The 72,089-nt window shown below is 33.0% G+C and overlaps 2 protein-coding genes and 3 non-coding genes across 5 annotated transcripts; 2 read left to right on the top strand and 3 right to left on the bottom strand.

The window, feature by feature from the left end:
* Positions 1 to 16,396: 16,396 nt before the first annotated feature.
* On the bottom strand, positions 16,397 to 16,560 carry LOC134240447 (U1 spliceosomal RNA). The gene has a single exon (XR_009986448.1). It is a non-coding gene; the product is annotated as a U1 spliceosomal RNA (small nuclear RNA).
* A 7,486-nt stretch (positions 16,561 to 24,046) lies between these two features.
* LOC134240446 (U1 spliceosomal RNA) lies at positions 24,047 to 24,210 on the bottom strand. Its single transcript, XR_009986447.1, has one exon. It is a non-coding gene; the product is annotated as a U1 spliceosomal RNA (small nuclear RNA).
* Positions 24,211 to 25,544: 1,334 nt separating this feature from the next.
* LOC134240448 (U1 spliceosomal RNA) lies at positions 25,545 to 25,708 on the bottom strand. Its single transcript, XR_009986449.1, has one exon. It is a non-coding gene; the product is annotated as a U1 spliceosomal RNA (small nuclear RNA).
* Positions 25,709 to 42,903: 17,195 nt separating this feature from the next.
* LOC134240405 (tyrosine-protein kinase receptor Tie-2-like) lies at positions 42,904 to 50,984 on the top strand. The gene is made up of 7 exons (XM_062722497.1): positions 42,904 to 42,969; positions 43,377 to 43,601; positions 44,362 to 44,613; positions 44,724 to 44,861; positions 44,970 to 45,110; positions 45,573 to 45,713; positions 50,766 to 50,984. The coding sequence occupies exons 1-7, from the start codon at positions 42,915 to 42,917 to the stop codon at positions 50,969 to 50,971; spliced, it is 1,158 nt and encodes a 385-aa protein (XP_062578481.1). The 5' UTR covers positions 42,904 to 42,914; the 3' UTR covers positions 50,972 to 50,984.
* Positions 50,985 to 57,659: 6,675 nt separating this feature from the next.
* Positions 57,660 to 71,964, top strand: LOC134240404 (multiple epidermal growth factor-like domains protein 10; the record flags this gene model as incomplete). The annotated part of the gene is made up of 13 exons (XM_062722496.1): positions 57,660 to 57,754; positions 60,252 to 60,476; positions 61,169 to 61,420; positions 61,537 to 61,674; positions 61,778 to 61,918; positions 66,295 to 66,435; positions 67,175 to 67,318; positions 68,103 to 68,234; positions 70,601 to 70,741; positions 70,938 to 71,043; positions 71,225 to 71,307; positions 71,560 to 71,735; positions 71,877 to 71,964. Coding segments are annotated over exons 1-13 (1,822 nt in total), but the record flags the coding sequence as incomplete, so codon positions are not given.
* Positions 71,965 to 72,089: the final 125 nt, after the last annotated feature.

Raw genomic sequence — 72,089 nt, 5'->3', positions numbered from 1 at the left:
TATATAAAACAACTTACATGATTATCAAAAATTTGAAAACATAAATCCAAGAATGACAATTGTGATGTGTAATTTAACAGTTTGATGCATCTGCGTTAGGATCTTTTATGTTTCACGTGTTGCAGTAAGTGGTATTATATAAGGCTACTCTTAAATTGCCACGCAGTTTCTGTCACCATGAGATGTCATTACCTGACATTATATATCGGGCACACTTGTTTAGAAATGATGAACTGACAATAAAATTACTTTTACTTCGAAAGCACAAATATGACTTGTTTGGGTTTTAATAACAAGTACAGTTATGTAAGGTCAGGAACAAAACAAAACAATATTTCAATTCCATATACACTGTAATCAAGGCAAATTATGATGTCTCAACTTAAAAATCAAATTTATTATCCTGATTCAATAGACCTTTTGAAAATCAAATCAAATAAACCAAAATCAGGAAACGTTTAAAGATCAGTTAAAGGATGACTGCACTTAATGCTGCGTTTTGGGTCTTATTTGGTCACTTTTGTTGCTTTTAAATCTTAACCTAATTTCACTTTTTTATATTTACTACGGAGGCCTGTCAGACACCCTATTTTTAAAATGTTGAAAATAATTTTAGATTATAATAGAATAACTCTAATGCCTTTTGTCCTTAAAGTTTTCCAAATTCAGAGAATTTACAAACACCTGCCCTTGATTGAAAATGTTTTATTGAGAGGTGGAGCTAACATAGTAAGAATGGATCTAAAATTAGACTGGATGAATAACGTGTATTAAGATAACGAGATCTCTATTTTCCATCTTCCTATTTATTCAGTATGGCACAAGTACAAAGGTTTAAAACGTTTGAGCCCATCCATGTAAGTAAATAATATCTTAAATCAACTATTTAACGTATTCGAGCACAATGTTTTAGTTCACACAAAACATGCTATCTATGCGTCACGTGACAGAATTTAGTATTCTCAAAATTACCTGAAGAATGATAACACGTGGTGAATTATAATGTCTAACGTGTCACAACCCTTGGTTACAACAGAGAGAGCGAGAGAAAGAAGAAACGCCTTTTTTAATACAACATTACTAATGCAATTATACAACTACTGTTAAAAGGAGAGCAATAGACTGACATGTGCTGACTATGTTTAAAGTCAGTGAAAAAAGTGGGCGTCCTCATTATCGTACGAAGATTGAAGAAATTACGACGACCCCCTACTAAGAAAAAAGACTCGAACATCATAAATACATACTTATATTTATTGTAATTTAGTGCAATTGTAGATTAGATGCTGATCATTACTGCAATTCAAAGAAAGTTTGTTTTGAAAGTTTATTTTGACACATATTTCGTATTTCCTAAAGTGCAGTCATTCTTTGATTGTGTAATTTGTTGTACATGTGACCTTTGATATCACGTTTCAGAATGTCTTTTAAACGGGATAAAAGTCTACAGAAACACACATGTGACAATTTAACTCCGATTTTCCAAGAACTGCAGTGTTAAATTCAAAGAAAGGGCTCTACTTCCGTCACAGAGGAGTCTAAGGGTCCTAACATACCTTCAGCCTCTATCTATTTATCATGTTGTAAATTTAATTACCACATAGCGAAAGGTAAAAGATATGTTTACATGTAAATTTTGCATTTAATCTCCCCTAATTAATTAAAAATTTACAACATGACATATCACACTCAACACACAACACACAACCCACAAAACCCAACAACAGGCATATGTCATATATATGGTTACATAAGTCTATATGAAAAAAAAAACGTGAATTTTAATTTCATGCGCATGTACTACCACTATGAAATCTGTTATAAGTTTACAACCAAAGCAAGTCATGTTTGTGAAGTTATTTGTATTTTTTTTTTCTCGTTTCCTCTGTAAAGACTGGCGTGATGTTTTTCTTTGTCCATTCTTGAGTCGGAACAGTTGATGAATTGATAAAATGTGAGGAAATTGTTTAAGGTATTAAGCAGGAATTAGAATTGCAAAATTTGCATATTCTTTTATGTGCTAATTCATACTTAATGAATATTAATCTATTGTAGTTCATTTATAATAGGGCATGTTTACGTAAGAGCTATCATGAATGAGGGTTGCAATCACATATTTGCACATTTCATGACAAGTATGAATTAGCACATAAAAAGACTATTCAATAGGTGCAAAAACCAGAATCATTCTAAATTTGTAAAAAGTTTTCATGACTTTTCTTGACTTAGTAAATGGTTGTACATGTATACTTAGTATATGATTACAGAACATGGAATTTAAATCCACATTGTTTCCCATATCTATGTTCAATTACATTAAAATCTGAAGACATGGCGATAAGTATATATGAAAATTTCCAAACTACAGTGTATGTATGTGCAAATACACTTTTGTCATCGATATCAATTAATATTACCACGCTCGTTCATTCTGAATGCTAATAATTAATTTCAAATTTCGAATCACAAATATGATTTTTTGGGTTTAAATAACAAGTACACTAATGTAATGTCGGGGAAAAAACAATAATTCCATTTCATATATACTTTAATCAAGGCAAATTATTGATCACCCAACTGAAAAATCAATTTAATTATCCTGATTCAATAGATACTGTGGAATTCGAAACAAATGAACCAAAATCAGGAAGTCTGTTAAACGATTAGTCAAATTTGATTGTGCGATTTGATGTACATGTGATCTTTGATGTCACGTTTCAAAATGACTTTTTTTTCATTGGGATAAAATGTTTATCCACATGTCTTAATTCAACTCCGATTTCCCAAGAACTGAAGTGTTAAATTCAAAGAAAGGGCCCTATTTCCTTCACAGAGGGGTCTAAGGGTCCTAATATACCTTCAGCCATCTATCTGTTTATTATGTTGTCAATTTAATTACTACATAGCGAAAGGTAAAAGATAACTTTACATGTAAATTTTGCATTAACTTCCCCCTAACTGTTAAACAAGAGGCCCACGGGCCTTATAGGTCACCTGAGTATCATGTAACAACTTTCCAGCGACTGTATTTGGTTCGTGTTTTAATCCAAAAGCCATGAAATTCACAAATTTTGAAAGAGGCACCATTGCTTATCAAAGGGCAGATTTCAAAGCATTAATTTATTTTTAGTCAAAGTACCCCCATGGTACCCCTGACCCAGTGGCCCTGAATTTACCTATTTTGAAAGAGGCCCCTCTCTTCATTATAAGGCCTGCATTTTTTTATGTTTAGGTTTAGTTATGAACATGAGAATAAAAAAGTCCCGAAGGAGAAGGAAATAAAAAAAAAATTTTGATAAATCAATTATTAACATTTGTACATTTTTTTATGCTATTCTAATAGGCTCCTTACCACTGGACACATAATGCTTACAAATAGGAAAGTAGAACATTTAATTGCTTACTTCATCATCTGCCAGTTTGGACCAGTTATATACATTTGTGATGTTGGTCAAAATGTATTTTAAAAAATCAATTCTTTAAAAGTCTTTCAATATATCTTCATTTTTTAAATATGTGTTATGTGAATGTGTAGACATTGTTCTAAAATTTACTTGATGCCTAAAATTATAATTCCTATCATAAAACAGACAGGGAGTACTGGGGAGTAGGGTGAACATTTTTTCAATTAAGTGTAAAATAATTTCTCTGGCTGATACAAATGATACTACATGCCTGTATATATTTGTATATTCTTGCCTTTTAATAGTTGAAATTTTTTTTATTTCTTCAGGTTATTGTTCATTTCTTCCTCAAATGAGCTTAACTTCTCCCATAGTTTTATTCATTACATCTGATGCATAAGCAACCCTTATCTGAAGAATGATGCTTAGACTGTAAGCTATAACAGAGACCTAAACAATGTCGCTGGCAATATGCAATAGCTACCACGTGCAGTTCAAAACCTGGGGGAGGAAAATAATTTACAGATACTTTTGAAACGAATACATAATTATCTCACCAGCATGTCATTGTGCAACAAAGTCGTCAGCATTTTATTTGTCCTTTGAACGGGTGAAACGTTTTGAATGGCACTCGTATCGATGAATTTTACACTTCTAAGATCTAGCTTTATTTACCCGCCGTTTCATCTTAAAACCGGAAGTGCGAGTTCGTAAATTTGAAATCTCGATCCCGAAAAAATCGGAAAGAATTTTTTTTTATTTTTTTCTGAAAATTCAAAACCGTGAGCACAGGGTTTATAAAACTGCAAATAAAATAAATCCTGGCCTTAAATATGTAATTAGATCATTAGCATATTAACCAGGAGCAAAGGATAAGATGTTCAAAGAATTCATGCAATTCACTATATAATCATTAGAGCCCCACCCTAACACCAGAACCCCTGACCCTGGGGCCATAAAATTCACAATTTTGCTAGAGGCATTCTTGCTCATCATAACTATGTACTTTGTTGGTTTATTTAATACCCAGGAGCAGAGAAGATTTTCAAAGAAATAATGCATTTTCACTACCTACTTATTTAGCCCCGCCCTAGCACTAGAACCCCTGACCCTAGGGCCATGAATTTCACAATTTTGATAGAGGACTCTATGCTGATTACAATCATACAAACAGTTTGACTGATTGATGTCCAGGAGTAAAGAAGATTTTTAAAGATTGCACTGATTTTAGTGGTTTTGGCCCCACCCCCCAGGCCCCAGGGGGGCAGGGACCATGAAATTCACAATTTTTGTTCCCCTTTAACCATAGATGCTATATGCCAAAATTGGTTGAAATTGGTTCAGCGGTTTCAGAGAAGAAGCTGAAAATGTTCAAATGTTAACGCACGACGAACGACGGACGACGGACGACGAACGACGACGGACGAAAACGGAAAGCAATAGGTCACCTGAGTTTACTCAGGTGACGTAAAAATTTACAACAATACATATTATTATCAACACATAACCCATAAAACGCAACAACAGGCATATGTCATATGTAGGGTTACATAAGTCTATACGAAAAAAAACGTGAATTTTAATTTCATGCGTATGTACTACCACTATGTGCTTCGCAATGTTTGTGAAATTATGTGTAGAATTTTGTTTTGTTTTGTTTTTTTCGTTTCCTCTGTACAGACTGAGCCTGATGTTTTTCTTCGTCCAATCATGAGTCGGAACAGTTGATGAATTGATAAAATGTGAGGAAGTTATTTACAGTACTGAGCAGGAATCATAATAGCAAAATTTGCGAACTTTTTGATGTGCTAATTCATACTTAATAAATATTAATCTATTGTAGTTCATTTTATATAGGGCATATTTACATAAGAGCTATCATGAATGAGGGCTCAATCACATTGATTTTGCACATTTCATGACAAGTATAAATTAGTACATAAAAAGACTTTTCAAAAGGTGCAAAAAACCAGAATCCTTCTAAATTTAATAACAAGTTTCATGACTTTTTTCTTGACTTAGTAAATGGTTGTACATGTATACTTAGTATATGATTACAAAATCATGGAATTAAAATCCATATATCCACATTGTTTACATTAAATTACATTAAAATCTGAAGACATGGCGATAAGTATGTAAATTTCCAAAAGTACAGTGTATGTATGTGCACATACACTTTTGTCATCGATATCAATTAATATTACCACGCTCGTTCATTCTGAATGCTAATAATTGAATTCAATTTTCGAATCTCAAATATAATTTTTGGGGGTTTAAATAACAAGTACACTAATGTAATGTCGGGGAAACAAATCTTAAATTCCATTCCATATACACTGTAATAAAGGCAAATTATTGATTACCGAACTGAAAAATCAATTTAATTATCCTATAGACATTGTGGAAATCGAATCAAATGAACCAAAATCAGGAAAAGTTAAACGATTAGGTAAATTTGATTGTGCGATTTGGTGTACATGTGATCTTTGATGTCACGTTTCAGAAAGACTTTTTTAATGGGATAAAAGTCTACAGGAATATGTTTATCTACATGTCATAATTCAACCCCGAGTTTCCAAGAACTGAAGTGTTAAATTCAAAGAAAGGCTCTATTTCAGTCACAGACGGGTCTAAGGGTCCCCACTTACCATCCGCCTCTATCTGATTACATAGCAGCGAGAGGTAAAAGATAAATTTACATGTAAATTTTGCATTTTCTTCCACCAAATTAATTTAAAATTTACAACATTCCGTGGTATATTTAACACACAACACACAAAACGCAACAACAGGCACATGCCATATGTAGAGTTACATAAAAATTTCTGCAAAAAACGTGAATTTTGATTCCATGCACTACCACTTTGTACTCTGTTATAAGTTAACAACCAAAGCAAGTCATGTTTGTGAAGTTATATGTAGATTTTTTTTTTCCGTTTCCTATGTAGAGACAGACGTGATGTTTTTCTCCGTCCAATCTTGAGTCGGAACATTTGATGAGTTGATAAAATGTGAGAAAATTGTGTACTGTATTAAGCAGGAATCAGAATGGCAAAATTTGCATATTCTTTTATGTGCTAATTCATACTTAATAAATGTTAATCTATTGTAGTCTATTTATAATAGGTACGTTTTAATAAGAGCAATCATGAATGAGAGCTGCAATCAGATATTTGCACATTTCATGACAAGTATAAATTAGCACATAAAAAGATATTCAAAAGGTGCAAAAAACCAGAATCCTTCTAAATTTAGTAACAAGTTTTCATGACTTTTCTTAACTTAGTTAATGGTTGTATACCTAGTATATGATTATAGGACATGGAATTAAAATCCACGTTGTTTCCCATATCTATGTTCAATTACATTAAAATTTGAAGACATGGCGATAAGTATGAAAATTTCAAAACCATGTACAAATGCACTTTTGTCATCGATATCAAGTAATACTAACACGCTCGTTCATTCAGAATGCTATTAAATGATTAAATTCAAATTTCGAATCACAAATATGACTTTTGGGGGTTTTAATATCAAATACAGTTATCTAAAGGTCGGGAACAAAACAAAACAATATTTCAATTCCATATACATTGTATTCAAGGCAAATTATTGATAACCCAACTGAAAAATCAATTTAATTATCCTAATTCAATAGATATTGTAAAAATCGAATCAAATAAACCAAAATCAGGAAAAGTTAAACGATTAATTAAATTTGATTGTACGATTTGGTGTACATGTGATCTTTGATGTCACGTTTCAGAATGTCTTTTTTTAATGGGATAAAAGTCTACTGAAATACGTTTATCCACATGTGATAATTCAACTCCGATTTTCCAAGATCTGAAATGTTAAAATTCAAAGAAAGGGCTCTACCTCCGTCACAGAGGAGTCTAAAGGTCCTCACTTACCATCCGCGTCTATTTCATTATTACAGCATGTTGTAAATTTATTACATATTGAGAGGTAAAAGATAAATCTACATGTAAATGTTGCATTTACTTCTACCCAATTAATTCAAAATTAGCAACATTACATATCATATTCAACACACAATCCACAAAGCGCAACAACAGGCACATGCCATATGTAGAGTTACATAAATCTATGGGGAAAAAAACGTGAATTTTAAATCCATGTACTATCACTATGTACTCTGTTATAAGTTTACAACCAAAGCAAGTCATGTTTGTGAAGATATCTGTAGAATTGTTTTTTGTTTTTCGTTTCCTATGTAGAGACAGGCGTGATGTTTTTCTTTGTCCAATCTTAAGTCGGAACAGTTGATGAATTGATAAAATTTGAGGAAATTGTTTACGGTATCAAGCAGGAATCAGAATGGCAAAATTTCATGTTCTCTTTTGTGCTAATTTATACTTAATGATTGTTTACTTATTGTAGATTATTATTTATGGGGCATATTTACATAAGAGCAATTAGGAATGAAGGTTGCAATCACATTTTTGCACATTTCATGACATGTATAATAGCACATAAAAAGACAATTCAAAAGGTGCAAAAAAAAACAAAAAAACAACAGAATCCTTCTAAATTTAGTGACAAATTTTCATTATTTTTCATGACCTAGTAAATGATTATATACTTAGTATATGATTACAAAATCATGGAATTAAAATCCACATTGTTTCCCATACGTGTGTTTACATTAAATTACATTACAAATTGAAGACATGGCGATAAGTATGAAAATTTCGACAGTCGAAACCATGTACAAATGCACTTCTGTCATTGATATCAATTAATATTACCACAATCGTTGATTCCGAGTGCTATTAAATAATAAATTTCAAATTTCGAATCAAAAAAATGACTGTTTTTGGGTTTTAATAACAAATACAGTTATGTAAGGTCGGGAACAAAACAAAACAATATTTCAATTCCATATACACTGTAATCAAGGCAAATTATTGACACTGTGGAAATCAAATCAAATGAACCAGAATCAGGAAACGTCAAACGATTAGTTAAATTTGATTGTGCGATTTGGTGTACATGTGATCTTTGATGTCACGTTTCAGAGTGTCTTTTTAAATGGGATAAAAGTCTACAGGAATATGTTTATCCACATGTCTTAATTCAACTCTGATTTTCCAAGAACTGAAATGTTAGAATTCAAAGAAAGGGCTCTGCTTCCGTCACAGAGGGGTCTAAGGGTCCCCACTTACCCCCCGTCTATATTTATTATTTTGTAAATTTGCTATATAGCGAGAGGTTAAAGATAATGCAACAAAAGGCATATGTCATATGTAGAGTTACATAAATCTATATGGAAAAAACGTGAACATTAATTCCACGTACTACCACTGTACTCTATTATAAGTTTACAACCAAAGCAAGTCATGTTTGTGAAGTTATGTAAAAAAAAAAAAAAAAAAAAAAAATTCCCCGTGTACAGGCTGGCGTGATGTTTTTCTTTACTATGTCCAATTTCGAGTCGGGGCAGTTTGTATGAATTGAAAAAAATGTGAAGATATTGTTTACTATATTTAACAGGATCAAGTTTTGACACCATTGGCATATTCTTTTATGTGCTAATTTATACTTAATAAATGTTAATCTATTGTAGTTCATTTTATATAGGGCATGTTTTCATGAGAGAAATCGTGAATGACATCTCATATTTGCATATTTCATGACAAGTATAAACTAGAAAACTGACCAGTCAGCAAGGGCCCCGCCAAAAGAATTAAAAAAAGCTTTCTAATGATTCAAAATGTACGAAGAATAAGCAACAGCAACTGTATTCTTAAAATTTCAAGATAATTCCTGAACATTCAAAAACCTGAAAATAACATTAGGCAGTAAAGAATGACTTAACATTGAATGTATATTTAAACAATTATGAAGCTTGTGTTATATAGAATGCCAGCCTTCAATGAATGCAAATATCATGAAGGCTTGACCTTAACTTCAAACAAACAGCAGTTGCAGACAAAGGTTTTCATTAATCTTAAAGACAGATAAAGAAAAGCCTACTAAATTTTCTGCAGCAGGCTAGATAATTAATCCCAAGGGATTAATTGTACCTCTCTCATCATTTTCTTTTAAAGTTACAATAAGAACTTTTTCAGTATTAATGATAGAATGGGGTTTTTATACAACTACCTTAAAAATTAATAATATTCTTGAATTAACATAAGTAAAAAGTAAATCAAAAAATCTTCTTTACTCTATTTCTTGTTTTTATAATTCAATGAAATCATAACTATTAAACAAAAATAAATTATGAAAATTTATATTCAAATCCACATTTCAGAGTGTTCATAGCATTCCAAATTGACTTAACTTCAAAACAAACTTCATTTGCAGACAGAGGTGGTAATTCATCTCAATGTGACAGATAAAGATAATGCTCTGGATTTTCTTCAGGAGGAAAGCTAGTTAATCCCAAGGGACTCATATAGCAGCATTCAGTTTACAATGGGAACATCTTCAGCAGTTATCTCTCTTTGCCAATGCATTCTTATATAAAGTTATAGGAATGTAAACCACCCCAGCTCCAAACCAGGGGACATAGAGAACCAAACTTAGCATCAAAATATGTATTTCTGCCTACTGAACTACCATACCAAATTTGAACTTGATTGCAATTGGGCAACCATAAAAAAAGTTGCCCATTCATTCTTATGCATAGTTAAGGTATCTACCCCACCACCCCAGCTCCAAACCAGAAGACATAGAGAACCAAACTTAGCATCAAAATATGTATTTTTGCCTACTGAACTACCACACCAAATTTGAACTTGATTGGGCAACCATAAAAAAAGTTATTAGAAAAAAACAGAAAATTTGTGGACGGAAGAGTGACAGACGGACAGACAGACAGACGGACAGACAGAGTGATTACTATAGGGCACCCGCAAATCCTTGCGGGGCCCTAATTAGCACATTAAAAGACTATTCAAATGGTGCAAAAAGCCAGAATACTTCTTAATTTAGTAACAAGTTATCATGACTTTTTATGAATGGTTGTATACTTAGTATATGATTACAAAACATTGAATTAAAATCCACGTTGTTTCTCATATTTATGTTACTTTAGCAATGAATCATTATTTTTTGACAGATATAGTCTCATAACTGCAACATTGTGTACAAAGATATTGAGTAACGCGCGTTAGCGTGTTATGAAAGTTTGTATCACACACCGTTGCAGTTATGAGACTATATATTTCAAAAAAACTATGGACAAGTGTCGCATAATATTTGGTCCGCCTCGTTTAAAGGTCCGGCCGGACCAAATACGATAATATATTAGGTCCGCCTTTTATAAGAAAAGGTCCGGCCCGTATAAGAAAAGGTCCCCATCCGTTTTAAGGTCCGGGTGGTGCAAAATGTTTTAATCTTAACTTTAACATATGAAATTAAAGAAAGTTAGTTTACACAATAATATAAGAAGGATTTACCCTGTTCTGTTTTATTTTTTGTACAGATACATTTACCTCTAGACAATAATCTACTCGTTTAGTGTGCGTTAAGCAGTGCCGTTTAGGACCATGATTTCTTACAAAATAATGCCACAATTATTGTGCAAGTGTTTGTTTTTCCTTAGAATTTTCTTTGTGTAAATTAGTACGATTAAAGGTGTGAAATATGTCGGTGTGTATAGCTAATAAAACAATGGGGGTGTGACGTATTTGTTTACCTGACAGGTACCCACAGGTAGAGCCCGCGGCAGGTGGCGCTGTCATTGAATGGTCGGTGAACCTAATGATCATGTGTTAGCTTTACATATCAATAGATTTGATTTTTTTTAATTAATAAATTATGCTAAGGAACAAAATATTGATGCGTACACTTCAAAACTGTGACATCTGCATGTATAATAATTATAACCATATAGTCTTTATTTGAATATTTAAAGCTAAATATGGCGTATCTGAGCTAAAACTTAAAAATACTAGATTAAGCGTAGATTTACATGCGATTTGATATTTGTGTTCAAACTAAAATTTTCACCGATATTGAACTTAAATATCATCACGTTTCTATTAGTTAAATTCAAACTAATTGAATTAAAATTGTGTCTGATATTTAAATTCCGAGTCGATAAGAATCGGTCATTGTTTGAAATCTCTGATATCTATATATGAAACGCAATTGATTTAAATTTCGGTGATGGAAAATTTTAAAGAATAAATTATAGATTGTTTAGTAAATCACATGTCTTGGACATAAGTTCGGCGCAGTCTTTGACATTTAATTTAGTGAACATTAAATGTAATGAAAAAATTGCATGCTCATTAAAGTCTGTTAATTAGACTTAGTGCTTCATGTACAGATGTATATATACAGAATTTTTATATTAAAAATGTTGTGTATAATATTTTTTTTCAAAATTCCATTTCTACGTACATGTACCTGGTAAACATTAAATTGCTGGAGAGGTACCTAGCAAAAATTCCGGAAATGAAAAGAAATAAATGTCGGAAAAAAAGACAAATTGTCGGAAATAAAATAAGGAAATGTCGGAAATGCCATGCCGATTTCCGGAAATGAAATGCAGCGGTCTTATCTTTATATAAAGTACCAAAACAAATTAATAGAATTTTTTTTTATATTTTTAGTCTTAATTTATAAAAAAAAAAAAACAAAAAAAAAAAAAAAACGCCTTATATGACTTTAAAGAAATTTCTTATCCCAAGTGTGGAGTTTAATTACACTAAGTAGCAGAAACATTATGGACGGGGTACATCTCTCTCATTAAAAAAAGAAAACGACGACAGACAGAGAGATGAGAAATCAGGGATTTCCAGTTGCTATTTTTTAGAATAACAAGTGGAGTTATAAAAACTAAAAACTTGCTTATAGTCAAATGGCTTAATGCTGGACACAGAACGGAAGTAGATTTACGCTGACAGAAAGCGCTGTGCGCTGCGCTTAGCGCTTAACAAAAGGAAACGACGACAGACAACGGATAAATTTTGATGAGAAAAGCTCACCTGACCCTTCGGCTGACGTGAGCTTAAAAGTAGCAGGGGGACCTTAATACGCACCAGAAGAAAGGGCCAGCGTTTCGTTTTGAAAATAGTTTTTTAATAAAGAATAGACATTTGCTAACTTAATTTCCAACAAGTGATTACTGTATACTAATAAAAACTGGAAAACATAAGAAAATGCATCGACAAAAAAGATTGATTTATTGATCAAATGCTGCTTAATGTCCCTCTCGAGAATTTTTCACTCATATGGAGGCCGCCAGATAGCTACAAATTTTGTCCTTTACTCGCACTTACGGCCATTGAGGAGTGAGGGATCTTTTTCGTGCCAGCACCTACTGCAACACGGGACCCCATTAGTACGTTTTCATCCGAAGGACCGATTTTCACGTCCCAGAAAGGGATTCGAACCTGCGATCATTAGTGTTGACATTAGTGTATTTAAACGACAAATAAGCATGTCCCATCTTCCCGACAGAAAACTCGATCAATAAATCTATACATTCCTTTATTTATGTATTAATTTCTTACTTGTTTACTACATTCTCTTGGAGGAAACACTAGCTATTAATACGACTTTGTATCCTCAATTAAATTTAAAACAATACCGGTAGTTTTTCAATTAATATCGAATGAACACAGGCATACAATTTGTATAATAGGCCGAGGGCGGACCTTTTCTTATAGAGCCAGGCGGACCTAATATGTTATCGTATTAGGTCCGGCCGGACCTTAAAACGAGGCGGACCAAATATTATGCGACAACGGTCAGCCGGCTTTGATCACCGGTGGCAGGAGAGCTCAGATGGTATAGCACCTGACCGGAGTTTCGGGGAATCTGGGTTCGAATCCCGGTCAGGTCTGCTGCATTTTCTCCTCTACCGTTACAATTGCTTAAATTGACATTTTCAACTCTTCTACCTTGACTGCAAATGTGATTTATATTTTGAAACCCATGAATTATCCTTCGTGTTAGCTACACATAATGGAAGAGCCAATATAACAGCTTCTGGTCAATGTGAGCCTGATTTACGTTACAATTCCTCGGCGTTCAAGGATTGTGACGTCAAAATAAAGCGTATGCTTTAACCTTTTGACACCCTTTCAGTGTGATGGTGTTTTGAATGCAATATTTCCATTCACTTTATATGCAAAGAAACATGTGTAATGTAAATATACTACATTAAAACTTGGATCCATTTGGTTGATTGTATGTTGTTCAACGCCCCACTCCAGAATTTTTCCCTCATATGGAGACGTCACCGTATGCCGGTGAAGAGCTTCAAATTTAGACCAGGGCCATTGAGTGCCAACGCCTAGCGTGATACGCACGTGAAAGGGGGGGGGGGGTAAACCAACAAAAAAGTTAACCCCCAATTTTCAGTACCTATATTATGTATATATTTGCAAAACAAGTGGGGGGGGGGGGGTTAACCCCCTCCCCTAGCCCCCCCCACCCCCCGGTTCCGACGCCTATGCTCAGAATGCTTCAACACTAGTTCTAGCTTTTGTGGGCGCGCTTGATTTGTCTACACCTTACACCCAGTGTACACTTTTCAATAATAAAGTGCAAAAGAGTATATCTACACCCTGTGCAGGGCATGTGTAGGGAATTGCACCAAAATTTCGATATGGCTGTCAAATGCTAGAATTATTTTTCTGCATTTAAGTTGTCAAGTATTTGATAGTTTGATTGTGATAAAAGTAATTTAGTGGACCATGTTTTGTGCCTTTTTTGAAAAAAAATTGAAACGCTTGGTATTTTGTAAAATAAAAAATAAACAAGTTTGGCAAGAATTAATGGTTGATAAAGTTACTTAATATTTTAGACTATGGCTAAATATTTTGTATAGAGGATTGCCTTGGTGGCTAGGAATATGTTTTATAAATATTTCTTTGTCTTTTCATAAATTGTTTCGTTTTTGAAGGATTTAAAAAGTTGTTCACATTCGTAACAAATATTTTTAAAAAATCTTCTGCAAATAGAATCCCCTAAGCTGGTTGAAATGTTGACGTCCACATTGAATATGCTACACTACACCAAATTTCACTTGATTACAAGGTGTAAATTGTCTACACCGGGAGTAGTATGGTGTAGACAAATCAAACGCGCCCTTAGTGGTTCTTGAGAAGATTTTTAATAGATTTTCATGATATATATTTCAATGGACCCCTCCAGCCCGAGAGTTACGATTTAAATAATTTAGAATCTACACTACCCCAGGGTGCTTCCAAATAAGTTTCAGCTTAACTGGCCCATTGGTTGTTGCAGAAGATTTTTCCTATACTCAATGTAAAACTGGGATTCCTGTTGTGGCCTCGTCCTGTCCCGGGGGTAGTGATTTGAACTAGCTGCAGAACTGAAGGTCTCCGAAAAAACATATTGACAGTGGGGTCTGTCAAATATTTTTTTTCGGAATGCTACAATTCTGCAGCTAGATTTGAACAATTTAGAATGAATACTTTAATTAGTACTATCACAGCATGCTTACCCATCAGTTTTCCTATCCCAATGGTTCTTGAGAAGAAATTTTTATAGACTTTTCCTATATTTCAATGTAAAAATTATATTATCTATTTAGGCCCCACCCTACCTCAGAGAGTCATGATTTGAACAATTTAGAATCTACAATACCTTAGCATGCCTCCACATAAATTGCAGGTTTTTTTTGGCCCAGTCGTTTTTAAAGGGCCCTATCCTATTTTTGTCTTTTCTTGATTATCTCTCCTTAGAAGGGACCTCGGTTTTTCGCTTTATCAATTTGAACTTCCCTTCACCAAAAGAAGCTTTGTACCAATTTTGGTTAATCTGACTTAGTGGTTCTTGATAATTGAAAATATGAAAATTTATAGACAGGCGGATAACTGACAATAGATGACATTAGAAAAACACACTCCAACTTTCAGCTCAGGTTGGCTAAAAGTAAGAGAGAAATAACTGTAACATTCTAACAAATTATATAATTTTTGACGAAGCTTCTGATAAGAAATGCATTATTCAAATACTATTTTTGTCTCTCTTTTTTTTGTATCCGAGAACATAACAAATAGGCCTTATAAGCGAAGTACGGAAGCCTATTTAGGACCTATCAAAAATATTTTTGTATTCGATATAACGAATTGTCGAATTTGTCGTTACAACAAATTCAAAATTTTGTTATAACAGATTAAATTTGTTAAAATGAATTTGCAATTTGTATTTACGAATTCTGAAATTTGTAATGACGAATTTAAGTCGTTTAATCAAATTTGACAATTGGGGCCTATAGAAAAGTATTTGTGAATTTATCACAAATTCAAAAATTGTAATAACGATTTTGATCTGTTATAACAATTTTTTGAAGGGAATTAATTCGTTATTACAATTATTTGAATTCCTTATAAGAACTTACAACAAATTTAAGATATCTGTTATAACAGATTTATTCCGTAATAACGAATTCCAAAAAAATATTTATATAATGAATTCGTCTTAACAAATTCTACAATTTGTTATATCGAATTCAAAAATATTTTTGATAAGTCCTAAATGGGCTTCCGTACAGATTTTTTTAAACAGAGATTTTGTCAAATTATACACATCAGGGACCTTTATACTTAGTATATATAGGCCCCTGAAACAATACGTATGAAAAACTTTTATTTAGCGAAAAAAAAAAATGAAGGATTACTCGAATAATTTTTTTTTCAATTTTAAATTTCAATAATATATTAACAAAAAAAGTGGAGGTAATACCTTCTCGGAGACCCTCATAAATATATATTCACCTGGGGTGCCAGGAGCTCCCTGGATCAGATAAAAATTGATTTATAAGCCATGATGAAGACCCTGCCAATTCTGTTCTTTCAAAAAACATACATGTATTTCTTTTTTTTTTAATTTTATAGCGTAAAACCTATGTGAAATATATACACTAGTAACTAAAATATAAAGAGTATATTCAAGGAATTGGATAAGGATGTATTTCTGAACAATACCGGGTACCTTGTGGTATTAAAGCAGTCCGTTCTTCTATTTAAATTGATCAGGGGTTAGCGCGAACGCAGACCCCTACACTAAAAAATTACGTGCCCGAGTAACCCGCATTTGGGGTTATCGCAGACTTCAGCCAAACCGGAGTGCAATGGTAAGGCCTCGATCTGGGGGAACCACCTTGCTGATCATGGTATCCCCTGCACCAGGTAAGTATGATTTGAAAAGGGCTATAAAGGTATATATAATATCTTTACTAAGCATTATTTAAAGTAGTAAAATTTAAAAACTGCAAATTAAAACACTTTTTCTTTTGAAAATGCAATTAAATTCACCAATAATAATTAAATTTTAAATTTACGTTTTTACGTTTTTGCTAATGGTGTAAAAATATTTTAAATTTTTTCCGGGTATCAAAAAATAAAATATATTACTTATATCTAGCTTGTCTGGTTTTTGTATGTACTACAACACCGATTATCTTTCCTGAATATTTTATTACGTACATTAACAAAATCATATTCTAATGCAAGTATGTGCTTTAAAACTTAAAGCAAGTCCCTATGTTTTTTTTATGTAATATAAATTTCTTTCAACATATTTTTGAAAATTCTGTAATGATAATGCAATTTAGCTCAATTCTCATTTTATTTATTCATTTAAGGAAAAGATACAAAGGGAAGCCAAGATGGATAACTCTTAATTATAACGATTATTTCAGGTCAAGATTTACCTTGACTAAGAAAAACTTTTATTGGCTGGTTGGAGCTTCACAGTATTTTAAAATTAAATTCACAAAACTTAAAAATTGCATACATATAAACATAATTATATTACTCATAAAGTAACAGGATTGTAGTTTAAAGTTAAATAAATATTTACAAAATATATATAATTTTTAACAATAAGATCTTTGATGTGCGTCAACTAAATTGCTTTGTACAGTTTTGTGTAGCGGTCTAGAGCGCTGAAATGCAGCCGTTCAGAGGATCAAAGATCTAATTTAAAAAAAAAATTGAATTTTAAAAAAAACTATATATTGAAAACAATGATAATTTGCCATTTTGTCCATTCAAAAACAATGACTACAGTATTTCTTTTTTTTTAATTTTAAAAAAATTATACTCCCTCTCTAAACTCCCCAGATTGAAATTGCTTCTAAACAGGTCTGCAAAGAGTGAATAAAAATGCAAATGTATTCAATATCCAAAATAATTTATCATATTTTAAAACAGTCATTGTCGGCATGACGTAGTCTTTTTTTGTATAAATTTTCAATTACTTGGAGTATTGGCAAAGTTATATCCCTATGTTCTATATACGCCTCGGATCTTTCGATTCGGGCGCATAATAAAAATACTTTTTTGTTCAATCGTAATTTCATAAGAATGTAATATGTGAAGTATATAAAACTAAATTATAACGAGTATATAAAAATATTCTAAGTAAAGTCTATGCTCAATATGACCAAGTTTCTTTAAGTATTGGGTAAAAGAGTGAAAACATTGGTAAATATTGAGCATAACTTTTTTTTTTTTTTTTTTTTTTTTAGACAACCATGTTAACAGACTAAAAACTTTTCCCGTTCATTTCCGCAGGATGCAGGAAAACATTCTCCATGCAACCCCCCAACAGCCGCCACTCGAGTGATTTAAATATAGTCACATCTCGCGAGACTTAACTTAGAATATAAAAATATTCTAAGTAAAGTCTATGCTCAATATGACCAAGTTTCTTTAAGTATTGGGTAAAAGAGTGAAAACTGGACAAATTATCCTCATAAATTATTAAGCATGTTTACATAACAACTCTCCAGCCTTACCCAATACTCACCCAATACTTAAAGAAACTCTATATCTCAAAATTAACAAAAGAAAACAGCCAAAAATTTAATGCAAACAACATCTTTATTTAGCTCACCACTAAGCAGGCAATATGACAATAATCATCTCTAAGTAAGATATGAGGAAACGATTATTCACCCATTAAACTTTTAAATACTCTCTCAGACTGGTCAAAATCACTTGTCGCAAGCTTAGTCATGATATTCCCCACAGAACCCCCTTCGAGCATTTTCCCCACCCTACTGTATCTTTTATATGAGGAATTTGTAGCCCAACCAATATGTTCCATTACTTCCCCTGCCACTGCACCAGAAGTTGCTAAAGTAATTGCACAAGCACCTCTAATCCCATGTGGAGTTTCCCCTTCATCTATTCCCAGAACTGACAAATAAATTTTCAAACGTTCAAACATAGTACTTGAGGATACCGGGTAGTCAGTGACTGAACCTTTTGAAGGATCAAGAGTACGGAACAAATAACCTGTTTTCAAATTTACACCCATATCCAAAGAACCCTCAACATAGGATCTATAAGCCATCACAGGACAGAGCAAACTTTCTTCAACCCTAGGAACCATAAACTCATTTACCTTTCCCGTGCCTAAAGTCTTCCCTACTGTATGAGAAAACATAAGGCCCTTACCATCTCCCAAAATGATAACCTCCTGCGATAAACTTAAACCAAGATCATGTGCCCTATCCCCTGAGAAAAACTGTATCTTGAAGAATGCCTGGTCCCGAAGTAACACATAACGTTTTGAAAGGGACAATTCGGGGTTTTCCAACTGGCTTGCAATATATTTTGATATATCCTTAAGCTTCCTAATAAACAAAGGCTTGGCTTGTTTTATACAAACATGTGACGTAGATTGTTCCAACTGTATCGCTTTTACATATTTTTTAACACTTGAACTACATACAGGGTTACCAATATTGTACCTACTATCCCAATCAAACCCTTTCCCATAAGAAGCAAAAATAGTTTTTAGTTTTCCTAGAATTGATCTTACTGTGCCTACTGCAAGTCTGTGAGGACACCCACATGTAAATGAACCCTTTTTCCCAGGGAACTGACAATTAATATCGTGCACCTGAGTTTTCCCTTTCTCATCTTTTAGAACAAGAAAATGACGAATATCCTCAGGATTTGCATCTACTAATCCTTTCCCATCTCTATACTCTCTTAAAAAATAAGTGAATTCCTTCTCTAAAGAACATTTCTGGCGACTATATGCCGTATCATCTACCAAATGATCCAAATAACTTAATCGTCTCTCCATTAAATATTCCAAGGTAGAAATCTTTTCCCCCTCTGAATGTTTTTGACCACCTCCACAGGTAAAATCTTCTTGGCCTTGAAGAGTATATACCTACAAAATATTCTAAGAATTGAAACACAAACGTGCTACAATTAAAGACCACTTCAGACCTACCCTATTAACTGCAAAACCTTTTTTCCCTGGAAAGTATAATGCATTTACCTCCCCTTGTACACTCAAAATTTCTGACCTTTTAACATGAGAAAAATAAAGAGGCCACCAAACAGGTCTAGGTAAAATGTCTGGAATAATAATAGTCACACCCTCTACTTTTGATTCTTTAAAAAACTTTAAAAGAGGGAAAACAAGACCAAAAGGGGGGAACACATAAGGATTCCTTTCAAATCCTGTGAAAACACATTAATGCCCGCTGACAATTTTGTAGGATATCTTTCATTACATTTGAATCAACTGCCATAAGATCTACAGAATGAGGTCCAAACAAATTCTCAACAATTTCCCATTTTACTTTAGTTAGCATGGAATCTGAACTTGACAATTTCCTAGACTCTTCATCTGCTGGATTTTCTTTTGTTGGGATGTATTTCAAACGAAGGTCAAAATTTTTCTGACAAGCTAAGTGAAAAAGTTCTTTTAAGACCTGATTAAGTGAACTGTCCCTCCCACCCTGATTACTCCATGCAGCTACAACAGCTTGGTTGTCACAAAATGCATCGACTCTACTATTTTCAATCTGAGAACAAACACACTGTAAAGCACATAGTAATGCAGATGCCTCCTTCACGTGAATAGGTCTTTGATCACAACCACTCCAAAAATCTCCAAATTCTTGGAAATCCCCCTTAACAATCAAACATGCATCCCATCTATATAGAGAAGAATCTGTTGCAAGGACAACTTGTAGATGTTGTTCTTTTCTCCAGGAAGCAACACCTTGCCATGAATCTAAATTTCCAGAATTCCAATTCTTCCCTAAGTTCCTTATATATGTGTAGACTCTTACTATTCCTACTCAAAATACTAATTGCCTTATTAACCTCTCTTGAAAATAATCTAGCGGCAGGGACTGCCAAAACCATAGAAATGCACTTTCCTGCAAAACGCTGCAGCGTTTTCAAATCAACTGTCTTTTCACAAAGAATTGAATCTCTTAATGAACAAAATGATGCCTTCTTATCAGCTGGTAACCTAAAAGCTAAAACACTGGAATCACAAATCATCCCAAGAAACTTTATGCTCTGAGATGGGACCAAGACACACTTTTCCAAATTCAAGAAATAACCTAATCGTACAAGAATCTGACACATAATATACAAACTCCTGCGAGCTGCAGAAACACCACTTTTTCCCCTTTCACCTTGAAATTCACCTATCAACCTATCATCTATATAAAGAAGTGCTGGTATACCTAGACCACGACAATATCCAACTGGCACATAACCATAGTATGGTAAATATAAGCACTAGCCTTAAATCCAAAAGGGATAGTATTGTAAACTAAATACCATCCTCCAAACTGAATTCCAAAATAAGTCCTACATGAAGGCTTTAGTAAAATGTGATCATAACCAGACTTATCATCTAATGAGGACATGAACATGTCCTTCTCAACCATCCTAGGAACTTCTTTCAGAGTGTCTAACTTAAAGGGGAAATCTTTTATCCAGAGGTTTAAAAAACGCTATCATGACACATTCTCGGTTTTGAAGGTTCAATAGTAATTGGCATAACAAGGATAGGTGGCTCTACCTCCCCAACCCTGCCTAACACTGTAAGCGACCCATTCTCTATTCTTTCCTCTAAGGTCTTAACAATAAATTGGGTATGATCCTTACAATTTAAAGCATTGGGAAAATATGATGGGACTGGTTGATCTGCATTGTAAGATTTTCCTTTAAAATTACCCTTAAAATGTTTAAACATAGGAAAAATATCAACACCATTCTCAATCCAATCAAGAATAAATGAAGGAGTGCCTAATCGTTTCCATTCTGATACATTATGAGAAAGACTACCAGCTACAAAAGATTTTGGATCTCTGAAAACTAAATTACTGAAAACAAAATCATCCTGTGACAAAATATCCTCTGCTTCTGTTATATGGGATAAAGACTTGACTGTCTCTCCTTTGATATCAATCCAAACAACATTTCGCTTCCTAGCAGTAGCACCAATTGGATCAAATTTTGATATATTCCCAATCCGGAATCTTAGGAAAAAACTTATGCCTCTTGAAATCAATTATCTCCTGAAAAATTAAAATAATAGCTATAAAATATGCAAAGGAGAGACATCAAATCTTTACCCGTTTGAGAAATAAATTCCCAATAAGGATTAAAATCCCCTGGGCAAAAAATTGATGTCTTACTGTCTACTTAATGAAAACATTACTTCTTAGAATTATTAACAAGTTTCGGGCAGCCAGAAACAAAATGCCCAAATTCCTTACAATAAAAACAAGTACCAGGACTAGATTGTTTCCCCTTCTTAACAGAAGCAGACCGCATTGGAGGTCTTGGACCATAATACCCTTGGTGCATAGGAGGATAAGGGTACATCATATGCTGATAAGGAACCTGATTTGGATAAACTGGACCAAAGCCAAAAGTAGGATAGGGACTACCCGATGAGGCTACGTTCTCTTTTTGCTTCAACCTACTTTTTTCAGATTCTTCGTACTTTTTAGATTTTGCCCAGTCAGCTACAACTGCTGCTATCTTTTTATCCTCCTGTGTCCCAAACAATTTTAAAACCAACCCACAAAAATCTTCGTTATCCTCATACCTTTTACAAATTGCATACGATTTGCTAAAGAGTGAAGCATCTTTGTGATTTGCCTTATTAGCTACTTCAATCAATGTTTCAATTGCCATCAAAACATTATGTGATGTCAAATTTGGACGACTTGCTAGACTTCTAACACTTGACAGAGCATCATCTACCTGTAAGTCATCTCGTCTACTCTTCAACGCTTTAAGATCCTCTTTCATACTCTTAAGCTGATCCTCCAGTCCTTCTCCAAATTTCTTGCCAGCCATATCTACACAAAAGTCATATATACATTCAAACATGTATAAGAAAACCTGTTGACTTAATATAAAACCAGTTCTCAAATTAAATTCCTATTTATCACATAAACATATATCAGATAGATAAAGATATACCTTGAGAGTTACTACTCGAAGATCTTTGATCCCTTTGGGCAGTTACCGTACTACTTGAAGAGCCAGAAGCATTGTCACGTGAGGTAGAAGCAGTAGCAGTTGCCTCTAGTACCTGGCCCCTAGGAGCCCCAACCGTATTGGCATGTTCAATAGTATAACTCATGAGTATTCTTACAGTCTCAATATTATCCTCCTATTCCTGCCAACATCAGAATATCCTTGACTGACTCTCCTGTCAGTTTTTCAAACTCTGTTCTGAGTTCAACCAATGAGTAATCCTCTAAAGGATATCCTCTTTTCAACCTGTAAACACATAAAAATTCCTAATTTTTTTTTTTTTTTTTTTTTTTTTTTTTTTTAATGTATATCATGAAGGCATGCATTATAATATATTGCTCACCTGGCCAACGTCAAATCCTCCGAATTACCATCTGAAGCTTTCAACTTCAAAACTACTGGCACCAAACTTTTCCCAATTAAACTGTGCCTGGGTTTCAGCACCACAGCCATTCTTACTTCGCTCTAAAAACGTCAAAAATATAATATTTAAACATTCCCAATACTTAAAAAGATTTTTTTTTTCTTACACTAATAAATATCACGAATTCTCAATATACATAGACTCACTGTACACTTAAACCAAACACGCACGAGATTTTACACCTTGTAATACCTCGTCACACGCCGGTGAACACCACTCGCCGGACAAAATTAGTTCACCGACAGGTATAAATAACACAGTCCAAACAAAATTTCAAGAATAGCAAACATGTATTCACAAATTTTACTATCAAAATCACTTATAATTGAGTCCGATGGAAAATGTCCAACAAAATCCCACATAATAAAATGCTCCTCGCATTCTACAGCTGTTTGAATTACGTTCATGTAACAACAGCTCACACATATCCAGATTAAAACCATGCAAATCAAATATAAAGAAAAATCCCATTATCTCTACATAAAATAACGGATCCCCGGTCCATTATATTACTCTTAAAACTGTATGAACCTCCAAGGTTCCCGAAAGCAATTAAATTATCAATTTAAATTCACATTAAAAATGGACCCACTAAAAACAACAGTTCTCGGCCGAACCTACCAACTGTTTCACCAAAATATATACTAGCACCAAGCTAGTATTACAAATAAAGTAAAATATACTTACATATGACGACGCTACAGCTAACAAAAACTGTTGGGCAGCGAGGCAGAAAACTACGACTGCACGGACCGACAGCCGCCACTCGAGTGATTTAAATATAGTCACATCTCGCGAGACTTAACTTAGAATAATAATCAGTTGTGAGGACTTTTTCCATGAACAAGAAGGGTATAATTTTTTATTTTTCAAGAGTGATACTGTTTAGAACCCTGTGAAGTGGAAATGAATTGAAACTTTTATTACATATTGATCAGGGGTTAGCGCGAACGCAGACCCCTACACTAAAAAATTACGTGCCCGAGTAACCCGCATTTGGGGTTATCGCAGACTTCAGCCAAACCGGAGTGCAATGGTAAGGCCTCGATCTGGGGGAACCACCTTGCTGATCATGGTATCCCCTGCACCAGGTAAGTATGATCAGAAAAGGGCTATAAAGGTATATATAATATCTTTACTAAGCATTATTTAAAGTAGTAAAATTTAAAAACTGCAAATTAAAACACTTTTTCTTTTGAAAATGCAATTAAATTCACCAATAATAATTAAATTTTAAATTTACGTTTTTACGTTTTTGCTAATGGTGTAAAAATATTTTAAATTTTTTCCGGGTATCAAAAAATAAAATATATTACTTATATCTAGCTTGTCTGGTTTTTGTATGTACTACAACACCGATTATCTTTCCTGAATATTTTATTACGTACATTAACAAAATCATATTCTAATGCAAGTATGTGCTTTAAAACTTAAAGCAAGTCCCTATGTTTTTTTTATGTAATATAAATTTCTTTCAACATATTTTTGAAAATTCTGTAATGATAATGCAATTTAGCTCAATTCTCATTTTATTTATTCATTTAAGGAAAAGATACAAAGGGAAGCCAAGATGGATAACTCTTAATTATAACGATTATTTCAGGTCAAGATTTACCTTGACTAAGAAAAACTTTTATTGGCTGGTTGGAGCTTCACAGTATTTTAAAATTAAATTCACAAAACTTAAAAATTGCATACATATAAACATAATTATATTACTCATAAAGTAACAGGATTGTAGTTTAAAGTTAAATAAATATTTACAAAATATATATAATTTTTAACAATAAGATCTTTGATGTGCGTCAACTAAATTGCTTTGTACAGTTTTGTGTAGCGGTCTAGAGCGCTGAAATGCAGCCGTTCAGAGGATCAAAGATCTAATTTAAAAAAAAAATTGAATTTTAAAAAAAACTATATATTGAAAACAATGATAATTTGCCATTTTGTCCATTCAAAAACAATGACTACAGTATTTCTTTTTTTTTAATTTTAAAAAAATTATACTCCCTCTCTAAACTCCCCAGATTGAAATTGCTTCTAAACAGGTCTGCAAAAGTGAATAAAAATGCAAATGTATTCAATATCCAAAATAATTTATCATATTTTAAAACAGTCATTGTCGGCATGACGTAGTCTTTTTTTGTATAAATTTTCAATTACTTGGAGTATTGGCAAAGTTATATCCCTATGTTCTATATACGCCTCGGATCTTTCGATTCGGGCGCATAATAAAAATACTTTTTTGTTCAATCGTAATTTCATAAGAATGTAATATGTGAAGTATATAAAACTAAATTATAACGAGTATAATAATCAGTTGTGAGGACTTTTTCCATGAACAAGAAGGGTATAATTTTTTATTTTTCAAGAGTGATACTGTTTAGAACCCTGTGAAGTGGAAATGAATTGAAACTTTTATTAAATATTGATCAGGAGTTAGCGCGAACGCAGACCCCTACACTAAAAAATTACGTGCCCGAGTAACCCGCATTTGGGGTTATCGCAGACTTCAGCCAAACCGGAGTGCAATGGTAAGGCCTCGATCTGGGGGAACCACCATGCTGATCATGGTATCCCCTGCACCAGGTAAGTATGATTAGACCAGGGCGGTTAGACTTTAAATAATATTTGCACTTGTCATTTTTTGTCATTATAAGTATTAAAAAATTAGCGTATAATTTTGAATTTTCGAAAAAATAGAGTGAAAGAATCTTTAGTTTGTGCTAATAAAGACATTTTCTCTTGTGTGTTGATTTTTATTGTTTAACCTTATGATCAAGATTTTATCCTTTTGTTTATATAAACGGCATTGATATTGCCTGACCGAGTACAATATGAGAAATTTACTGATTACCTTTCCTGAACATACTTGAAACATGCTGGAAAAAGTCAAGATGTTGTAAATTCTTTTATATGGTTTCCTAACTAGTAAAAATTTATTTCTTGTATGTCAATAGTATTTTACTTATCAAATTATCTTATGAATTTGATTAAATAAAGCATTTCTAAATGACATTTAAGAACGAAACATAAAACAAGATAGACAACTCTAGCATATATTAAGGGAGACGTACGGTTGGAACTTGAGTTTAGGCCTGTAACTTATAAGACTTGAATATGCCATCTGTACTTGAAATAAGCATTTTCATTTCATTGCTATATTTATACTTGAAAATTAATTGTTAAAAAAAATTATTAATTAAAGCGAAGTAGTGATCTTTGCAGTGTTGCTCACAGGCACTTGTTTCGGAAATAAATTTTTAGGATAATTTTTTTAATAATAACACAAGATATCGAACTCCGAATACACTCAATACCCCCCCCCCTCCCCCCTTCAGAAACGCACTCATTTACACTTTCAGAAGAAAGGAACGGTTTGCCAGAGCCTGTGGTGTGGCTATTTAAAACTGTGACGGATCCAGCTGTGGGACGGAGCTCGAAGGGTGTACGGGGGTTGCAATAAACCCCCCTCCCCCTTTGATTCACGAAAAACAGAGAGAGAGAGAAAGAGAGAGAGAATATAGTATTTTTTTAGCTACAGAGAATGTTCAGTAAAAGCTAGGCAAATGTAGCAGGTTATTGTTCCATAGTAAAATAATGTTCCGTTAAAAAAAATGGATAGGATTTGGGGAATCGGATATATTTATAGGCAATCTATTTTTTCCCTGGTATGTACGATCTAAGGACAACGGTGTGTGTTCAATAGTTCCTTTAAATCATCTTAGCACGCCAAGTGTCCGATTGTTTACCCTCAGTCATCTTTCTTTGAGGATGCAAGTAAACGAATCAGATACTTGCCTTGGATAGCGAAGTACATATAAGCAATATTTCGATCATGTTTTCTATTAACACTGATCTATAATATTGCACAAACACGTAAAAGTATCAAGCATGCAGGTGTACATTGCATGTTTTGAACAAAAACATCGACTTACCTTTTTATTAAAATGCATGAAATGGTTGATACGTGATTCAGTGTACAGCATCTATTCCTCTTTTTTGGAGATTGTAAACAAAAGGTAGATAACTCCCAAACAAAGTAAAACGGCTGCAACCTCGGTTTACATTCTAACTAGGCTTAGGTGATATGTCCGTCCTTACTGAGGATCTGTCATTTTCCCGAAACGAAAACTGAAATGATACGAAACATTTTCCCTTTTATAAAATAAAAATCATTATTTATCATGTTTATTGCAATTTTTCTAGAAATTTTTTTTTTCTAAAGATAAACATTTTTATAGTACACAATGTAGATCTAATTCATAAGGGCTTGAGTAAATGAATTGATGAAAACTGCGAGCACGTTTGGTATGTGACAAATTATATGAATTGCGAACTGTGTAAAACTTGACGTCACCTCACAAAATATGTGGCAAATGCTTACATTCGAATTGCCCCATTGTAGAAGATAGAATTAGGCTATACGATTGGAGGTCAACTAGAAAAGGAAGATTTTCTTCAGGGTTTATTTAATTTAATCAAAATGTTGTTTATTGAACATATGAATTCGGTAAGACAGTTTGATAGCTGCATGATGGTTCAATCATAGTCTTATATCTGGTCGGTAACATCCCCACCCCGAAGACCAAGATCGACAGTAGTGCCTCGTAGTCTCAGTACATTTTTTCAGAGACCGTTACAAAAACGACTAATTAGAGGATATTGATCTCAGTCCATAACTTATCAAAACGATCTTGGGAAGATGCCTATCTTCATCGGATTGCCAATCCACATTTATGTAAAATGTGACCGAAAACTATAGCAGCAACCACTTATGGCCAAGTTTGCTGTTTTTTTTTCAAAAGTAAATCGAAGTCAAAGGTTAAGGAATAAGGAAAAAAAACTTTTGGTACTTAATACAAGGAGACACGGGGCCCGTGTCATATAGTGAGACTTCCCCCCGGAAGTCTGGCTATATAGTGAGTCTTCCCCCTGGGGGGAAATATGGCTATATAATGAGACTTCCCCCCATAATGACCAGAGTGAGTCTTCCCCCTTCGGTTTTCAGTTTGGATTTTATATACATTGACATAATTAAATATTTATTGTATGCTTTAGGGACCTTTTAACTTTTATAAATTTTATGAAGTATTTTTAGGATTTGTATTTCATTTTGAAATTAAATTTGCATGATATCAATGAAATTACATCACTATAAAATCAAATAAGATGGATTTGAGTTCTAATACACTTTAAATCAAATTCTGACTGTCATGCATATTTTAGCAAAGGCACCGGATGCATGGACTGGGCTTAACCTCCCCCCCCCTTTTTTTAATTTATGACCGGAAAAATTGCATGAAAATGTGTGCATCCCCTGCTCATCACACCCATACATCAATTCATACAATTATTTTTTTTCATTTTGATCGTGTTTTAAAAAGTGTTTATTTAAAGATATTTTATTAAACTGGGTTTGGACGATTGGATGTTTGAATACACATATAAAAAATACGTAAAATTTTATGTACATGAAACTTTCGATAAATATAGTTAGGAACTAAGAAAATCATAATTGAGATTTGGAATGCATGTTTTATTTTTCACATTCGAGCACACTTATTTTATTTCTCGCATAGTCTTAAAGTACTATAAATTTTTCTTCTTTTCGCTACATTTTTTATTAAATCGGTTGAACCATATCTAATGTGTAAATAGCTAATGTTTGTACACAAACAGAAAAACAAACAAACAAAACTATGCTATCGTTTTTTTTTATTCAAATGCTGAAAACAATCAGAACATTTCATATAAGTGACTCGTGAACTAATAAAATTATTCGTTATCAACACATGTAAAGGAAAGGGTATACATATTATATATATATCATATCATCTCAATGTACATGCATATGTTATAATGGATATCAAACAGTTAAAACGATATTCAAACTGTTTATGCATATAAAATAAATATATAAATACATGTATATATATGGAAGATAATGTCGTCATAAATTAACACTGTTAGAATTTTTTTGAATAATAAAACAATGTTCCGGAAACTATAATAAGAGGGGGAAGTCTCGCTATGATTGGGGAAGGCTGGCTATAAAGTGAGCCTTCCCCCCGGAAGAACGGCTATATAGTGAAACTTCCGTGGAGGAAGTCTCACTTTATAGCCATTCTTCCGGGGGGAAGGCTCACTATATAGCCAGCCTTCCGGGGGGAAGACTCACTATATAGTGAGCCTTCCGGGGGAAGCCTCACTATGGGTGAAGTCTCACTATACGACACCCGTTTTACAAAAGAACTTACGACTAAGACCAAAAACTTCAGATTATTGTAAAATTTTGCAAAATTAATAATTCTCTTTGAAATTGTTTGTGTAAAAACATCTTACCACATTCAGTTTAAAATGTTTAAATTTACTTCGAATATAATCTTAATTAAAAAGTTATATGAAGAATTAAACTTGGTCTTAAGTCGTAAGTCCTTTTGTAAAACGGGCCCCTGGCAGAAATGCATCTGTGAAATACGAAAGCCAAGAAAGTAGAAGTACACTTACCGTTCAAAGTTATGACCAAGGTTGAAGTTGTCAGTAAAGTAGTTCAAACTCTAATGTATAGGTTAAGAGACCAAATTGTTGATACCCAATGGAAAGACTTGTCACAAGAAATACACAGTCATGAAAATATATGGAGATAACAAACAGTAAGCACACTCAGAAAACCATTGAAACAATAGAACTTGGGAGCAGAGCAAAAGCAGAACTCTAGAAACATTAGATGTTTTTAAAAAGTAATATCAATGGTTAAAGTTTTTTGAGAGTAGAGGGTGCAAATTGTTAGTACACATGGGAATGTTTGGTCACAAAAAAGAATACACCTGTGAAATATGACACCCTCAGTCTAACTGTCCAAAATTTTGCAAAATTGAGTCAAAGTCCGACAAAGGGGTCAAAGATGTTGGTACTCAAAGAAAGATCTTGTCACAAGGATATGAAAGCCAAAGCTTCGAACCAATCAAAAATTATGTGCAAGGTTAAGTTTTTGCAGACAAATAGACAGACAGATGGGCATACAGAACAAAAGGTATATGCCTGTTAATTTTCGATTATGGGGGAATAAAAAAATATTTTCTTTTTTTTTAAATAAAAAAACCCACAACTAATCTAAGTCTTTAAAAATGAGTAGCAACTGTTCCTTCGTCAAGCGATCGGAAATTTGAAGGGGAATTTCCTTGAACATGCAGTGTTGCAATAATTTTCTTCATCAGTTTTTACTTCAGCAAACAGCAATGCCACATGATTATTTAAAATTGAGACCCCCCCCCCCAAAAAAAAAAAAAGAAAAGAAAAAAATAACAAAATTCACCCCCAAGAAATTTGGCCTGATTTCAACATGACATCCGAAAACTATACTAAAACTAAGATAGATAATTCAGTGTAACTGTTTTTGATTTTGAAAGCAGTGGTTGATTTAAGGGGGGGGCGCATCCGGCGCACGCCCCCCCCCCTTAAAATTGTCAAAGGTAACGTAAATCATAGTTTCAAAGAGAAAAAGTACAAATTTTTACTCGGCAGACCTCATTTTTACCCTACAAAATCTTTAGAATCCAGGAGCTTGCGGGGGCTTCGCCTCCTGGACCCACTGGGGGCCTGAAGGCGGCCGCCAGACCCCCTGCCTACTTTTGACACCCCCCTTACTTCAATACTTGGATCCGCGTCTGGAAAGTGTTCCCATAGTTACGTTAAAAAGAAATTTCTGTGAAAAATTGTCTACTAGTAAGTATTATTCTTCAAACTGTTTAGTATGATTTTATCAAGTCTTATTGTTCAAGATTTTAGAAGATTTAACTAGGATATATAATTTTATGTACCGGTTTTTGATTTCCAAAAACTATATAACCATGGTGACAAAAATTGAAAATTCAATACTTTTCTTTCAAAACACAACTTACATAGAGACTACTTTATCAGTAAATAGTTATGACTAATAGTGCCTCAATTGTTCTTGAGAATATTCCATGTAACATTTATGATCAGGTTCATTTAAGGTATACATAGGTTTTCTATGGAGGGTAATCGTGTTCAAAAGTTTGTAAATGCAATCTTGTAAGTCTGTAAATCCGAACTTGTAATCATATCAGTTTCATAGTATACATATGTAAGTAGGTAATTCAGACATCCAAGCATGTAGTTCTGAAAATACAACTGTGTTGACTTAAGTTCAGATTATGAATGTGTGTATGTTTGATGTTGTAAACTTTGTTCTCCGGAATTTATATTTCCGCGCTCTGAACAAAACACAAAGACAATTCACAACTCTACAAATGTAAAGTCTACATATGTTTGTCGAATTTTGATTACGAAAAACTATGGAGGGCCATCAGTGCAACAATTCCTTTTTTAATATTTTTCTTAAATTTTTATTATAACTTCTTCTTTTCCAAATTAAATACATGTAAATTCTAACGACTTCATTTTTTATTTCTTATTTTATTTCTAACTTCTTGTTTATATTTTCCAGTTTTATTTTATTTCCTTCATGGCCGTAAGGAACGGGGGGGGATTTTGCCGATATACATATATATATTGAATACTATAGAAAATATAGCTATTATATGCTTGTGTCCCCTCAATTTAAAAAGTCTGATGACTTTATTTTATTGGGGAGGTGTGGGGAAGAGGGTTTAGTTGATACTTAAAACAATCCAACTCTGAACTTCCCGGTCATGGCTTACGAGGCTAACGCCCAACCATTAGGAAACGATGATCAGTGCCCCAGTTTTGATCTTAATTACATTATTGCAATACTATCATATTTTAAAAAAAAAAAACATTCAGTAGATGCAGTTACGTATCAGTATTCCTCTGGGGAAAGGGGGGGGGGGGTCCCCCCAAAAAGAAATGACAAATATTAATTAAATAATACTAACGACTTCAAACATACACATATTCTTAAAGTCAACACGGTTTCAACTACATGCTTGGAAGTCTGAATTACCTACTTACATATGTATACTATGAAACTGATACGATTACAAGTTTGGATTAACAAACTTACAAGATTGCATTTACAAATTTACAAACTTACAAGATTGCATTTACAAACTTACAAGTCTGGATTTTTGAACACGATTACCCTCCATATAGTTTTCCGTTTACTCTGGCTCTCTGAAGGTAAATCACACAGAACTAAAGTTGACTTCTTGTCTAGGATGGCGAACTGGATAAGATACTATACCTGCTGCATCGTTTTTCTCCCTAGGCTCCTATGGTCACAGATAAACCGCGCGAGTGTTTCAATCTTCTTCAAATTTACTAAACCCAGAACTTAATGATATTCCCTAGGATACTTGCCACTGGTGCTTATTACTTAAACTTTTATTTTTGCTCTTACACTTAACTCGTTATTGCTGATTCAACGGCAAATTTCTTCAGCTAGTCCCTAAATGCCCGATTTACCCAGAGCTTAGTCTTATATACCATTTGACAGGTCCATTCTTATGGCTGCCAGGTCATTCATTCCACTATTCAAAGTTTTCAATGCGTTTTACGCCGATGTCTCTGAACCATTAAATCTATATATTCCCATGTAAAACCTTGACCCCTGTTGTGGTCCCACTTGGAGTCATGCTTTGAACAAACTTGAATTTGCACCTCCTGAGGGTACTTCTGTGCAAACACACCAAACAAACATTATAGCTTATAGCTGTTTTTGAGAAGATTTTTAAAGATATTTTCTAAAACTTTGACCCCTTCTTATAGCCCAGCTTTAGCGATGGTTATGACACGAATAAACTTGAATCTAGAGTATGTAAAGAAACCTCTCACATAATTTACATCTTTTCTTACCCAGTGGTTTAAAAGATGGCACCAATTTTCCCCAGTTCTTAATCTCCCTCCCCTTGAAAGAGGGTGTGACACTTCCTGAGAAGAAATCTTAATTCCTTTTCACTCAAGAATGCTTTGTGGCAAATTTGGCAGAAATTAACCCGATGGTTCTTGAGAAGAAGACGAAAATGTGGGGGAAATGGAGAGAAGACAGACGGGCGCCGGACACTCTTTAATCAACAAGAGGCCCATGGGCCACATTGCTCACCTGAGTAACTTTAATCATTCTGTTATTTAACAGATTTCCCCTTTGTAATACCTATCTTGACCTTGCCCAATCCAAAAGGGTCATGATTCGAACATTTTAGAATCTACACTACGCCAGAATGCTTCCACAATGTTTCATCTTTTTTTGGCCCAGTTTTTCAAGATTTTTCAAGTATTTTCCTATATATTTCAATGTAAAACTCGAATTCCCTATTGTAGCCCCGCCCTACCCCCTGGGGTCATGATTTGAACAATTTAGAATTTACATTACTACATTACCCAAGAATGCTCCCAGATAAGTTTCAGCTTTTTCTTGCCCAGTGGTTCTTGAGAAGATGATTTTTAGAGTGTTTTCCATTATATTTCTAAGTAACTATTGTGGCCCTCGCCCTATCCCCGGGGGTCATGATTTTGAACAATTTAGAATCTACATCATTCCAGGATGCTTTCACATAAGTTTCAGCTTTTCTGGTCTAGTGGTTCTTGAGAAGATTTTTTTAATGATCCCACCCTATTTTTGTATTTTCTTGATTATCTCCCCTTGGAAGAGAAATTGACCCTTTATTTTAACAATTTTTAAAATTTCCCTTTTCAAAAGGATGCTTTGTACCAAGTTTAGTTAAAATTGGCTCAGTTTTTCATGAGAAGATGTCGAAAATGTGAAAATTTACAGACGGACGGACAGCGGGTGATCAGAAAAGCTAAATTGAGCTTTCAGGTCAGATGAGCTAAAAAAAAACTCACTTGAGCCTTCAGCTCGAAATTTGTCTCGGGAAACTCAAAATATCTATCTGATAAAAAAAAGCAAAATATAATGTGCACAAAGGCACTTCTAACAAAGTCTCATTAAGTTATCGAATGAGGTATGAGGAGTTACGGATAAGGGATGACAGTGTACCATCAGATCAGTGGTAACGTACAGACGGACAGACACGGCCTCTAAAATTAGATATTGGACTTCCTTCTTTCAAGTGGGAGTATAATAAGCAACAAATTGTTTTTTTAAATCCAAATTAGAAGGTGTAAAATCTAATTAAACCCCATCTTCGCTAGCCAAGGGTTTCCGATCCGAAATCTACTCTACAACCCTTGGCAGATTTAGTCCTATCAAACGGGAACTTTGATTGCGCCACCTATCGCCGTAATTAAGTTAAGTCCCTTGAAGCTCTTTAATATTTGTCCAATGAAAATAGCTGTAACATACGTAGATCAATATGACGTTTGAAACAATATGGCGACCTCCATGCAATTTGATGTGGAATATATCCAAACTATACGTCACTGATCCAAACAACTTCATACAGCTACGGGCAGTGGGCACACCTCAAAAGTGTAGAAAATATCGTTCTTCGTTGATTTTTAGTCAAGAGTTTGACACCACTTTCTACTTGTTGCCGTATCAATTAATATGTTTTACGGTGCGACCGTTGGTGCGAGCGCAGTTATATACTATCAAAAACCTTTACATAGCTTGCACTGCCTATCCTCAGATAATTAAAATTAAAGAGAAGAAAACAATGCAATAAAAAGATATCACTTCCCAGGCATTGGGATCGAGATTCCGAACTTTTCGGAAGTTTCCGACAAAATCGGAAATACCCGAGCCGTTTAAGTGACGAAAGTATGACGTCAAATAAAAAGTGATATTGACTTAGAACACAACCGATAGTTTTGTGGCATGGAGATTGTATTAAATCGCTGTTTGTAAATTTTTTTTCAAGTAAGTTGTTGCTATGTTTTAGCCACCATGTTGCTATGCACCGCAAAGGATTATTGGGAGTTTGGAATTTTTTCACGCGGTGAGATAAAAATTTCTTGGAACAATGTGCAGATTTTAACCCGAATTTCCTCCGTTCGTACACGTTAGTCTATTGCGCTCGCTATAATCAATGAGCCGTGACATTTGATTAGCTTAAATTGATGCACCTAAAATGCGGAACACGGACTTATGTGGTCCTTTCAATAATTCTTGAAAACATATATAATTAAAAGAAAAAAAATCAAATTAATTAATCCCTTGTTTTTTAAAAGCATAGATCACGTCCTAACTTTCATCCCTTATAAATATTACTCTAATTTTGCATAAAACACGAACAGACTTTAATTCAAAATCCAAATTAGACCTATTTGCAGATGATGCCACTTTACATGCATCAAGTAAAAATTCTCAAACTATTGTAGATACATTATTAACGGATATAGCTTTTATAGAAAAATGGTGTTCTCAAAATCAAATGGTTCTAAATGCTACAAAAACTAAATGCATGTTAGTTGGTACGCATCAAAAGAGATCAAATTTTTCTGAGCATGAAATTAATCCGTTTGTATCTAACAGAAAACTTGATATTGTATCAAATGAAAAAATTCTTGGAGTTTATTCAGATAATTCTTTACAATACAATGTACACATTGACCATGTTTGTAAAACACTGTCACGTAAAATTTCTGCCCTCCGTAGAATTAAAAAGTTTCTTCCTATTCAAACACGCAAGCTGTTTTACAATGCATATATTATGCCTTCAATTGATTATTGTTTAACTGTTTGGGGTAATACATCTCACTCAAATCTTGACAGAGTATATAAGCTTCAAAAACGTGCTGCAAGATGTATTTTAGATGCTCCTCCTGATGCGCCCTCACAACCTCTCTTTGAGAAACTAGATTGGCTCACAGTGTATGAGCAACTTATTGTAAATAAATATGTTTTGTTATATAAATCATTGTTTAACTCTCACCCTACTTATCTAAATAGTATGTTTGACTTCCAGTGTAATAATCGATACAATCTTCGATCTGAATCTAATTTAGACCTCTGTGTACCATCTCATAAATGTAAACTCTTTGAGAACTCCTTTCAATACTCTGGTGCTATCTTATGGAATAATTTACCTGTACATATAAGAATGTCTCAAACACTCAATGCTTTCAAGCATCAAGTCAAAAAATTTGTAAAACAATGTAGAAATAGTTTATGATTATTTATTGATTGTGTATATTTATATATATTTATGTATGTATGTACATGTCGATTTTTTGTCTATGGAAGGCCCCGGGGAAGAATAGTGCGTGCACTAATCGGGTTACCTTCTTTAAATAAAGAATTATTATTATTATTATTATTATTATTAATTCAGCCGAGAATCGTCGATTAGTAAAAACCTTGCGTAGACTCGGACTTCGCAGCCAATCAAATTCGTTTGCGCGAGTTCTAAAATTTTCAACCAAATCTGCCAAGAGTTGTAGAGTAGATTTCGGATCGGAAACCCTTGGCTAGCGAAGATGATTAAACCCTTATCCTTACCACACCCTATTACCGGCAACTGGGACTGCCGATGCAACTGGGACAGTATACGGCAAAATTGTTTTTGCCTATGACAGAGACCTAATTGATCTCATATTTTTGACTATTTATAACATTCATTTACCTTGGTTTGGTTGTTTCTCGTTTTGATCTCACCTTACACTTTCTGCTGAATAAAAAAACAATGATTTCTTATAAAAACAAAATAAGAACAAGAATAAAGAAGAAATTTCAACCGTTGTTCAAGAAAAAATGGACAAACTGAGCTAATAAAACCATAGCCGCTACTCCGTAGTCACATTTCTTGTTGTACATAATAAATCCGACTTAACTCAATATGAGTTAAGTCCCGTTATGGAGACAAATAGAGATAAAAAGTTCAGGGGAGATAACTCTCACTCAAATGCACTGACTTCATTTAGCCACATCTATTACGCATGTGCATTTGCTCTTCCTTTCCATCTTCCGTCATCCATTGAAGCTCAGCATCGAGTTTAGTCTCAACAATATTCATCTTCATCTTGTGTTCCTTTGACCGTCCAACGTCGGAAATATGAACATAATCAGGGCAAATAGATCCTGGACTAAGTGCCCATTCATATTGCCCGATGTGAGAATATTATCATAGCATAATCCCCAACGGCGATATTAACCACGTGTGCAGCAACCACCGCAGTAGATGAACTCTTGTTTGCGAACATGACCTCAGTGTATTAATACTTTGGTGAAATCGAAACCAACTTTTCGTTGTTATTAAAACCAACGTTTACAAATGGTGCCCACATACATTGGACATTACCAATAGCCACCATGCAGTGATCACGTGCCTCTTGGATCCGCCACGACGTAGATCGGTGTCACATATCATCGGGTTCGGACTGCAAAATATTCCATCCATCATGGCTTCCGTGTAAACATGTGTCGTTGAGAAATATCTTTGAAGAAAGAGTCACATATCTGACAGGGAGTGAGAGAGTTGAGGGTAAGCTATGACAGATTGAGAAGGGAACCATCTACAGATCAGGTTCATATACCATAGATTTGGTAAGATTTGTGTTTAGTGAAGTTTGTGTATATTGTACGTGATGTCTATTTGTGTTGTAAATAGAATTTCATTTGGAAACCATGAATTGAAATGTTTATAGTGAAAAGTTAAGTATTTTATGATGATGAATTTGCATAATATAATGCATGAAATGTTATTTTACGATCCTTAAAAGTTACGAGGAAAATGGAATGATTTCCTTGAGCAAAATATTCAGTGTCCAACGTTTATAAGTGCATGCTACTTGGGTGTTCAATGACGATGTCTTACTGCAGGAAAAATTTTCATCTAAACTCCATTGGATTGTTAGTCAGTAGGTAACCAAAATAAATAAATAACTAAGTAGATAAAATAATAATAAAATAAAATAAAATAAATGAATTAATGATAATAAAAAATAATAAATAAATAGCACGGGAACTACAACATTTCAACAACTTGTCAGGAAATGGCAATTCCAATTAATGCAGATTAAGATTGAAAGCCCAACCACTTATTAAAAATAAAATATTAATAAATAAATAAATTCCAAGGATTCCTTAGAGTCTTAGAAACTACCTAAACATTTCAACAAAATTGTCAGGAAATAGAAATTCCAATTAAATCAGTTTAAAATTGTAGGCCACACAACGTATTTAACATAAAATAGATAAACGAATAAATAAATTTCAAGGATTCCTTAGTGTGTTAGAAACTACATGTACCTAAACACTAACAAACTTGTCAGGAAATAGAAATTTCAATTAATTCAGGCTAAAATTGAAGGCCCAACCACTAATTCAACATTTCTTGTTCTAGTTAAAAATTCCACAAGCCAAGTTGAAGTTCAAGTTCAAGTTATTCACTCAAACCGTATAAATGGTACATGAGGTTCAACAATATATGTACAATATATACAAAAAATAAAATACAAGATACACGCGAAATGGCGGATACATTCGTACATGTATGAAGTAACAAACATAATTATGCCAAAACATATTCATCCCAGAGCACATTTGTAAAGAGTTAAAATTTGTTTTGCTGATTATTGTCAATTTCAATAAGCCCACCTTTCAAATGCAGTATTGTTCAATGCTGTGGCCTTTGTCATTCAATTTTCGTTAAACAGTAAAGTTTTATCAGGATGTGTGGCATGTAGCTGAAGATTTCACAATGCAGCTTTATTCCATAATTTAAAAAAAAAAATTAATTGTTAATAATATAATAATAAATAAATAGACAATTAAATTCAGTTCAGTTTTTTGCTTAATTTGGCTTGAAGCCTTCTCGTCATTCCATTACTTTAATGCTACAGAAATTTATTTCATTTCTTGGCTTTGACACTAAAACATTTAAGGGTAATACTCTTAGAATTGGGGGCGCTACACACTTGAATTTATCAGGCTTGTCTGAAGATTATATAAAGATTAAAGGGAGATGGAAGTCCATGCATTTCAGACTTACATTCAATTTTATTTTTAGTCAGTCAGACACTTGACAACACCTTTTTACTGTTTTTAAATTTATCCTAAGTTTGCAGGCACTTCTGTCATGGTATGTTTTATTGGAAATCCATGCATTTCAGACTTACATTCAGTTTTAGTCAGTCAGACACTTGACAACACCTTTTTACTGTTTTTTAACGTATTCTAAGTTTGTAGGCACTTCTGTAATAGTATGGATTATTGGATCATCTTTAATATAGTATTATGCAAAAATCCACACATTCATCAATTTAGATAATGCAAATTGGACTTAGAACAATACAATATCCTTATCAGATGGTTTGGTCAACAAGGAATGACCTGGAAAAATGTCCAACCATTCAAATATTCAAACTCTGGTGTCATAATATGACAACCCACATGTCATAATGATTCATTGTGGGTAATAGTATTGGTTCCATGTCCCTTTGCCTTCTACAAAAGTTTATGAAATTGACTGTCTTGTTTTCAATTATGTTTAATACCAAGGTTAAAATTTATTGGGTAACAAATACTGCCAAGAAATTATTTCAGGCCCTTGTTGTCACACAAGGCTTGCATTAGGATAAATTGTTCATTATATTGGTTCATTGCCACAAGGGGTGGGGGTATAGTCACTACCCGAATATTCAACAGGGCTCATCAAAATTGTATCCAGAGGGTGTTCACCTTTCACATATAGCACATTCTACCATTATTCTCTATACCATTCAGTGTGACATAATCAAAATAATTTGTCAAAATTTGCAGTGCTACCTACCATTTCCATTTAGTTATTGATCATTACATATATTATTGATCTTTGCAACTATTGATCTATTGTACTATTAAACAGTTATTGATCATTACATATATTATTCATCTTTGCAACTATTGATCTATTGAAAACTTATCGATCATTACATATATTATTGATCTTCATATAAAATTTCCCTAGTTCTACGGTATACTGCATATATATCAAGCAGTAATTAATTTTACATAATTGTAATAAATAGCAGTTTTGTCATGGCATGGGCAAAATTTGCCGCATGTGGCGGATGTCTTCACATGCCACGCTTTATTAGCTCCCATGTGAAGACATTTGGCCGAATTTTGCTAGAAGCTCGCTGCTGATCCTGTTATCTTCCAGGGCCAGTGGCCAATAATTGAGCTTCCGTCATTGTGCCATTGCTATTGATTCTACGTCATATACTATTGATAAAGTCGACGTAGACCATTGTCTTTGTAATACATTGCTACCTGCTCATTGCAATTCATTTATCATTGAATATCATTGTATATCATTGAATATCATTGCATATTATTGCATAACATTGCATATCAATGCATATCATTGTACCCATTGTGTAAATACATGTATACACTTTGCGTACATCATTGATTGAATATCTGAATATCATTGTTTATCATTGAATATCATTGTACCCATTGTGTATTAATTATTCAATATACACTTTGTGTACATCATTGAATTGATACTTTATGTACATCATTGTAGAGATACCTTGTGTACATCATTGTATTCATTGTATTGATGATTGATTTGACTATTAATTGTATTGATGATTGATTTTGACTATTGATTGTATTGATGATTGATTTGACTATTAATCAATAAAGCCATGACAAAAACTGCCAATCATTCTTAATCTATTTTGTCGACATAATTTAGTCTTTGTTGTTTTATATGTTTCGTAAAAGTACCCCACACGCTTAATTTTGATGGATCAAACAAATTAGTTGGGCTGTCGTGAACGACAGACAAGGCAAACAATGACAGCAGACTTAAAACGAAATATGGCAATCAGGAACAATGGATACAAAGTTTGATGAAATATAAATTTGCTTTAGCTTAGTTGACTTTTGCGAGGAGCGCTGACTTTTACAGTTGATGGCTTACTTTGACACTAGGACAATATGTTGTTTGCAGCAATAAGTTCATTGGAAACATTCTGAAGGTTTTCATGAAGTTCACAAGAAAATAAACAAGTTAAACCAGCCAATGAAATGTAGACTGTACCAGGGACCTATATATTATATAGTATATAGGTCCCTGACTGTACCTAGGTCAACACAGAATTCGCCATTTTGAAATATTTGAATTGAAGTTGTAGATATCTCAGTATTTTGGTAGGAATACACCTGTATATACCATGTTATATGATTACAAAAAAGCAAAATTCTGGAAATAGGTAAGGTATATACTAGTATACTGGTGCACACAACATCTGGCTGATAAGATAGGGTTTTGTTTTATTTTTATGATAATCGTGATGACTTTTAACTTTTTGATCGTCAACTTCCGATCCCTTACTTACATGTATGAATCAATATACCATCATCACCTACATACAGGGCTTATAAATCTTAAGTTGATTCGATACGCAAGAGCATGCTCTTCGTAAGTACAATTTCTAAAATGAGATAAATTTTTGACAAACAAGTTGATAAAACAAGAATATCAACAGTCCTTTTAAAAGTCATCATTTCGTTAGTTCTATAGAATGACCTTGTCAGCAAATACAATTTATCACTGATTCAAATACTGACTGACATTTTTTCATAATAATTGTTAGGCCAGTATTTACACACTGAATTGTCGACGGATTTTTCCGTTTTTTATCATGACATGGAGCACATGACGGATGTGACCGGTTGGCAGGGGATGCTCACTCCTCCATGCATGGGACCTGTATCCACTTCTGATGTTTTATAGTTTCCTGGGTTTTTTTTCTGTTCCAATTTTGTATTGTTTAATGGAGTTTTGTGCTTCAATACGTTATTAGTTTCTCTAATCTTTCATTGTAAAATCCAATATTTACAGCAGGCTAGCAGTAAACCTCTTTTGCATGGTAAATTGTTTGCTGTAAACTTGGCGATACTTGCCGCAAACTTGCTGCATACACAAAGGTTTTTAAAGTCTGTCATGGTTTATTAAGCTTCAGTGCAGCAGACTTGCAGCATATGTTTGCAGAAAGACTATATTCTTTAGAAGGCATTCATCTTCTGAAATAATAAATTATACAATTAAACATCTAACACCTTGTGTTTGTTTGTTGTTTATCATCCCTCTCGAGAATTTTTCACTCATATAGAGACGCCACATCTTGCCAGTGAGGAGCTGCAAATTTTGTCCTATACTCGGCACTCAGGGCCATTGAGCAAGGAGGGATCTTTTCGTGCCAGCTACTACTGCGACACAGGACCACGGTTTATACGGTCTCATTCGAAGATCCAGTCTCCACGTCCCACAGTGGGATTCGAACCCGCGACGTAGGGATCAACTCCTTACTCCGCGACTCCAGAGCAGACGCGGAGTAAAGAGTTGATCCTTTTTCTTGACCAAGTATTGAAATTTAACTTTATTCTGTTCTTATTTTGTTTTTATAAGAAATCCTATTCATTTTTTTTAATTTTCTTCTAAAGAAAAATAGTTTAAGGTATGATCAAAGTGAGAAACAACCAAACCAACATAAAGAAAGTTATAGATAGTCAAAAATAATTAAAATATGATATTAATTAGGTCTCTGTCATAGCGAAAAACAACTTTGCCGTCTGCTGTCCCAGTTGCATCGGTAGTCCCAGTTGCCGGTAATAGGGTGTGCTTACCAAACCACTAGAATATCAAAGAGCTTTACGATCATATTTGACCTACTTTCGTTTTTCATTTCTTTGGAGTCTTGAAAACTTTGCTGTTTTAATATCTTCAAAGCAAAGGATTTTATTAGATTGTTGTGATCTTTATTAAGATCTATTTATTTATTTCATTTTTATACTCTTGTACACACAAGAAAATAGAATATCTCAAATGAAATAAGATTCTAAAATCATCAAAGTTTGGCTAATATATGCCACCATAATTATGTCAGTTCTTCGTACTACTTCCTGGTTAATAAGTGTTCAATTCCTTTTTTTAATTCTCTTTTTACAAATGCTACAACATGCAAATTTATATTTATTTGGTGTTTCTGAGTATTGTCACGATTTTTGGATATGGTGAGTACAAGCACTCTGTTAATTTATTTCCTTGCTAGGCTATTAGCGTTCTTGTACAATTGTTCTCTTTATAAACGAAAAAAATGCTGAAACGCATAGAGGTTTTAATTTGTCTTAGTCTGTATAGCAAGAAAATCAAGGGCGTTTGCTTTAAAGAATTTTAATCTATAAAATTGTACTAAATGCTTTTGACAGTCAAATTCCAGTTGTGTCTTAGACAGTATTTTTTAAAGGAACGGGACATAGATTTCAAGTTAATTATTTCTAAAATGTTCAGTACATTACATGAAGAATGAATAATATGTTGCTAGAACACAAGTTATAGGACATATAATAAAGTAAGGACTATTTTACAATATCTCTTGTAAAAGGTATCTCTTCAAAACAAACGCAAATTATCTTTACAGATGATTTATCAACAAACAAGAGTGCCAGTCAAAGTTCAACAGGTGTCTGTTCGCCTCCCTGTACTGCCACAACTGCAGTGGATGGAAACGTACAAACATGTATGAAAACCCTAGACATTGGTGGATCTTCTCCATTGAAATCAGTCTGGTGGTATGTAGATCTAGGAGACATAAAAAGTATATACGGTATCAGGATACAGTTCCAGGATTATGGTGCAGACAATAGTAAGTAAAAATTAATGGAATGATTGTTTTAAATCATTTGATTAACTACTGAGCAACAAATATTGCTTGTTTTACATGCAAAGAGAATACATGTACAAACAATAGTTTAAGTGGTAGTCTACACGGAAATTAATAAAGATTCGCTAGTGTATTTTGGCTGACTAGCTTAATACCGATTGTAAGGCCTCGTCTTTTAACTGATTTGTCTACAAAACATTCCATCTACCTGATCAATACATAGTTCAGCAGGGGATACTTAATCCTCCTGGGCAACTGATCCAACCTCTGGAATTTTCAAGGGTCCATGCTTTATACTTTCTTTACAAATTTGTGTTAATGCAAATTAAGCTGCAACAAGCATCAAGAGGCCTTTTATAAGTGACCATTTTGATCAATTCACAGATAGACATCTTTACATAAGCTTCATACAAGAATTCTTAATTGAGCCATGTGCGTGTCTTTAGGAATAAAGAAGTATTTATTGTACAGCGAGGGAGTCATTAAGTAATCTTTTTGAACAGCACAACATTAGATATTCGGAGAACTTACATTTGTCCTGCTAGAGAAATTATTTCAAAATTCTTACCCTCTGACAGTTCCTCCTCAGTACCTTATTGGTAAGCATGCGGGAAAGAGTTAAACCAGCTATCAAGTATATGTATTCGGCAAGAATCTATAGCAGTGTGCTTATATTGTAGGAATAATTTCTAAATCTTTATTGTAAAAAATTATATAAACACCAAATGTTTTGTAATTCTAGGAACAATGATTATGAGACAACAAGGGCGTTTTGCCGGGTTCTCCCTTTATGTGTCCAATTCAACAAAAAAAGAGAACGGATACCGATGTTACAAAGATGGACCAGAATTACCTCCCTTGGATTTCAATACTACATGTGTAACTCAGGGGCGTTTTGTAATATTTTACAACGAAAGACTGAAAGGAATAACGTACCCTACAGGATACCAAACTTCAAACGTTTTCACCGAATTGTGTGAAGTAACGGTTACAGGTAATCAAGCACGGAATATGAATAAGATTTGACGGTTTGTACGCATTTTTAATTTAAGAAAAAATCAGTGTCATAAATTCAGTATTAGTTATTTCTAAAATAATTCATAGGTTGTAAGCATCCTAGTATTTATGGATTTGGCTGTGATCTCTCATGTCCAGAAAATTGTCAAGAACGTAGATGTTACATTGTGAATGGCTCTTGTCTGGGTTGTAGACCTGGCTGGATTGGAGAGTTCTGTAATAACTGTAAGGTTTGTAGTATGTTGTTGAATATCATTTGGTATGATTTATGATTTGAACTGTTTTTCATTTAAGGAAATCATAATTATTCAACATTTTTCTTTAATTGACAAGCCTGTCCTGCTGGATTTTACGGTCTGGAGTGCAGAATACCGTGTATTGGGCAGTGTAGAGACAGCAAACCTTGTAATCATAATACTGGAGACTGTGATGAGGGTTGTGCTGACGGATGGACAGGAACGGAATGTAGCAAACGTAACAGTTTCTTCACTTTCCCTATCCAAAAAATTAGAAATATCTAAAATTAATGGTTATTCTGAATTTTCTTTTAACCATTTTAACTAAATTGTTATTTCTGCCAAAAGAAACCGTATAGAATTTTTTTTTCTTCTGCATTTTACTTTTTGTTTTTATTTGAAAAAAAATTTTAAGAACTTCTTACTTATTTATGAATGGCAAAGGCACCGTTGACAGAGGTACATTTACTTTATCTGTGATAATTTATAAATATAGCAAGTTTTGAAAATTAAATATAATTAGTGTAAGTTATAGTGAATTAGAATGACAACACATGTAGTGTTAGCGGAGAATTTCAATGAGAATCCTTTAATTCATACATATTTATCTGACGATGAAGACACGAGAACGTATGCCGAAATACTTTAAATTCCTAGAAAGTGGTAATGAACATGCTTTAGATAAGTTTGAATTTTACAGAATGCCCGGCAGAAACGTATGGTCCTGATTGTATATACAACTGTAGCGGGCACTGTGTAAATGGCGTCTCTTGTAACAGAACAACAGGAAGTTGTAACTCCGGCTGTAAACCTGGATGTACGGGGGAGCACTGTGATAAAGGTGTTCAGTTGACCTTTAAAGCTAATATTAATTTGACATAGATTAATATTCACGAATATATTCTATATTTTTATATTTCATATATATATGTACATTATTCTATATATCGATTTTTTGAAGTTGATGATTCAAATGGAATACTTATCTTCTAAATTTATCATTTTTTAAAAGACTGTTTCGATTTCATATGCATTATCTAGTTTAAACTTCTTTTATAAAATTGAACATTAGTAAAAGCTTTAAACAGGTCGGAGAGAATACTCGAAATCGGGTATTATCCGTGAAATCGCGTATAATATCCGATATTAGGGTATCGTTGAATTCCGCGAAATCGGGTATAGGAGGTGTAATCACCTAATAAAACTTAAACAATGGGATGGTGCATGTTGCCGAGTTAACTTTCATCTAAATACTCATGTTTTCTAAAGGTATCACCAGCCAAGTAAGAATTTGGGCGTCAAGATTAATGCGCTCAGGACAACAAATACCCGTGGAGGTCAGTACATTTCATGATCTGCACAGAAAAAGGCGTTCGATTTGCTTTATATTTTTCATAATGTTGAAAGTATATGGATCTTCCTAATGTTCATTCCCAACACAACAGAATGGTAAAGTATCAGAATTCGGGAATTTATAATAATTCCACATCAACACGACAAACATGAACAATTTGTAAATAAATCAAATTATACGGGAACACATTTCACACACAAGATATGATGCCAAGGGATTGTTTATCGTATATAATTATGCGTCATTATTTACTTTCACATTCATCTTGTGCATTAAATCAAATTTATTTATGAATATATAAATAATGTAATGATAAAAATGTCTAAAATTTCGGCTAAAAAACCTCTCTCTGTTTTTTTTTTTTTTTTTTTTTGGAAAATCTTTTTTTTTATCATTCATACATATTTGCAGAATATGTCTTCAACATTTTAGTAGAGACAGTAATAGTTTCAGGAATACAGCTTATGAGAGAACATAACTGTTGATCGTTTAATTTCGCTAAGTCATCAATATTTTACCATTTCTTGGCGACTTCAAAGGGGGGGGGGGGGCTAAAGGCTTCTTGACCACCTCTGACAAAACAACCTCGACTGTGTTCTACATGTGTCCAAGAGACCTCTCTTTGAATGTCACGGTCGGTTGAACTCGGTTATATATTTTTAATTGTAGGGAAGATTTATTCATCAAATAAAAATTATATAGGTAAACAAAAAGCAACCTGTTATTTTCTAACACAATATGAGACTACAAGTAACTAGAATTCATGTTTATTTTTCTTAACACATTTTTTCATTATAGTTCAGTATTAGGAAAAGTTACTGCCATGAGTAATAAGTATCATAGATAAAATAACTAAGAGAAAACTGTGACATATTGTCTAGAACCAATCAGATAGTGCGTTGTATTCGCATATTATAATGAGGTATAAGATAGCGATATAAGAAAAATATAGAAGGTAAAGAGGTAAAATTTACCCTGTCTATCAAATAGTATAATAAAGAAAGGAAGTGGCTACAATTTTTATGAAATTTTAATGTCCGAGGAGGAATTATATTCCCAAAAAGGAAAACAAGAGTTTCAAAGGCAATTGAACACTCCATTATTTCAGTTTGTTCATTAACATATTAATAAACGTTAACACTATAAGAAATGTGAAATTTTGACTATGTAATTCATATTTCAATATGACTGTACCTCGATCTATATTGAGAAATTCAATGTATTGTAAGCTCATGAAAAGATGAACACATTTGACTTTTATTTATAAACCCCCCCCCCCCCACACAAAAAAAATCCTGTTCATATGACTTCTCCCTCTCAATTTTCACACAAATGCATAAAATAAAGAAAAAATAGCATATCTTGTATCGATAAGAATGCAACCAAATAATTTATGGTGTCTTTGAATAAAAATTTCTATGCTAAATTGACATAAAAAAGATACTCACCTTCAATTAGCTATTTTCAACCTGTTTTCCCGTGGGTATTTATTTAATCTTATTGTATTTTCTTCTTTATAATAACGTTGGTATTCTATTATGGCAGAGATATACAAGTATGACCCGCTTATACTGCACTCTCTAACTGTTAGGAATAATTTATATTTCACGTGAAAGGGACGCCATACATTTTTCAGTAAAAATGCATAAGACGGCGTTAGTCGTTTAATTTCTTTAAAGTTTCACATTTTGTGAATAGTGCACAAATTAGAAAATTAAGTATATGGAATACTTTAATGGGAAATAATGACAAACGAAGTGTAGTTATTTGTTTTTAGAAATTATATTGAAAAATAATAACGCCATTATGTCCTCTTTGTTACCCCAGCAGTGTTTGTCGTGTGATTTTAAACTTATTTGACAACCGTATGAATTAGGTTTAATAAAAATAAATCCACAAGATACTGATGTACAAGTAACAGTAAGTGGCATAATGCGCCGTTGCTTTATTCTTTTGTTTTTAAAGAAAGTTGCACGGAATACCCGATTTCGCAGATTCAACGATATCCTAATATCGGGTATTATACGCGATTTCACAGATAATACCCGATTTCGAGTATTCTCTCCGACCTGTTAAAAGGGGAAAAGACCATGTATATTTCCAATAACAAATAAACAATAGCTTTATATACACCTTTCTGAATGCACTGGAACTTTCTGACATCTTGATATTGATTAATCATGAAATTTTTAAATCTGTATGCCATGTTACTTAGTTTGTCAGTTGTTTAACGGCCCTCTCGAAAATTTTTCATTCATTGGAGCCGCCACCATTTGCAGGTGGAGAGCTTCAAATTTCTGTCTTTTACTCAGCACTTACGACCCTTGAGCAGTGAGGGATCTTTTTCGTGCCAGTACGTACTGCAGCAAGGGACCTCGATTTATACGGTATAAACTGAAGAACCGGTCTCACAGTGGCACCACAGTGGGATTCGAACCCGCGTCGTAAGGATAAATTCCTTATTATAGAGAAGAAGCTCTAACCACTGCGCCACCCGGGCAACACTTATTTTGTATGGTGGACTTATGAGACGGGTATTAATTTCGAGGAATATTGTTGCTGCGGTAACAAAGTTTAAATAAATATAACTTGGATTTTTCAAAACTCTAATCTCACATACTTTTGGTTCGATTTCATCAGATTTTAGTTCAAGGTTTTATTATTACGAAAGCCTATTAGGATCAATCTAGAGAGAAAAAAAATTAAAAGGCGTTATAATGCCTTTCGAAAAAAAGGCGTAATAACGCGAAAAAAGGCATAACGCCTTTTGAAAAGGCGTTATTATGCCTTTCCATTCCAAAAGGCGTTATTACGCCTTTTTAAAAGGCGTTATAACGCCTTTCTAAAAGGCGTTATTACGCCTTTCCATTCTAGAAGGCGTTATTACGCCTTTCCAAAAGGCGTTATTATGCCTTTCCAAAACGCCTTTCTAAAAGGCGTTATTACGCCTTTCCAAAAGGCGTTATTACGCCTTTCTAAAAGGTGTTATTACGCCTTTCCAAAAGGCGTTACTACGCCTTTTACTTTCAATACATAACTAAACATATTTAGCCCAACCGAGGGGGGGGGGGTGCAGAAGTCGTACTTTTGGGACATGAACTTCACAATTAGATATAGGACTAATTTCTCAAAAAATAGTTTAAACAGATAGCAATTAGATTTCCAGGAAAAAAGATTTTTAAATGCGTCATACATTTTCAGTGTTGAACCAACTAAGTCCTTCTTTCATACCAGGCACACCTCTACCAAGGGTCATTGATTTCAATTGCTCATTATATCCATGCAAATAGTTGCCTGCTTTTTTCCAAGAAGAGAGAAAAATATCTTCAAATAACATAAATTTTAATACATGGCAAGCAAAGCTCCAAGATAAATCTGCCTATATTCGAGTTCTTCACAAGTAGAGTGTTGCCTTCTCTTAATACGAATGCAAACAGTTGTCAGTGAGATGTGCAGGAATATGGAGAATTGCATAAATAAAGATGGTTTTAATTAAATCTTTATATATTTATTAACATAAGATAACGCCTTTTCCTTTTCATGTAGGCCAGTAATACGAGTGCAATGGGGTAAACCCCCCCCCCCCCCTCCAAACATACACACTTTTGAGGAAAAGTCTTGCTAAGTTTAAATATTATAATTAACTATTGGTTTCTTGGTTCCTGAACATTTTGTTGCAGTATGTAAAACTGTGGCAAATTATTGCATTTAAATAAAGTTTTACCGAGTATTTGCCCCACGAATTTGGCCAGTGGAGTGTGTGTGTGTGTGGGGGGGGGGGGGGGGGGGGGTAGGGGCTATTAAAAGCACGGGGCTGTTAAATGCAAATTAATGGTTATTCAAAAAGCATAATAACTTTTTTGGAAAGGCATAATAACGCCTTTTAGAAAGGCGTAATAACGCTTTTTAGAAAGGCGTAATAACGCCTTTTTGATTGGAAAGGCGTAATAATGCCTTTTAGAAAGGCGTAATAATTAACGCCTTTTTGAAAGGCGTAATAAAGAGTTTTGGAAAAGCGTAATAACGCCTTTTGGAAAGGCCTAATAACGAGTTTTGGAAAGGCGTTATAATGCCTTTTAGAAAGGCGTAATAACGCCTTTCGAAAAGGCGTAATAACGAGTTTTGGAAAGGCGTAATAACGCCTTTTGGAAAGGCGTAATAACGAGTTTTGGAAAGGCGTAATAACGCCTTTTGGAACAGAAAGGCGTAATAACGCCTTTTCATAAGGCGTTATAACGCCTTTTTTCGCGTTATTACGCCTTTTTGAAAGGCGATATAACGCCTTTAATTTTTTTCTTTAGATTGATCCTAATAGGCTTTCGTATATTATGCTTAATTTTAACAATCTTTAAGAGAAATCCATATTTTCAAGTGCTACCCTCTTCATAAAGATTTTAATTTGGTTTCAGTAATACCTGTTAAAAGTTATAGGATACAAATGTTTCAGATATAAAACTAAATTTAACCTGGAATAATTCAGTTTTTATTCTATCATTAGTAGATTATGTACAGTCTGATATGATATTTTGTTGTACCTAGCTTGTTCCATTGGATTCTATGGATTGAATTGCACAAAACAGTGCAATAACCACTGCCGACACGGTATAAACCATTGTAATCACCAAGATGGACACTGTGACCTTGGATGTCAAGATGGATTTATTGGACTTATATGCAATGAAAGTGAGTTTTTTAATGCAGTATTTTTTTTCACCTTGGCAATCAGTTATTTAGGACATTTTTAAGCTAGTCTCAAAGGCCATAACATTTTTTTTAAATTGAAGAAGAGTTCTTCACATTAAAATTTAAAAATTCTGTTATCACCACATTTTTCAAAATAATAAAAATAATATAATTTAATCATGCAACTTGAAATTTATTAACTCTCATAACAAAGTTAACAAACTTCAGTCCACTGAGTTCCACTTGAAACTCATGAGTTTACGTGCACAAGCTTCATAAAATCTTTGCAAACAAAGATATAGTGGTTGTTTGTTGGTATACAGTTCCTTTGAGATTTTGGAGATCTCGTTACTCATATTGAGGGGACACAACCTGCCAGTGGAGGACTGCAACTTTAGACCTTTACTCACGAGGGATTTTTTTTTTATTGCGACACGTGATCTTTGCTTATAAGTCTCATCCGAAGGACCCCAATCTTCTCATCAAGCAGTGGGATTCAAATCCGCAATATAGAAGCAACTCTAGAGCAAACACTTTAACTACTGCGTCGTGGTTGATATTTTGCAAGGTGCAGTAAAAGTTCAACTATGTTTCCTATCCTTAGTCCTCACAAAAATATAAACTGCTATGAAGGAAATTTTGGAAAAATCTTATAATTCTTCAAACATCAAAAGCATATCTTTAAGACCTGTCCACCCTTTATACAACCATTCCTCACAATAAATTAGAAAGCAGGGTTTTTGGTCTATCTGCTTCCCCCATAAAAAGCGGAACTCGCAAATTTTATATTTTGTGATTGTTCTTCTCAAAAGTTAATTCCTTAAAAATATTTTAATTTTACATAAAAGTCACCATTCTACTCAAGAGCTGATATAAAAAAGACACTGTGTTCCTTATTGGCAATTTTGGTATAGTTTCTAATGACTAAGAAGGTCTCTTAGCAATCTTTTGAAATTACGATGAGCAGTGATTGTGTCCAAGATCTGTTTCTTTTGCATGAAGCAGAAATTATTCAAAAATTTCTGTATGAAACAAGAAATCTCTTGCTGTTGCCTCCTTTCCGACATTTAAATATACTGTAAAAATGCTTATCAATTGTCAATAATTACTTCCATTTATATGTCGACGCGATATATCCTGGTGAACTATATAAAAAATTCAATATAGAGACTGTCACATCTTTTACATATTTGGATTGTTGACTGACTATAAATGATTATAGGAAACTTATAAATGAACTGAATGACGTCAGCCTTTTCACCGTTCCAACGGCAACTTCCCTAATTTACTTAACAATTTATTCCAACAAAACCAACACATGGTGTTGATGTCCCTCATCTGATTCGATAAACAAAATCATGCTCTAATTTTGAGGTGTTACTAGAATTTCAGCATTCCCGTTTAAAGAAAGCTTTACATCAATTTTACGATCGTTATTATAACCTTGGTTTTAAATAGATTCTTGTTTTTAAGCTTAATTTGACTACGGAGCACTACTTATATGTGTTCAATACATAGACCTCGGGGCAGATGTGACGGATCAACATGGGAAACATACTCCTCCTTGGCACCTGATATCTCAACTGTTTTCGAAGATCTGTGTATTTGCTAAGACAAAAAATGTCAGTTTACATTGTAGTGATATAATTTTGATATAACTAGAAGCATTGCATGTAAGTGACTTAAGGGGGCCGACTTTGGTTTTCATTGCACAATATTTCGCGCATCATAGTAAAATAAAGTGTATTTACTATTTTAAAACAACTTTTTTCACTTGATCAATAAAATTTAACAAAATTAAGAAATTACAGGTTTAAAATGTAATTATGATATTATATAACTGATTTTTTAACCGATTTTGCAACTGATAGTTAGGTTGACGTCTTCATAGTGTGTTTTCGACGTTATGATAACTAAAGCTCTTAAAGAAAGGGGTAATAAAAATGTTATTAAAGAAAAAGTAATAAACATAAGCTCTTTAAATTTAAGTCATAGAAATTTGTAAATCTCTCCATTAGTTATATATGGTATAAAAATGAAGAGTTTCGCTATTGTAGTTTTCACACAATAAAACCCCAGTAGGCCCCCTTAAGAAAATACAATTTTTTTTTCATCTTTTTAAGCATGTGATTCTGGTAGATATGGAATCATGTGTGCTCGGAATTGCTCTGAGAATTGCAATAACATTTGCAATCACATTGACGGATCATGCATCTGCTCTGAGGGGTTGATGGGGTCTCCGAACTGTACTGAAGGTATTATAGTTTACCTACACATTAAATGAGAATGATTTTTTACTTAATTTGTTAAATATGGTTTGAAATAATTTACAGGCAACTTCGCCACATATGAAAGGCAATGCATATGTGAATCATTCGTGTCAAAGTAGCCTAAAATAGATGTTTATTGTTCTTATAATACATCAATAGATTAATTAAAATTGAATTAAAGTGAATTGTTTATCTACTGGCCTCTAAGAAATAATTAAGTAGATCATCAAGTTTACTTCAATGAATATCAAATTTTTATTAATGATAGCTTCTAAACAACCCTATCTTTTTTGTAGAATGTTTATTGGGATTTTATGGACTGAACTGCAGGAACAAATGTTCAGAGAACTGTAAAAATAGAACTTGTAACAAATATAACGGCACATGTACTTACGGATGGATGAATTCATATGGTGGACCCAAATGTGACCAAAAAATATTCAGTAATCGATCTTTTAACATATTTTGTTCATCAAGGTTAACAGCATCATCTCTTCATCAGACATTTTGGCATATGCAAATCCTGGCAAAGCATTTGATTTAAGTCATCCAAATATTACTTTTTTACATCATAATAAGAATTATAGTTTAGTGTTTGTTTAATTAAATTTATATTATCATCAAAACGTTTAGACATAAGACATTGTTACTCACATTTGTTATCCTAGCTTATCGTACCATTTGTTCGTTCATGGAGTGATCATTTTAATTCTTTGGTTTATTTAGGAAATTTGGGGAAAACCGATAATGTAAAGTGCAAGATATCAGATGCTTACATCGCTGGATTATCCCTCTCATTGTTAATCAACGTTCTCTTTGCTGTAGCATTTATTTTATTATTTAGGTAAGAAACCACTATAGTTTTTTTTGTACTAGTAATTTTTCAACTTTCAGTCTACGGAAGGAAATTATAATGATACAACTTTTTCATTTTGTATTTTCAGGAGGTTTCTCAAGAGAGACCAAGAAAAAAATTCTTCACAGTATATTGACAGCAGCAGAACATTTTCTCAGTTAGAAGACAACAGTAATGAAAATCATAGTTATCAAGAATTATCTGTAGGAATGGACAACTCTTATCAAAACACGACATTAAGAGATTGTGGATAAATTGATTTTACATTCATTTTTCTTAACCACAAAATATTCTTTTATTACTCTTAAATACATATACTTTCCACATATGATATTTGTATATTAATTATAGAATCCATTACGAAAAAAATTCGGAATAACTATCACAAATATATTTTGTTTTAATTTTTTATGGTAGGCGGTATTCTTAATTTTCTTTTTGCTTCATTCATTTCCATTCGTCGATGTAATAAAGCCAATGAAATTGATAAGAATTTATTGTTATCGAAATGAAAATGCCTTTCAAGATGAACCATGTGCTGTTATACCCCACAGCTTTGTCACATGATAATGCTCATGGATTCTGTAGAGTAGGCTATGCTGCAAGGCGCGGTACAAACTGTAGAAATAATTATCCTTGTGTCACTCGCAGCTGTAGCATATTAAAAAAAACCCTAGTTGAATAACTTTTCAATTTTTATTCACCATGCACTTTTACCACGTCATTATTATCCGGGAAATCATGACGATTTGCTTTCATACTCACACTCCCAGGCTGGGGAGTACCTATCGTAAACTCCTTTTATATAACCATATACTGACTAATGTTCAATTCATGTCCTGAGGAATTCTCAAAAAATTAATTTATCTCTTAGTAAATTTCATGTGGTTGTCTTTTTGTTTGACGTCATTGGTCGGGGTCTTTTGTAATTGACATGGGGGGCTTGTGTTTTTTTTTTTAAATCTATCAGATAACATTTTTAATTCTATATTTATAATTTGATTTAAGGTTCGCCCGTCCTGCAGATTATCCCATGTTTGCAACTACTAGTATAGTTGAGGCCTTGCCATACCCAACAAACAAGACAGTGATTCTTTAAATATTTTTTATGGAGAAGAATTGTAAACTATCCGTTGAAAATTTGTTTTATTAACAATATTCATGAAAAATATATTTTTAAATTCTGATAGAGTTTTCTCTGATTTTAATTTCTAAGAAATATTCGCGATGACGACGCTCTTGCGAACCTCGCGAAAATTTTTCACACGCGAATGAAAGTTGGTTTACAGCAATCGGTATGCAAATCTCATGTATCAATTTCATTATAATTGCTGTAGCTTATTTTCATTACTGTGTTTTAAATTTAATATTTTTAATTGCTAAACTTTTTTTGCTCAGTTTATAATTATATATATAAAAAATCAAAATAAGATATTTACTATTTGTTCAAAATCTTAGATGCAAAACATTTTTCTCTAGTCCAACATTGAATTTGCAACCAAAGTTTTGATTCATTAATTATTATAAGAATAGCATTTAACAGTTCACCTATATTTTTTTTTATTCCTAAAGTGACATGATTGTCAGTCTCAAAAGGATTTTTGTTAAAACACATCACAGTACAAAAACATATACTGGAATTTTGTAATTTAATCAATTTTGAAAATGCGATCTCCCATATTTCAAGTGAAAGACTACACCTGGTATTACCGATAAATATACTTCGACTATTGCTTCCAAACTTTTTAATTCCAAGAAAATTTTACAGGGCCTGGATATCGAATATATGAAACATAATCCTCCATCGTGTTCATGTTCTTCTTCACCCTATAGCTATGCAGGTGACGTAAGTATAGTTTCATGTAATAATGAGGACCTTAGTTCACTTATTTTAAAAGGTCCTAAATACAGGGAACCTCGATCCTTCAGCTGGCGTCGAAATTTCATAAATATTATAGATTCTGTAGAAGATTATTCCAGACGATGGGTCATATATGAAAAAAGAAAACTTTACACTTTCTCGGAATAGATTAAATGTATCAAATCTATGTTACAATCTCTTATTTAAAGATTGAGGGTCAATATAAAAACCATCTATCCTTCTTTATTCCACAATCCAGAAGTGAAAAAAAGAATTATATAGATTACATGATCAGTACGTTCTGGTTCCCGCATGAACAATGTAACAACACTGTCTTCGTTTGTAAGGCTCATTATATAAATTGTATTTAGAACTTGGATTTAATTCTACAAGTGGTAATCCAGCTTATAATCATAGTTCCCTTTCTAAGGAAGAAATTCTTCAAAATCATATGTCAGTTTTGAAGATTTTTTCATATCCCTAATAATCAAACTGAATGTATATTGCCATTTCTATTTTGGGATTCCGAAACTTCATAAAAATCCTTACAAACAAAGATACATAGCGGGTTCACTAACTGCGTCCCTATTTTGTATTCACATGAAGCAGAATTTGTCCAAAATCTTATTCGTGAAAAGAAGAAAACACTTGCTGTGGCCTTCAATTCGACATTTAGATATATTGACGGCGTATGTCAATTAACAATGGTAAGTTCCATTCTTATGTCGATACGATATATCATAGTCTGACAAATCTTTTTCATAGTTGTTTCACTAATTGCGTCCCTATTTTATATTCACATGAAGCAGAATTTGTCCAAAATCTTATTCATGAAAAGAAGAAAACACTTGCTGTGACCTTCAATTCGACATTTAGATATATTGACGGCGTATGTCAATTAACAATGGTAAGTTCCATTCTTATATCGATACGATATATCATAGTCTGACAAATCTTTTTCATAGTTGTTTCACTAATTGCGTCCCTATTTTGTATTCACATGAAGCAGAATTTGTCCAAAATCTTATTCGTGAAAAGAAGAAAACACTTGCTGTGGCCTTCAATTCGACATTTAGATATATTGACGGCGTGTTGTCAATTAACAATGGTAAGTTCCATTCTTATGTTGATACGATGTATCATAGTCTGACAAATCTTTTTCATAGTTGTACATTTTACTTGAAAAAGACGCTAATGGTATTCAAACAATCAAGCTCTCTGGTAAACTTTAACTTCACAATCGTCAACTTCCCTTACTTATGCAGCAATATACTTTCATCACCTGCATACGGAGTTTATATATCTCAAATGATTCGATACGCAAGAGCATGCTCTACCTATGAACAATTTCTAAAAGGAGGGAAATTTTTTTAAATACAAGTTGATGAAACAATAATATCAGCAGTCTCGTTTAAAGCCATCATTTCGTAAGTTCTATGGTCAAAATGCTGACTGACGTTTTTCATACTAATTGTTTGTCCATTATTTATACACTGATTTGACGACGAGTTTTTTCCGTTATTTCCCGGACATGACTAGGAGCGATCAGCAGGGGTTGCTCATTCCTCCATGGCACACCAGACCTTACCTCTGATGTTTCGAAGGTCCATGTTTGCTCTGCTCCTATTTTGTATTGTTTTATTGACTTTTGATCTTGAATACTGTTCGGTATCTCCATATGTTTCATCTATAAACATTAAAATTTGGCTTAAATAAGCCACCATAGTTCAATAGTTTATATTACTTCCTGTTAAGTGTTTATAATTTTCGTTATGTTAATTCTATAATACAAAATACTATAACATGCAGATGGTAATTTGTTTGGTGATGCTAAGCATTGTTACGAGTTTAGGATATGGTGAGTAAACGTTTTAAAAGATATTTATTAATTCATCTCATTGTGTGCACTTATTTGTAACATGTTTGTTACAAGATTTTTGCCATTTTAATTTCTAGCGAAAAAGACAAATGAAACGATTTCTGTCAACATTAATTTGTCACAGAAATTTATATGCTTGCGAAATCACTAACAATACCTCCTATTTTTAAAGATAAATGCAGTTTCCAAAGTTAGACATTCATTTTTACATACGTCTTGATGTCTGTTAATGTACAGTATTACTGCCTCTGAAATTTGAAAACTTATTTAAGCTATGTATTAGTAGGAGATTGTTAAATCTAGATATAAAGCTGAAATACCAATTATTTCACTGTCTGCTTTGAACTGTTTGGTACAAATGTTAAAAAAGGAGTAGATATTCAGATAAGAAAAAGAGATGTAAACCTTATAAACTAACATTCACATAGCAAAGAAAACTTGGATATTTGCTCAGCAAGTTCAAGTTCCATTTATTCACTCAAACCAATTAATCGAACATGATGTTCAACATATACAAAAAAACAATATACAGATGCACGTGAAATGGGGGAAATACATTCAAATTATAAGGTAAGCAATAAAAGTAATAATGGATGGCAGATTTCTTCATGTAATCTATTTATGTAGCTGCATAGTTTACCGTATATACTCGCCTATAAGTCGGTCCGCCTATAAGTCGGTTGTATTTAATAAGCTAAAAAATCAGAGGGACTGACGTCATATAATACCATTCATTTTATAGCTCGCCTATAAGTCGGACATAGAGTTTTGGACCTGAAATTAACTCCCAAAAATCCGACTTATAGGCGAGTATATACGGTAATTAATACTTTCGAGTCAGCAGTTGACAACAATTCTGAGAATTTGTAAAAATTTTGGTCTATTACAATATTTATTGGGTAAATACTTTTTTCTGCATTTAAAAAAAAATGACATTCTAATTAAAATATAGTGATATTCATCAGCTTTTTTCCCCTTTATTATACAAATTACAAAGTCTCATTTTTGGAAATTCCAAATCATCTCCCAATCTCAACTGGGAGAACATAATATGCTGTTCCTAATTTAATGAAATGTGTTCTATAATTTTATTATTATTAATGACACTGTCATTACATTCATATGAGAGGCAGGAGTATCATTTATTTACCTCATTGCTCACAGTACCTCTAGTATTTTATGGGTAGCAAAATTCATAAGGTAAAGAAAAATGTTATAATCCAGGACTATAAATATGGAGGTCTAAAATGATTGCTTATACTCGAATTCATTTCTGATCTAATATCAAGTAGGATCAGAAGACATCCACTCCGATGCAATCAGATGCAATCTGGGTAAAACTATTTGAAGTCGAACGAAAAGAAGACATAAAATCTTTGGATAAGAGGCTCTTATATTACAATCTTATTCTATCAACAAGAATCTTAACTTTAAGGAGGCTAGGGGGTCAACAAATTATTTTCTTATTAACCACCAGATATAACTTAAATTTTGGGATATGATATCTTAAGCTGTCAACTATTATTTGGAAAAGAAAAATTTCATAAATTTTACTTTTGAATTTTATCATTTTATTATATCTTGATATGGAGCTCTTCTTCTAAAGAGATCAAAATAGTCTAAAAATGGCCACAACCACCCAGCCTATTTAATGGCTACAATTTAAATTATTACATAGAATCATCCCAACGTATCACCATCATTTTAGACTAAAATTGATTGATTCTACAGCAAGTACTTCTGCAGAAGCGACATAGAAACAATTGATCATTTATTTGTTGAATGTTTTTATGTAAAAGAACTTTGGTGTACCATTGAAGAATGGGTTTTGAATAACTTTAATATTCATTGTACTTTTGATAGACAAACAATACTTTTTGGTAAAAATGAATGTTAAAAAAAAATCAAAATCTTTTAATACTTATTGCAAAACATTTTATATTTGCTTGTTAATATAAGAATGATCCCAAAAAAAATGCTGACGCTGTATAAAAGAGGACCACAGAAGGATCGAATTTTCATTTTAAAAAAAATTGTTGTTTAAGAGTTGTAGATATGAGGAATAGGAAAGACATTGACAAATATCTGTGATGCACTATAAGCAACACATAGAGTTACATATATACATTCCATTACCTACAAAGAGGAAAATTTTAGATTGATCTTTTATCTTTTTGTATTATTTGTAATTTTTTTCCTTTGCTGACCTCTGTTTTTTTCTTTGACTTCTTTTTGTTTGTCTTTTTTACCTTTAAAACAAGTTTCACATTCTATAAAAGTATTTCTGTTGCGTATAGATCGACTGTTGTTTTTGTACCAAAAGATGACAATTATTATACATGTACCTGTGAATTTGTTATAACAAAAAGAAAATTAATAAATGTGCACATTTAAGATTTTTTTTAAAACATTCCGCAGTCGTAACAAGACAAAAGTGTTTTGATTGAATATTCATACATGCGAACTTCCTATTTAGAGGATTTATCAACAAACAAGAGTGCCAGTCAAAGTTCAACGACTGTCTGTTCGCCTCCCTGTACTGCCACAACTGCAGTGGATGGAAACGTACAAACATGCATGAAGACAGTGGATATCGGTGGATCTTCTCAGTTGAAATCAGTCTGGTGGTATGTAGACCTGGGAGACATAAAAACTATATACAGTATCAGGATACACTTCCATGATTATGGGACGGACAATAGTAAGTTTTTCAATGATTTTTTGGAACATTTGTAAACTGAGTAAAATTATTGTTTGCTTTACATGCAAGATGGCTACACGCATATAACAGATATCATGTTAAGGTCAAGAGTAAATGAAAGGTGCCACCAGATTTATCAAATATGAGAAATAAATTCTTTTAATGATGCTTTATAAGTTTAGCTTTGTCAAATAAGGAGTTTCGGAGCATAATTTGTAGATAAACAAGATGAAAAATCATACATTAAACTGTCATTTTGAATGAAAAATTTAGAAAAACAGTTATGAATATGGGACTTCTTTCAATATCAGACAAAGGAAATGTATCCAGAATGCCTAATCTCTCACAAAACGGAAATTTGTATGTTCCAGGCTCTTCTTTAAAATGATATCAAATTCAATATAGGTATCGGGATTACTTTTCATATGATTTCAAATTAAGTTGAACTCCATGAAAATACATAACTTATTTTCTACATAATTCCATTAGAGCCGTAAAGTACGGGAAAAGGAAAGTTGAAATTGATTATGACGTCATAATAGGTCTAGCAACAAAAATTGACTCTATAGTCAATTACTAAATTTTGACCTTAACCAATGGATACTATTTTTATAACTGCTTTGGCCTACAATATTCCTATTTTTTCTTCATCTTAAATATCCTGTAAACACAATTCGTTTTCATGATTCTAGGAACAATGATTATGAGACAACAAGGTCGTTTTGCCGGTTTCTCCCTTTATGTGTCCAATTCAACAAATAAAGAGAACGGAAACCAGTGCTACCAAGATGGACCAGAATTACCTCCCTTGGATTTCAATACTGCATGTGTAACTCAGGGGCGTTTTGTAATATTTTACAACGAAAGACTGAAAGGAATTACGTACCCTACAGGATACCAAACTTCGAACGTTTTCACCGAATTGTGTGAAGTAACGGTTACAGGTTAGTAAGCAAAATAAATAAGATTTGATTTCAAATATAAATCTACATTCAAATCCTCATAACCATAACTACAAATACAAATACATAAGTATAATAATATTTTATTCTTACAATAGGTTGTAAGCATCCTAGTGTTTATGGATATGACTGTGATCTCTCATGTCCAGAAAACTGTCAAGAACGTAGATGTTACATTGTGAATGGTACCTGTCTAGGTTGTAGACCTGGCTGGATTGGAGAGTTCTGTAATAATTGTAAGATTGAATGTATGGTGGTTTACTAGTATCTAATTTTTTCAAAGAAATCATTTATTATTTTTTAAAAAAACTATTGAACACGTGCGCTTTATTTACCTAGCCTGCCCTGTAGGATATTACGGTCTAGAGTGCAGAACACCATGTAGTGGGCATTGTAGAGACAGCAAACCTTGCAATCATATCTCCGGAGATTGTGATGAAGGTTGTGCTGACGGATGGACAGGAACGGAATGTAGCAAACGTAATAATTTCTTTATTTCTAGTTCATTCTTTCAAAAGAAGAATAATAATTTCGTTTTTTAGCAACTTTTACTGACCACATTTTTATTTCTACCTAAATGAATCCTTATAAATGTTTATTCAAAATCTACTGTCTGCTTTCTTAGAAATTATTTGATTTTTTTCTATGAATTTGTCTCATAATACCTCCCAAAATGTAATAACAAAAGGTTTAGTACTTGAACATTTACTTAATTTTCAAAATCTATAACAAGTTGTTTAAAATAAGTACATTTGGTAATTATGCAATGCCGATATGCTTCGAAATGAAGCTAAAACAATTTTAATGTTAGTAAAAAGTATGGACAGACTTACATGTAAAGGTGCATGGACATAGATTTGAAGTTAATATTTTCTGTATATGCATTTTAATAGCATTTCACACAAAAATATATTAGAAATTTTATTTCATCTTAAAGATATTGAAACTTTAATTTTTTAGGTGGGTTTGATTGACACATCCTTGCACTCTCACAAAGGATGTTCTTAATACTTAGTAAAAGAGGCAATCTTGTTGCGTAAAAATGAAAAATATTAAGACTTAAATCCAGAAAAATAATTATATTCAGAGTAGAAATGTTAGAAAGCAAAACCAAAACCCCTTCACAAGTATCCTCATTCCGCGCTAATTGTTGTGTACAGAGTTCAGAAAATTGATTACGAGGGGTGATCAAAAAGTTCGCAAACTATCTCTATAACTACAAATCCACAAATCCGACTAGGAAAAAATTGGTACACACATAGCCATACACAAGTTCTATAAATAGCATATGCTGAATAAAGTTTTGCTCCTTGTTTGTGACGTAATGTGAAAATGACGTCACTATGCAGGTCACCTGTGACGAAAAATGGTTGTCTCAGTCGTACTCGTTCAATGAACGACTGTAAAGTTTATGGTATATCTTAGAAATCTCTTAGAAGTAGCGTATAATAATTTGTACACAGTTTATTAAGACAAATGACTTCCTATAAATTTAATCACTGATTGGATTGATCGTTTTAGTGAAGGAAGGCAAATGGTGAAAAATGATACTTGTTATGTTGTCCAGTTAAAGCAAATTTGAAAAGAGATGTGTTTTTAATTAAGCAACTGGCTATCAAAGACGTCTAATTAACACTTTGAAAAACAGTTGAATATTTTCACAATAATATAATTAATTATTAAATACCTCAGATATCGTTTACTTTAGATTTTAAACATATTAGATATGATAAGAAGGAGGCACCCTTTCTCTATCCACCTTGAATAAACGTCTCTCCTGAGATAGAAGCTTTGGGTTTTGATGGTCGCCATGCTTATATTTGGAAAGGATATTCTTATCCACCCATTCTGTTGTCGAGATTTGACCATTTCTAACAAATGAATTGTTCTTGTTATAAAAATTAGCTTACATGGAGAGAAATATAAAACTTAGAAAAATCTTACAGCTTTTGTGACAGAACGCTACGGAAGGGGTCACGTGACCGCCTATATCACGTGATTCGCGCATGAGGAGAACGGTGGTATATATACATTAAAATCGGAGAGGACTAATTCAAAATATAATCAACACTGAAACCAGACCTGGGGTAATGGTAATGTGTAATGGTGATGCATTGTAATCATTACATTTTTTCAAAGTAATGGGGTGTAATGTTTAATGGATCCACCTTTCAATTACAAGTAATTGTAATGTAATGCATTACTTTAAAAAAATGTCAGTAATGACCAATTACTTTTCAATTACATTTCAATTACATTTTGTATATTAGGATTTTAATGTTTGAATCTGAAACAAATAAATATCACATAGAGATATTATTTTATTAATTATTTTGGAGTCTTAAAATCCTATATCCTACAATTTTTTAATATTATTAAATGGAAATTGATAGACAAAATAAATAATTCTTTTAATAGGAATCTTCTTGACAAGACAATTCTAAAATCAATTGAAGAGAACAGAAAAAAAATATTAAAAGAAATCATCAGGTTTTATAGAAAGATACAAAAAAGTGACATTAATACATGTATGGTGAGACTTCCAGTTAAATTAAGATACAAATTCTATTTTTCTACCTTTTTCCCTTTTCATTCTTGTAAAATGGACTTGGTAAACATGATGCAATATCAGTATGATTTATTGTAAACACAAAGAGAAACTTAGGCCAAATATTTCATTGTTGGTAGCTTAAGTCTCAAAATACAAATCCTATATTAAGGTACTTGTAATCATCACCTTCGGTTGTGTTTAATTTATGTCTTCATTGATTATACCTGTTCAGCTAATTAGAAGTGCTAATTAATTCATTAACTTTTTAATACTCGTTTTACATTTATAGCATTATCTGTTAATTAAATATTAGTTTCCATAAAACATATAGTAGGAAATGTATCATTTATTAAAAAAACAACAACATTAGAGAAACTAACTTCATATATTGAACGAAACTACAACATTGAAAGTGTTCTGATCCACTTTCTTTGTCAGCTGTAGATTGGATTGGTAAACTATATGAACATGATACATGAATCCAAAATCGAAATACCACGCTGATTTATAGATCTGAGGGAAAGCATATTAATCGAGCAGAAAGTGTGCAAGTAAATTTTTAGATATAAATTGTGTGATCAAACGTCTTGTGTTTTTCTCTTATTGAATGTAATGTGTAAAATAATTCATTACTTTAACAAAGTAATTGTAATTTAATTAATTACTTTTCTGAAAGAGAGTAATGGTAATTGTAATTGTAATGATAAAAATTCCAAAGTAATTGTAATTTAATGCATTACATTTCAAAGTAATTTACCCCAGGTCTGACTGAAACCAAATATGGTTTCTTTTATGGAAGTTATTCAATTAGTTCGTGAACTTTTTGATCAACCCTCGTACACCTGTGAAACGTTCACAATTTTTGTAAACAGGGCACGAGCTCTGCTATTGATGATGTTTACGATTCACCGGGTGCGTTCAATTGTTAAAGTGTGCTCACCACAACTGCACGGACTGACATTATATACTGTGTGTATGTTTTGCTTTCGAACATTTCTACTCTGAATTTTCTGGATTATAGTTTTTATATTTTTCATTTATTCCCATAAGGAAAACTGCCACTTTTCCTTATTATTAAGAGTAAATTAGAATTTGTGAAAGTGCAAAGATGTGTCAATCAAACCCGTCTTAAAATTGGAAGTTTTAACAACTTTGAAATGAAATAAGATTTTTAATATATATTTTTGTGTAAAATGCTATTAAAATATATAAGTCGTAATATTATACAGAAAATATTAACTTCAAATATGTGCCCATGCACCTTTAAGGTATGTCACTCGTCAGCTTTTAAGAAAAGTTCACGCAGAACCTCTAACTTCAAAACTATTTATCAAAATTCAATTTTTATAACACATTTAAATTTAACAATGTTAATGTTTTAACATTCAACAAAAAACTGCTCAAAAATTTACAAAGAAGCAAGATTTATGAGGGACTATTTCTTGTGGTGGAAGGATATTTAGCAGATAATTCTGCAAATCTGCACATTTATTAAATTTGAAATCTTGGAACTTTAACCTCATACTTTTACTCGTGGAATATTTTCCGTTATGATATAGCTAGGGATATTTTATATAGGTCTTAATTTATTTTTCTAGAACAAGTTTTACACCTTCCTTCAACAAACTTTATGTCAAATAAGTCAAGATAAAATTTACATCATTTTTCGCCTTAAATTCGCATATTTTGATCAATATTTCAATATTAACATCACTGACCCCAATATTTTCTTTCATTATTTTAAAGTACTCGATACTTTTGAAGAATCGGCACTTAAGTCGTAAAAAGTTTGATTTAAGAAATTGTTTTATTGCCTATTTACTTTTTTAATACCCCCAAATATGTTCCTTTTTAGTGCAAAAAGGTCACACAATAATTTACGCGCATTAATTTGCAAGAATTGATCAATGTTAAATATTACTCAAACTATTTTACGTAAAATAAAATTATATTTATTGCCATGGTTACATCTGATAAACTATGATGAAGGTTAAAGTAATTAACCAAAGAGTTAAAAGTTAAGTGCAAAAAGGTCAACTTAATTGTGCCGTAGATCAGTAAGATGCACACTGACCCCCTATTTTCTCTGCGATTTTGAGTCACACTACATGTTTATAAGTACTTATCCAAAATATACCTCTCAAAAAATCCTTGATTTAACAAGTTTCACCAGTGACATACCTTAAATGAACATTTTTTAATGATCACATTTTTCTGGTGACGAAGACACAGGAATAGTTGCCTTTGTTTCAAAAGACCAGAAAGAGGTAGTGAACGAGACTGAGATTAGTTCTGAATTTTACAGAATGCCCGGCAGAAACGTATGGTCCTGATTGTATATACAACTGTAGTGGGCACTGTGTAAATGGCGTCCCTTGTAACAGAACAACCGGAAGTTGTGACCCGGGCTGTAAACCTGGATATACGGGGAAGCACTGTGATAAAGGTGTGAGGTTTGGTATCTTTATGCTGGTGTTCATTTCTTTTAACAATTATCGTACCTGTTTATACCTGGTATGATATATTAAAATTTATTCAATAAATTTTAACCAATTTTTATTTTGGATTTTATATGTAAATTTCATATCTATTGTACGATAAACAGAGTTTTCTTTGATATGACTGTGATTGTTTTAGCACTACTGCCGGAATACCATAGAGTTAATGCAAAATTAAGATTCTTTCTTTCGGTATTTTTTCTGGGTTTTTTTTGTGTCTGTCAGTTATAAAATAGGTTAAGATGGATAATCTTATTTATTATATTTTCAACAGTGAAATAATGTAATTTATTTAAAGAATTAAAAAAATATTATTCTGCGTGTCAGTGTGAAAAGAAAATCAAATCAGAATTGCGATAAAACTCACGGTTTTCGTTCAAATAACAATGTTGTTAAGAGAATACCCCTTGGAAATACGTTTCCAAAACATTTATTTTATTCTATATTGACGAATTTCAGTTTCTCAGATACAGTCTAAATTTCTGTATGTCTTTCAAAACACTATGTTTCTACACTTTCTATCCGATCTCTCTGATGTTGATTTCGATGAAACTTCATATAAAGAACAAATGAAACAATATTCTATAAATTAAAAACAAAAAAATGTTTCGTTTCAAACATCTATTATAAGAACAACCTATTAGACGTACATGTATATTCTCGATAAAGATTTTCGGTTATATTTAGTTTGTTCCGTTGGATTCTATGGATTGAATTGCACAAAACAGTGTAGTAATCACTGCCGACACAGTATAAACCATTGTAATCACCAAGATGGACACTGTGAACTTGGATGTCAAGATGGATTTCAAGGAATCATATGCAATGAAAGTGAGTGCATAAAAAGATTTGTTTCTTAAATTTCCTCTTCTCCTGTTGATATTAGTTAAAATGGAAAAAGAATTATTTTTAAAAATTATTTTAGACGAGGACTAGTCAATCAAAAATGACCTAACAATTTTAAGAAACAATGACAACCAAAGCTAAGATTTATTGATAGGCAGTGTTGCAAACAGCGAGGCATACACACCATATATAAAGGTGATATTGGAATATGGAAGCAAGGAAAGGTGACGATGGAAAAGTTTAAGATATTTTATTTAAAAATCAGTTTATTTACAGTATATAGTCCGTACGCAATTCAAATATGAAACAGATATTGCATACAATACATTGTTATAGTGCCTTTTACTAGTTACATATTTCAAGTCAACATACAATAAATGCAAGTATCTGTTGTAAGTTGATAAATCAACGTAGATAATAGCTATAGTAAGTGCTTTACTTTTCATTCAGAGATTTCGAATGAATTCTGCTTTAAAAAAACAACTGAAGCCTTAAAAATATATACCGGTAATTACGCTCCATCAGAATTCCAACAGTAAATAAACATTGTGAATGAGAACCTCCAAATCACTTCAATATCAACCTCAGATATTTTCATTTTTCATGTAATTAGGGGTTCGTGTTTTATGCCCTCTCCTCATGTTTGTATTGTTTGTAGATTTTTTTTGTTTTACATCGATCACTGTTTGTTATCTTTATATTTCATATTAATACATAAAAAAAACTACGATGATAGTTATACGAGAATTTTGTGCATTCATTTTTAAAGCATGTGATAGTGGTAGCTATGGAATCAAGTGTGCCCAGAATTGTTCTGATAAATGCCATGATGTCTGTAACCGTGTTGATGGATCATGCCTTTGTTCTGCGGGATGGATGGGGTCTCCGAACTGTGACAAAGGTACGCAAAACACAACCATGGAAGGAAAATTTATATTGTGCTTGCTAAGATCATAATGCAGGCAGAGAAACAGTTTAAGTGACAAAAATAAGTAAACAAGAGGCCCATGGGCCTTATAGGTCACCTGAGCATTATGCAACAACTTTCAAGTGATTGAATTTGATTCATGTTTTAAGCCAGATCTATGGCATTCACAATTTTGAAAGAGGCACCATTGATCATCATACGTTCTACATGTATACACTTAGCAGTTGCTTAGTTTAGTAACTTAATACCCATAGGCAAGGTAGGGGAACAAAAAATGCATTTCAACTAATCAGTAATATTCAGCAATAATCAGTAGTGCCCCTACACATTAACCCCTGACCCTTAGGCCTAGATCCACACATTGCACAATTTTTGAAAAGGCATCCTTGCTTTTCAAAAATATTTGATTAATACCAAGAAGCAGATTTCAAACAATTCATTCATTTTCAGTATATAAGTACAGCCCCCCCCCACCTCTACGGTACCCCTGACCCTGGGGCCTTGAAATTCACAATTCTGGAAGATTATGGCCCTTGTTCATCATAACTATATAGGTAGTTCATCTGCTTAATACCCAGGATCAGAGAAGAAAATTTTCAAAGATTTAATGTATTTTCACTATATAATCAATAGAGCCCCGTCCTAAAACCAGAACCCCTGACCCTGGGGCCATAAAATTCACAATTTTGGAAGAGGAATTCTTGCTCATCATAACTATGTACTTCGTTAGTTTATTTAATACCTAGGAGCAGAGAAGAAGATTTTCAAAGATTTAATGTATTTTCACTATATAATCAATAGAGCCCCGTCCTAAAACCAGAACCCCTGACCCTGGGGCCATAAAATTCACAATTTTGGTAGAGGCACTCTTGCTCATCATAACTATGTACTTCGTTAGTTTATTCAATACCTAGGAGCAGAGAAGAAGATTTTCAAAGAATTCATGTATTTTCACTATATAATCAATAGAGCCCCATCCTAACACCAGAACCCCTGACCCTGGGGCCATAAAATTCACAATTTTGGTAGAGGCACTCTGGCTCATCATAACTATGTACTTCATTAGTTTATTTAATACCTAGGAGCAGAGAAGAAGATTTTCAAAGAATTCATGTATTTTCACTATATAATCAATAGAGCCCCGCCCTAACACCAGAACCCCTGACCCTGGGGTCATAAAATTCACAATTTTGGTAGAGGCACTCTTGCTCATCATAACTATGTACTTAGTTAGTCTATTCAATACCCAGAAGCAGAGAAGAAGATTTTCAAAGAATTCATGTATTTTCACTATATAATCAATAGATCCCCTCCCTAATACCAGAACCCCTGACCCTGGGGTCATAAAATTCACAATTTTGGTAGAGGCACTCTTGCTCATCATAACTATGCACTTAGTTAGTCAATTCAATACCCAGAAGCAGAGAAGAAGATTTTCAAAGAATTCATGTATTTTCACTATATAATCAATAGAGCCCCTCCCTAACACCAGAACCCCTGACCCTGGGGCCATAAAATTCATAATTTTGGTAGGGGCACTCTTGCTCATCATAACTATGCACTTAGTTAGTCTATTCAATACCTAGGAGCAGAGAAGAAGATTTTCAAAGGATTCATGTATTTTCACTATATAATCAATAAAGCCCCTCCCTAACACCAGAACCCCTGACCCTGGGGCCATAAAATTCACAATTTTGGTAGAGGCATTCTTGCTCATAACTATGTACTTAGTTGGTTTATTTAATACCCAGTAGCAGAGAAGAAGATTTTCAAAGAAATAATGCATTTTCACTACATACTTATTTAGCCCCGCCCTAGCACTAGAACCTCTGACCCCAGGGCCATGAATTTCACAATTTTGGTAGAGGACTCAATGCTGATTACAATCATGCAAACATTTTGACTGCTTCTTGTCCAGGAGTAAAGAAGAAGATTTTTAAAGATTGCATTAATTTTAGTGGTTTTGGCCCCACCCCTCAGGCCCCAGGGGGGCAGGGATCATGAAATTCACAAATTTCATTCCCCTTCACCCATAAATGCTTTGAGCCGAATTTGGTTGAAATTGGTTCAGTGGTTGCAGAGAAGAAGCTGAAAATGTTCAAATGTTAACGCACGACGCACAGCGACGGACGAAAACGGATAGCAATAGGTCATCTGAGTTTACTCAGGTGAACTCAAAATGGTTTTACATATAATTTCTTTTTGTCATTTTGTTTTTACGAAAACGTGTAAAACTCTTTGTGAGAAAGAGATTTTAATTATGAATAATCATATGTCTACTGTAGTGAAACTGCATTTCTAAAAATGACTGTTTCTACAAATCCCTTTGTTTTGTATAGAATGCCATTTTGGCAATTATGGACTGAACTGCAGGAACAAGTGTTCAGAGAACTGTAAAAATAAAACTTGTAACCTACAGAATGGAACTTGTACTTATGGATGTGTGGAATCATTTGAAGGATCTAAATGTGACCGAAGAAGTAATTAAACTTAATAAAGTGATATTAATTTATGGACATTTATCTTGTAATGTTCGAAGAATTTACTGAAGAATAATGATTTTTAACTTTACAATCAAATTCAATGATTTAAATTATCGATTGGAATTATATTCAAGCCAAGAGATAAGCATATTGCCACAATAATCAGACAGTTTTGATATTTTCTTTTTACAAGAATCATCTCATCAGGACGACCAAGTAAAATCTACAGCAGTAGGAGGGGCGGTTGGAACTGTAACTCTTCTATTTATCATTGTTACTGCAGGAATAGTAATTATTCGGTATTTACGTTTCTTACATTTGAAGGAAAAACAAATATTTTCATGAATTGAAAACAGTAGAAAATATATCATATAATCAACAAAAACTATTGCAGTATTTGCAGGGAAATTTAGATATGATTGGGGGAGAAATGTTTTACTGAAAAAAAGACATTTAATATTTTGTATATAATTTGGGTAGATGGAGAAGAAGAAAGAAGGATAGATCTAATAAAGAAACTAACATAAATGAATTTTCTTTGGTCGATGACCCTTTAACTAAAGGTACTTTAGAATATTTTTTCATACTTGTACACCCTCGTAAGACCTTTGCTTTTCAAAATATATATACATAATAAATCAATTCATTAAGTTTAATTTTTATTTATTTTTATGAAACAGCATTTAAGCTATTTCACGTGCGGGTAATAAATACAATTCAGCTACATCATTTTTTTCCCTATGGATTAATGTTTTCATACTTGAATCAATAGCTACTACATTTGTATTGTGATAAATGTTATGGGTTATTAACAGATGAAAAAATACAGGAGATGGAAATGAATGGAGTTGAAAATCCAATAATGAATTTAAAATCAAATCAACAAACAAGAAAACCAGAAATAGAAAACTCTATAGCTGTGACAGATTTGCACAAAAGAATATTTGTTCTATCTGAAAATGAGAACAACAGGCTGAAAGAGGAATACAGGGTAAAGTGAAATGCTAGTAACAACCATCCAAAGAAATATTCCGTGTAATTCAAATAAAATGACATTGGGATTATTTAGCATATAGTTTACTTAAACATATATATTTTTATTAATGCAAAATAATGTTTAAAATTTATTCAGGCAATTCCAAATGGTGAACTGCATGCATGTAATGAAGGGAAAAAGCCAGAAAACGCTTCAAAAAATCGCTACACGACGATATTCCCATGTACGTAATCAGATAGGAATACTTGTTAATTAACATACAAGCATTTTTGTACAGATATGTTTAAGGTAGTCCGATCCTCAGGCTTATAAAATCAGCAGTTAAGTAATCAAAAATACTCATAAAAG

This window comes from Saccostrea cucullata, unplaced genomic scaffold (assembly GCF_032062105.1).
Source record: "Saccostrea cucullata isolate Sc308-1 unplaced genomic scaffold, CSIRO_AGI_Scuc_v1 ctg246, whole genome shotgun sequence".
NCBI classification, from domain to species: Eukaryota; Metazoa; Mollusca; class Bivalvia; order Ostreida; family Ostreidae; genus Saccostrea; species Saccostrea cuccullata.
Note: the sequence above shows the minus strand (reverse complement) of the source record. Positions and strands in the feature narration are given on the sequence as shown.

Coding starts and splice junctions, on each gene's coding strand:
- LOC134240405 (XM_062722497.1), top strand. CDS start 42,915: ATGCAAATTTATATTTATTTGGTGTTTCTGAGTATTGTCACGATTTTT. Junction 45,111..45,572: donor AGGAACGGAATGTAGCAAAC/GTAACAGTTTCT, acceptor TGAATTTTACAG/AATGCCCGGCAGAAACGTAT. Junction 45,714..50,765: donor GGGGGAGCACTGTGATAAAG/GTGTTCAGTTGA, acceptor TGTTGTACCTAG/CTTGTTCCATTGGATTCTAT.